General features: G+C 38.2%; 4 protein-coding genes across 7 annotated transcripts; 1 reads left to right on the top strand and 3 right to left on the bottom strand.

Annotated features, from left to right (window-relative positions):
- Nucleotides 1-27412: 27412 nt before the first annotated feature.
- LOC144700800 (microbial collagenase) lies at nucleotides 27413-30316 on the top strand. 2 transcript variants are annotated; one of them, XM_078572341.1, is made up of 4 exons: nucleotides 27413-27953; nucleotides 28044-28103; nucleotides 29184-29449; nucleotides 29964-30316. In XM_078572341.1, exons 1-4 carry the CDS (start codon nucleotides 27441-27443, stop codon nucleotides 29965-29967), a joined length of 843 nt encoding a protein of 280 aa, XP_078428467.1. In that variant the 5' UTR covers nucleotides 27413-27440; the 3' UTR covers nucleotides 29968-30316. The 2 variants fall into 2 exon arrangements, with proteins under 2 accessions (XP_078428467.1, XP_078428466.1); XM_078572340.1 differs by lacking the exon at nucleotides 29964-30316 and having other exon boundaries at nucleotides 29184-29579.
- Nucleotides 30317-30543: 227 nt separating this feature from the next.
- Nucleotides 30544-33869, bottom strand: LOC144700799 (eukaryotic translation initiation factor 5-like). The gene is made up of 2 exons (XM_078572339.1): nucleotides 33822-33869; nucleotides 30544-32335 (listed from the first exon to the last, which is right to left on the bottom strand). Exon 2 carries the CDS (start codon nucleotides 32020-32022, stop codon nucleotides 30724-30726), a length of 1299 nt encoding a protein of 432 aa, XP_078428465.1. The 5' UTR covers nucleotides 32023-32335; nucleotides 33822-33869; the 3' UTR covers nucleotides 30544-30723.
- Nucleotides 33870-38510: 4641 nt separating this feature from the next.
- LOC144700801 (RING/FYVE/PHD zinc finger superfamily protein) lies at nucleotides 38511-44495 on the bottom strand. Of its 3 annotated transcripts, none has more exons than XM_078572343.1 (8): nucleotides 44280-44495; nucleotides 42750-43001; nucleotides 40530-40601; nucleotides 40040-40107; nucleotides 39776-39926; nucleotides 39468-39554; nucleotides 39300-39389; nucleotides 38511-38714 (listed from the first exon to the last, which is right to left on the bottom strand). In XM_078572343.1, exons 2-8 carry the CDS (start codon nucleotides 42975-42977, stop codon nucleotides 38703-38705), a joined length of 708 nt encoding a protein of 235 aa, XP_078428469.1. In that variant the 5' UTR covers nucleotides 42978-43001; nucleotides 44280-44495; the 3' UTR covers nucleotides 38511-38702. The 3 variants fall into 3 exon arrangements, with proteins under 3 accessions (XP_078428469.1, XP_078428468.1, XP_078428470.1); XM_078572342.1 differs by having other exon boundaries at nucleotides 44314-44495; XM_078572344.1 differs by lacking the exon at nucleotides 44280-44495 and adding an exon at nucleotides 44135-44229.
- A 21244-nt stretch (nucleotides 44496-65739) lies between these two features.
- Nucleotides 65740-69173, bottom strand: LOC144700798 (solanesyl-diphosphate synthase 2, chloroplastic-like). The gene is made up of 6 exons (XM_078572337.1): nucleotides 68597-69173; nucleotides 68401-68510; nucleotides 67714-67841; nucleotides 67297-67400; nucleotides 67033-67160; nucleotides 65740-66367 (listed from the first exon to the last, which is right to left on the bottom strand). The coding sequence occupies exons 1-6, from the start codon at nucleotides 68766-68768 to the stop codon at nucleotides 65819-65821; spliced, it is 1191 nt and encodes a 396-aa protein (XP_078428463.1). The 5' UTR covers nucleotides 68769-69173; the 3' UTR covers nucleotides 65740-65818.
- Nucleotides 69174-72089: the final 2916 nt, after the last annotated feature.

Raw genomic sequence — 72089 nt, 5'->3', positions numbered from 1 at the left:
GTATGTGTTCATCCGGAAATTTTTCAGAAATAGGGGTTCTAGTGTTGACGTGCAATCTAGATAAATGATCAGCTACAAAGTTTTCTGAGCCACGTCTATCTTTAATTTCAATATCAAATTCTTGCATTAATAAAATCCATCTAATTAACCTAGGTTTAGCTTCTTTCTTATTCATCAAATATCTAATAGCAGCATGATCAGAAAAGATAACTATTTTACTCCCTAGTAAATAAGATCTAAATTTATCTAAAGCAAAAACAATAGCTAGAAATTCCTTTTCAGTTGTAGTGTAATTTACCTGGGCATCTACTAAGGTTTTGCTAGCGTAATGGATGACCACTGGCTTCTTTTGATCGTTGACCAAGGACTGCACCTACCGCAAAATCAGAAGCATCGCACATCAGCTCGAAGGGAAGACTCCAGTCTGGTACTTGTAGAATTGGTGCTTGCACTGGAGCCTCCTTAATCTGAATGAAAGCTTTCTTTGCTACATCGTTAAATTAAAAAATCACATCTTTAACTAATAAATTGGTCAACAGTTTAGACAACTTAGCAAAATCTTTGATGAATCGTCTATAGAAGCCTGCGTGGCCAAGGAATCCTCTAAGTTCCTTGGTGTTGGTGGGAAGTGGAAGGTTCTGGATCACTTCCACTTTGGCCTTGTCCACTTCGAGTCCACGGTTGCTGACTAGATGTCCCAAAACTATTCCCTCTTGAACCATGAAATGGGACATTTCCCAACTGAGCACTAGCTTTTTCTCCACGCATACCTGCAATACCTTTTCTAAATTAGACAAACATGAATCAAAATCTTGACCAAAAACAGAGAAATCATCCATAAAAATCTCTAAACAGTCACCAACTAAATCTGAAAATAAGGCAGTCATGCATCGTTGAAATGTAGCAGGGGCGTTACATAATCCAAATGGCATTCTCCTAAATGCAAATGTTCCAAAGGTGCATGTAAAAGTAGTTTTCTCTTGGTCCTCGGGATGAATTTCAATTTGATTATATCCTGAATATCCATCAAGGAAACAAAAATAGTTTTGCCCTGCTAATTTTTCTAAGATTTGATCAAGAAATGGCAGGGGATAGTGATCTTTCTTTGTTACCACATTCAGCTTCCGGTAATCGATACATATCCTCCAGCTAGTTGGTAATCTAGTTTGGATCTCTTCCCCTTGCTCATTCTTGGTCACTGTTATCCCAGTTTTCTTAGGAACAACATGCACCGGACTAACCCATGGACTATCTGAAATAGAATATATAAATCCTGCTTCTAACCATTTCAAAATTTCTTTTCTAACTACCTCTTGCATGATAGGATTTAATTTTCGTTGACACTCTCTTGCAGGCTTAGCATTATCTTCCGTAAATATTCTATGAACACATATAGATGCATTAATTCCCTTAATATCTGAAATACACCAACCAATAGCAGATTTATAACTTCGGAGCATAGTTAGCAGTTTACTTTCTTGATGCAATGATAATGATGATGATATAATAACAGGGTAATCATTGCTCTCTCCTAGAAATGCATATTTCAGGGTAGATGGTAAAGGTTTCAAATCAATTTTTGAATCAATAGCACAAGCACTTCTCTCAAAATCATCTTGAAAATCATGAGATGAAGCATACGTAATATCAAAATCATGAGAATCAATCAAGCAAATATCTTCACAAGATTTTTCAGGATATTTCATTAGCCTAGACATGTTTATTTCAACCTTCTCTTTTCCAACCTTTAACTCAACAACCCTTTCTCCCAATCTGTGTTTGCCTAGCTGAAGCTAAGAAAGGTCGCCCTAAGATTATAGGAGCATTCCTGAGATCTTCGGTAACCTTCATATCAGCCACTATGAAATCTACAGGAAAGTAACATTGCTCGATTTTAACTACTACATCTTCCAACAATCCATAAGGTTTCCTAATAGACCCATCCGCTAATTGCAGTTCTAAAAATATCGGTTCTAAATCTCCAAACTGAAATTTATCGTATAAGGCCTTTGGCAAAATGTTAACACTTGCTCCTGAGTCAAGTAGAGATTTGGAGAAAACCATTCCCCCTATCTCACACTTGATGAAAGGAGCTCTAGGATCCCTACGTTTTTCAGGAAGATTTTGTAGAATAGAACTCAAGTTTTCAGATAATTGGATACGCTTTTGCTTTCTACTAGGTGTACACAAATTTTTCAAAAATTTAGCATATGAAGGAATATGTTGGCTCGCTGACACTCCCTTAGGTCGCCACCCTAACTTTGTCCACCATAGCTACGATTGATTGTGCCATAATTACTAATGGGGAATGTGCGACTCCTATGGGAGCAACATGGCCTTCTGTTGGATTCCTTACCACAGGCTATGGCTACTGCAATATGGACCTTCCCAGATTGCCCTATCTAGACACTCACGCTTGATGGGAATTTCTCATGCCAATCCTCTTGGGATCATTTTCGAGAGAGATTCCCTACACAGACTTGGGTGGATGCATATGGCATACGATGCTTATTTCTCGCGTCGCATTCTTCCTTTGGAGATTCATGCACCGTGACCTCTCTACTAATGATCGTGTGACCCGTATTGGTCACTCACTTAGTTCGCTTTGCCATTGTTGCCTAATCTCTCCTCAAGTTGAGACTATGGAACACCTTTTCTTCCGTAGTGAGATTGCTATATAATGTTGGTGCCAATTTACTCACCATTGGCGTATGCTCTTACGCACCAATACTATGCTTACACTGATAGAGTGTTTTGACAAGATCTTTATCTCGTCAACAACCTCTAATCCTAGTCCTCATCTACACATCACCATAGCATGCATGCTATGGGAGCTATGGAAATGGTAAAATTCTTGTCGTGTTGCAGGGTCTACCATGAGATCACTGGACATCATGCAACATGTCAGGAAAAGGCTATGGAGAACATACTATCTTGTGCCACCCATTGCCCGACGCTCCCCACTTACATGCGATATACTTCACGCCTCGGGAATCCTAGTGGCTTTGACTTCCATCACCACTAGGCTGCAGATTGTCCATTGGCATCCACCGTCATTAGGCTTTCTATAGCTCAATGTGGATGGTGCTGCCAAAGGGAACCACACATGTAGAGGTGGTATCCCACGAGACCACACATGGAGTATCATTTTTGCTTTATCATATTTCTATGGATTAAAGACTAATACAACCAAAACTAGAATGATATGTGATGGCTTGCTCCTCTACGAGAAGCCAAACCTTCACAATATCATCCTAGAACTGGACTCACAATTGTTGGTCAACATGCTCCGTGCATTCTCATGCTCCTAGTGGCGTCTCCAGGGAGTCTGGCAAGACATCATGCGATGTTGCCCATGCTTGGCCAGCATTCATCATCAGTTGTGTGCGGGGAACTAGACAACGGATGCCCTTGCCAACTATGCGGTATGCTCTCACACCCCCTCCCTCTACATCACTAGACCCTCTGCGCATCTCCACGATGATATCTAATGATGGTATTACTTTTCTTCGATATGGGATAATAGGATTCGGAGTTAAACGTTAAATATTATCTGAATCCTATTACCCCATATGGAAGAAAAAAAAATTCTAAGGTGTATATATTATACAATCAAATAGTATAGTAAATAAAATGTATTATTAATTCGTTAAATATATATCCTACCTCTTTTAATATATACAACTCAAAATTTTTGTTTTCTTCCATATGGCACGATAGGATTAGGATTTTAATATTGAACTCCGAATCCTATTATCCCATGTGGAAGAATATTTTTTTTTTGAGGTGTATATATTAAACAAGAAAGTAATATAGTAAAAACATTTGGTGTTGTTATCGTAAATCATCTTCAATCATGATAAATATTGATTTTCCTCTTGGTACTGGATATTGATATCCGGATATCAGCTCTGATATCTGGTATCCGATATCCGCCTCGTCCTTACCCATTCGATCTCCGTGCTCGATATCTATTTTCACTTGCCGGACGAAATCCGTCCGATATCCGATATCAGATACCGTCCCAATTTTTTCCAGATATCGAATATCAAATGTACGATACCGAATATCAGATGGATTTCGGACAGACATTCCCTACACTTAATAAATTAAACCTCCATGGGTGGCATCTAGGGCATGACTAGATTGGTCTACGGGCACAACCCTTGGTTGGATGTACCTGACATCGTGTTTTTTCTCAATAATAAAAAAAAAACATAGCATTGTTGTGTGGCTTCATAGCATGTGGTCGTGATAATGCACCCATTGTGAGATAGTATCATGATATTTGTAACCTAATTATACATTTTGTGTGGCCCACCTTGAAATCATTTTGGTGCATTATCTATCATCATGTCAGTTCATTTTATGTTGTACTAACGCAAATGATGCACCCTTGTTTAATCTTTATTTAAAATCATTCATTTTCTATTCAATCCTAAATTATTTAAGAGACCAATTCCCATACTATTTATGTATTGATCCATATTTTCACTATATTTAATTTTATACATCAAAGAAAAAAAGATAAAAATATTATGTATTTAATAAGTTAAAATAAAATGTGTTATATTTGGATATTAGTAAGTATTATTTTTAAAATGTGTTTCATTCTTGAAATTATGGGAAAAAAGGATTCACTCTGAAGAGTACTTTTTCCATCTTCCATACAACAAAATGTCCCACATGTGGTAAGAATATATGTGCAATTTTTTTCTAATTAGGGAATACCATTATAATTTCCAAATAGGTATCCAGATCTCCTATAATTATTTTACTCCACCTCTCTAGGTCCACTGATGCTGCACAAAAAAACTTTAGCAATGGCAAGGTATCAAAGTGAGGTTGAATAATAAGCTAATGAACTTACATGATGTGTGTCTCCCCAATTGTGTGCACCTGATACACTTAAGAAGAGTACATATTTGATCAATATTGACTTAGCAAAGGATTCGGCGAGAAATTTCCTATAATAAATAAAATTTTAACAATAGATGTCATGTTTCCAATGTTGCAGGTGTTATTGTATGTGTTTATTCAAACTATTATGAATTTCTGGGTTGTTTGATAAATGGTGCCTCACCTGGAGGAGATTTGCTTGCAATCTCAAAATTTATTGGTGATACCCCTCCTATTATCTCCATAATGAAGATAATTCCTCGAATAGTTAGATTTCCTTTTTCTCTTCAGTGACAATAATTTCCCGAAATCCCACATATATAGAGAGATCTAGAATTGAAGATATGCATGATAGACTCAACTAAGGGTGGGATTTCTCATATCCACATTGGTTAATCTGTTGATTACATGTCACACATAGATTATATACTAGTAATTTTAATGTATAACATTGAATACCTATCATTAAGGAACTGCTTAATCATAGAGGAAAACCCATGTCAACACTTGGCTACATCCCTATCCTAATCAAGCTCCTAGTGAATTGTTAATTGAAGAGAAAATACCCATGGGGTAACTTTTTTACGGAGGGCAATGAGATGGTGAAACATAATTCATAATTTACTCATTCATCCCAAAAATATGGGCAGTAAGAAGAATTGATGATTATTGATGGGATCTGTGAAGCCATGACACCTGAGATTTGTGAAAAAATTAATGTCTGGATAATGCAAAAAAATTGGAGAAATCTCAAAATCAACAATGAAAGTGAAACGAATACTCCAAAAATTTTGGCTTAGGTCACAAAGTCATGGTGACACTCAGGCAAGTCGATCAATGGTCAAAAATTAAAAATACAGTATTCAAACTTGTAAGGAAATTAATTTTTATAGGCTACATGATCTGAATTCAGTAAACAGGAATTGTAATGAGGTTGATATCACATTAAAATAAATCCTCATACCCCATAATCAACATGAGTATAATCAGGTCCAATTAATTGTGCATCTCATCATGAATAGAGTAGAAAAAAATAATGATTGAGGGATCATTTAGAATGCCTTATCGAATATCCCTACTACCCTTTCTATGGATTTTACGCATCTTCTTCCTTTAGTCAATCTTGTCTTATACAGAGGGTGGAGGATGTTGTTTTGACCACTCAATCACCTTCTTGTTTTTATTGGTATTTCTGAGCTGAGACATATTTGAGTCCTATGGTTAGAGAACTGTAAATATTATTCTAGATATGGTGATCCATACACAATTATCTCCTTGGTATCTCACATCAACAAACCACTTATACAACGCTGATATGAATCAACCCTATTCACATTTCGATATTGTACCATAACCGGATTCATACTGATCTCTTTAGTGAACTCTTTCTCTAAAGAGAACCCACTATATATACATAGTGTCTCCACACTAATGGCCACAAGATCACCCATACTTATCATATAAGTAGGTTCTGATACTGCTTTTACTAGCTAGATGGCCGTTTTGAGAATCCAACAAATACGCATATTTAGAATACAAGCTTGAAGACTAGTCATCACTGAATTATGATCTCATCACAATTCATTAAGTTGTTGTGCACGTTCAAGGACTTCATTATAAACATCAACTGAGAATAATATTGAGTAATATTTATTTCAGTGATCATAAATAAATCATAGAAGTAGGATTAGAGTCACGACCATGTAATATCCATCATGTTTTATAATATTTTTAACTCCTCCACAGATTTAATTCCTAGTTGGAATTCAATGATCAAATTACCGTATTTTCTTTATTTTATTATTTAAATTAATTAAAATTATATCATCGCCCTGAAAAAATATATTGTGTTATATAAAGCCATTAAATACCATAATTTTATCAGGAAAGATTCATCCATCAGTATATCATTGAAATTTGTAAAATAAAAATTATTCTAGTAACCAATATAAAATAAAAATAATATTTGAATTAAAGCTGATGGACATTTATCAGTGATTATTTTGATTCCTATTACTTTAAAAATTGAATACCTATAATTATATTTAAAATTAGTTATCTCTCTTACCAACATATTATGTATTTTGATTTTTCCCTAGTTGAGATTGACCCACTAACATACATTACCTATTTTATCCCCTAGTTGATTTATTACTTATCAATAAAAAATCTAATCTCAAAAAGAATCATAATCGATAGAATACATTTTTTGGGATTTTGCAGAAGTCACTGTAATGAATTTCGTTGGGATTTGAAGAAGTTGTCTTAATGTATTTATTTTAATTTTTTAAAAATTTTATTTATATATAATACATTAACATGATAAAGCATAGGAAATGACTTATTTTTATAAAAAAACATGAATAACATATTTTGTAAAAAAAACTTTGGAATAATCTTATGAAGTAGAGGTATCATTATTTCAGAAGATAACAATAAAATCTTAATTACCTCAAAAATTAATTTTCGATATAAAAAATAGTTTTTGAGGTACAATAGCAAGTCATTATGTCCTAAGATATAAAAAATCTTATTTGTCTCCTTTTAGTTTTTTTGGTAATTGAATTTCTCCTGATTTAAGTCACCACAAATTAAGATTCATTAAGATATAATACACTTAAAACTTAATGAAATTTTTTCTGATAAATATATTCTTTCCTGTTCTTAGATGATATTTATCAGGATGATATTTGTAGAGATTAAGGTTGGTTTGATGCATTTTTAAATCTAATATCAACATATCTATGAAATAAATTACATTTTTTATTAAAAAACTCTCATGTTAAATCTCAAAATGGATATATCCTGGTTAGCAGTCTTCAATCATATTTTAGATTGCATCATGGTGATGACCATAAAAATATAGGGTCTGAATAAGCTTTCATTATTTTCAATTTCATGATTATTTTTCATGGAGAGATAGAATATTTTAAAAACATGTACAACATTGAAATATTGCTTAACCTATGAAAGCTCGCCACTATATAATGTCCTATTTCTTATCAGTGATGCTCATAAAAGATGTTGTAATTAATCATTTCCCCCTAAAGTTTCTCTTTCTATTACATATATATAGAAAGAGAAAATTTAAATGATGACATCAACAATTTTTCTATGATTAGTTTAAAAAATTGGAGGAGAAATTAAATGGCGAGACAGAAAGTTTTGGAAGGTGGGAAGGAAAAAATAAATTAGAATTTAAAATTTTAGATATTGATGTAAATTTGATTGAGATGAAAACAAATTCTATGAGATATTCATTTAAGGGTTGAAATTAAATGTATCAGGATTACTGGAAACATAAAATATGAGGGCCAATGTTGTAAAATTTTCTTTCAAAGGGGATAATCTATACATTCAAAAATGCATCCATCTGTATGCATTGATGAGTAGTTTTGATTATGATTACGAGAAACAAAAGTTTCTCTTCCTCCTTATCCTTCAAAATTTTTGTAATGTTCCCTATGGCTTTTGACCAAATGAAAACTGCAAATGATAATATTTTTTTCACTTTGAACCATGCATTAGGAATTGTGTAAGTCAAATATTGGATATTGGGAATCTCAAAGTTTTTTTAATGATCAAAGATATCTCAAAAGGATTTATTGGAACTATAATTTAATTTTCATTATGATTAAATTTTAATCCTACAATTTTCACATTTTTGTGATTCACTATTATGCAGTCAGAATTTTCCTTGTCTTTTTTTCTGATTGATGAAATCATCCATACGCAGGAACATAATTTATTTTTTAAAAATATTTATATCCTAACTTATAGAGTTAAATAAAATTACTAAATAAAACTAAATTATTTTACATCTGTCTTGTCTACATATTTTATGGGTACTATTTTGATACAAAATAAATACTTTATATCAAAGAATTTAAAACAAAGAAATTAACATTTTATGGTTTTATGAATCCATATTTTGCTGAATTAATATTTTGTTTAACATTTTATAAAACGAATACATGTTTTGTATTTTCATGATTATAAATGTAGCAGACTTACCTTGGAATGAATTAATCTTATAAATCATGTTATGAAGTCCTTTCTTTACCAATCTCAGGCCAAGGAAACATTTTGGTCTCCAAAAGCCATTTAAATTTATAAATCCCTGAAGTATAATAAATATCATTTATATGGTTTAATTTATATCATTTTATGATAAATTTCCTTCAATCATGAACGTTTGACATATGGACTGAAATGATGGAATATCAATTCTATGACTGTACGTGATGGTCTTTCCATATTTTATTCTTTCAATAGTTGTAAAATGGAATTATGCTAAGGATTCCATTTATTATCTTTTTTATGTCTCATCAAAGAGCCTGGGAATCCTGACGTGTAACACAAACTATGTTTTTATACCCATCCTTGTGATAGAAGGTGATAGATGTCATTCTTTAAACGATGTAGTGATTTGCAAAGCATACAATGGAGACTTGGAGATCCAATTTTCAACATAATTTTGTATTTTTCGTAGAACCCATAACTGATCGAGAACCAAACCTTTTGAACTTGGGAAACATACTAGAAGCCAGGTTGGATGCGAATGTGAGAGTTTTAAGTTATATTTTCCAATTTTCTAATTTCATTGTAGTTTACATAGAAGTTGAATCTTATCGGTGTGTATTCTTCTGATGACAAGGAGTATAATTCTTTTATTGGTTTTCCCTAATTTTCTTGAGATATGATTGTATATTTCGTAAGTTGTTGCCTAATGAATTGGTAAACAACCTAATGGTTCATCATGATTATTTTATTATCAAAACCCATAATACATTCATTGAATGGATATTGTATGAGAGGGTAATATGAATGTAAAGATGTCTTCTGGATTCTGGCAGTTGATACTAACATCATCGTATTATAATTTTCTGCTGACATACTTAAATAGCTTATTTTCCAAAGCATTAGTTATATTTAAATTCTATACTTTTGTTTCAAATGGATTTTACTTTTAAAACTTCAGCTGATGTTATTGCAGTTTTCCAACCCCGAATATTCCTGACATAACTTAATGTATTTTCCGCTTGTTGTTTTCTCTTTTCATGTTTATCCATAGATCGCATACAACTATTTTTCTCTCTGAAATTAGTGATGCCAACCATTTCATTCTCAATAACCAATTGAAGCTATTATATTTGTCAATGGAAACAATACTGTAAAATAAACAGGGCAACAAAGCGTTAGAGCTCAATACCCAATAAAGTTTAGACCCCAGTACTCCTGACAACCCACAAAATTATTCCACTGGCTTTCCGCCCTAGTGCTCTAGTTAGTTGGCAGATGGCTCATAACTTTCTTCAAAGCCAAGAATCCTGCTGTTGCATACTACGGCAACAAGCAGAGTCAGAGCTTCCATTGAAAGTGGAGGCAGTCACACTTGTTTCAATAACATATCATGGGCCTGCCTAGAGGTTCAATTTTCAGGCTTTCTGTACTCTGAATCCACTATCTAAAGCAATATTCCTTGCATGAAGAAAGGAATTCCGACCAAGTCTCTTAAGTGGCTTTCTTTTGATCCGAAGTTGCGATGAGCACCAGTGGCACGCCGAACCCTTCAACGCAAGTGGGCTTGCTTTGAACGTCAGGATAACTCTCTCGTCAGTCAGATGACTGCTCATTATCTGCTTTCATTTCACATAGAACTGAAGCAAAGTAGCATTCTCAGACCCAAATTTTCAATGAAAAAACAGAGGAAGTGACAGAAGACTAAAAAGTGGTATTAATCCTTTATTCTCTGACATTGGACGTGTTCCACTTGGGAAGCCGGTTTCCACCCAAAACCTTATTCAGGAAATGGGGAACAAAAGAAGGGACTTTAGTAGATGCTCTCTATCTCATCAGGTGTTCAATTTTTATATTTTTTTACTGTGAGAAACGTACGCAGAACAAGAAGTCAAGAGAGGTGGCGGTGGGTCTTAATAGTCAATGGGATATGATATGGATAGGTGTGCTATTTCATAAATATCATCACCTATACAGACCTATGAGAGAAAACTCTCTCCCACTTATTTGGGGAATCGAGCAAGTGGTTTTGCTATATACCCACTTACATCACTCTCTCTCTCTCTAAGGAAACATAAGACATACTTCATTGGGCTACTAACCTCTCGCCTTTAAATACCAACCCTATATTCCTCTCACTATCTCTCTCTTTACCACTGTCTTGATCTATATGCTTGTTGTTCTCCCTCATCCACCTTCGTTCTAAAGAGATGGGGGAGTTGAGTTTTGGGCCGAGGTTGAAAGAAAGAGAGTGGAAGATTGCAGGGGAGAGGAGAATCCCAAGAGAAGAAGCCTATGAAGAGATTGAGCACTTCTGAACTTCGCCCATGAAGAGATAGAAGAGTGATCACTGCGCAGTGGGGAATTGAGGGTACACGGTCCGACTCCTAGTTAACATTTTTCTCTTTGTTCCAGCCCTGTTCAATCAGATTGTAAGAGAGCAGCCTTTCTCTCTTGCCGTAGGGCACTGCTAAGAGGCATGAGTTGTAAGAGATGCATTCTTCTCCTGGAGTGCATCACATGCTAATGCCATGAATCTTTTTCTAACTTCTTTGCCTTGTTTTTATTAGATAAATCTCTGTTTGGCACTCTCTCTGCGTGTAGAGAAATAGAAATATCGAAATCTTTCTCATCATCTGTGTCTCTCTTCATCTCATCTCATCTCATATCGCTCTCTCTCTCCCCCTTCCCTTCACTTCTCATCTCATCTCTCACTCTCTATTCTCATCACTTCTCATCTCATCTCTCACTCTCTCTTCTCATCACTTCTCGTCTTATCTCTCACTCTCTCTTCTCATCACTTCTCATCTCATCTCCATCTCATCTCATCTCTCTCTCTTCTCGTCATTTCTCATCTCATCTCTCACTCTCTTCTCATCAGTTCTCATCTCATCTCATCTCATCTCATCTCTCATTCTCTCTTCTCATCACTTCTCGTCTTATCTCTCTCTCTCTTCTCTTCACTTCTCAGCTCATCTCTCTCTCTTCTCATCTCATCTCATCTCTCTCTCTTCTCATCACTTCTCATCTCATCTCACCTCTCGCTCTCTCTTCTCATCACTCTTCTCTCTCTCTCTCTCTCTCTCTCTCTCTCTCTCTCTCTCTCTCTCTTTTCTCCTCTCCTCTTTTCTCCTTTCTCTCTCTTTCTCTCTCTCTCTCTTTCTTCTCTCATCTCATCTCCTCTCATCTCTCTCTCTCTCTCTCTCTCTCTCTCTTTTCTCATCTCATCTCTCTCTCTCCCTCTTTTCTCATCTCATCTCATCTCTCTCTCTCTCTCTCTCTCTCTCTCTTCTCTCATCTCATCTCATCTCTCTCTCTCTCTCTCTTTTCTCCTCTCTCCTCATCTCTCTCTCTCTCTCTTTTCTCATCTCATCTCATCTCATCTCTTTCTCTCTTTTCTCATCTCATCTCATCTCTCTCTCTCCCTCTTTTCTCATCTCATCTCATCTCTCTCTCTCTCTCTCTCTCTCTCTTCTTATCTCCTCTCTCTCTCTTCTCATCACTTCTCATCTCATCTCTCTCTCTTTCTCTCTTCGTATCTCATCTCTTGCTCTCTTTCTTTGCTCATCATTTCTCATCACCTTTCTTCCCTCTCTCTCTATGATCACTCTTCCACGTTGAACTTTAAGATGAGATAAAGCTGGAAAGAGTTTTAAGATCGAAATTCGAGGCCATGCTTCCGTTCTGATCTGCGGAGACCCATGCGGGTCCTGCAGAAAATCTTTACAGCTAAACACATTATTTGGGGCAAAAAGCATACAGCGCAAAAATCTTTAAGTAATAAAATATAGTATTATTTCCATTTTACTTACAAGAGCTATAGTATTTTAAAAAACAATAAAATTTTAGGATAGGTCACGAATGTATTACACAATCATTCGTCGTCATTAATCTTCGGGTTAATATCACGTGGCAGTCCAAACCACGTCGAACGTCTGCGATCTAACCTCAGCTTTCTTTTTGGTACAGTATATCCCAAACTCACTAAGTCGTCTGAGATATATCCTGGCGATGATGTGGAGTCCATTGTGGCTGCCAGGTGGATCGTCGACCAGTTTTTGACCTAGCGGAACCCACCTGGCAGCCACGGTGGACTCCACGTCATCACCGGGATATGTCGACCTGCCAAGGGTTTTCCGGTGAGAGGGGCATTCTAGAGAGAGAGAGAGGCGGGCTAGAGAGAGAGAGAGAGAAGTAGAGAGAGAAAGAGAGGTGTTCTAGAGAGAGAGGCATTTTTTAGAGAGAGAAAGGGAGAGAGAGGCACTCTAGAGAGACCCAACCAAATCGAATCACACGGGAGAGTGCGGGAAATATATGAACAGAGAGTGAGAGGGGGGGGAGAGAGAAAGAGAGCGAGATTTATCAAGGGTTCACGAGAGCGAGAGGGAGGGGAGAGGGGCCATATTTTCCTTCACTCTACGACGGAGATTATCCTTCACTCTACCCTGCTTCGAACGCCGCTGTTTGATCCTACATGCCATCCTTCTCTCACGAAGGTCGTTTTACTCCATTTTCTTTTGATTGGAGCACCGTCGAACGTCCGTAGTAGAGTGAAGGAAAATATGGCCCCTCTCCCCTCCCTCTCGCTCTCGTGAACCCTTGATAAACCTCGCTCTCTTTCTCTCTCTCCCCCCTCTCACTCTCTGTTCATATATTTCCCGCACTCTCTCGCACGATTCGATTTGGTCGGGTCTCTCTAGAGTGCCTCTCTCTCTTGAACACCTCTCTTTCTCTCTCTAGAACCTCTCTCTCCTTCTCTCTCTCTCTCTCTAGCCTGCCTTTCTCTATCTCTCTCTCTAGAATGCCCCTCTCTCTCTCACCGGAAAACCCTTGGCAGGTCGACATATCCCGGTGATGACGTGGAGTCCACCGTGGCTGCCAGGTGGGTTCCGCTAGGTCAAAAACTGGTCGACGATCCACCTGGAAGCCACGATGGACTCCACATCATCACCAGGATATATCTCAGATGACTTAGTGAGTTTGGGATATACTGTACCAAAAAAAAAGCTGAGGTTAAATCGCAGACGTTCGACATGGTTTGGACTGCCGCGTGATATTAACCCTTAATCTTCTTTCATCCAACTTCTTGGTCAACATACCAGAATGAATCCCCGTTGAATCGATCAATAAGAACTAAATTCGATTCAAGTAATGCATGGATTTGGCTTAAATAATTCAAGTGAACTCTTTAACAGGATTATATTTTGAAGTTTGATCTTTGATCATGTGATAATTAACTTATCGTTAAGGAATCTTATGTGGACCTGATATCTTTATTAAAGCTTAAATTGAAATTTTAGCCCAGTAGATTAGGACTTGATATTTAAATTGCAAAGCCGCCAGGCAGTTTGTCGGACTGCAATTTAACCCACTAGATGCCTCTCCCCCCCCCACCCCTCTGACTTTCTCCCAATATATCTATCTCTCCCTCTCTCTCTATCTCGCTATCTCTTCCCCCCCTCTCCCTCCCCCTCTCTCTCTCTCCCTCTCCCTCTCCCTCTCTCTGTGTGTCTCTCTCTCTCCCTCTCTCTTTTTCTATATCTGTCTCTCTGCGGCTCTCTCCCTCTCTCTTTCTCTATCTCTATCTCTCTCCCTCTCCCGCTCTCTGTGTCTCTCTCTCTCCCGCTCTCTTTTTCTATCTCTGTCTCTCTCTCTCTCTGCGTCTCTCTCCCTCTCTCTTCTCTACCTCTATCTCTCTCCCTCTCCCTCTCTCTGTGTCTCTCTCTTTTTCTATCTCTGTCTCTCTCCCTCTCTCTCTGCGTCTCTCTCCCTCTCTCTTTCTCTATCTCTCTCCCTCTCCCTCTCTCTGTGTCTCTCTCTCTCCCTCTCTCTTTTTCTATCTCTGTCTCTCTGCGTCTCTCTCTGCGTCTCTCTCCCTCTCTCTTTCTCTATCTCTATCTCTCTCCCTCTCTCTTTTTCTATCTCTGTCTCTCTGCGGCTCTCTCCCTCTCTCTTTCTCTATCTCTATCTCTCTCCCTCTCTCTCTGCGTCTCTCTCCCTCTCTCTTTCTCTATCTGTATCTCTCTCCCTCTCCCTTTCTCTATCTCTATCTCTCTCCCTCTCTCTCTGCGTCTCTCTCCCTCTCTCTTTCTCTATCTCTATCTCTCCCTCTCTCTCTCTGCGTCTCTCTCCCTCTCTTTCTCTATCTCTATCTCTCTCTCCCTCTCTCTTTCTCTATCTCCCCCCCTCTCTCTTTCTCTATCTCTATCTCTCTCTCCCTCTCTCTTTCTCTATCTCCCCCCCTCTCTCTTTCTCTATCTCTACTTCAACCTTTCTCCCTCTCTCTTTATCTATCTCTACCGTTACCTCTCTCCCTTTCTCTTTCTCTATCTCAATCTCTACCTTTCTCCCTCCCTCGTTCTCTGTCTCTATCTTTATCTCTACCTCTCTCCCTCCCTTGTTCTCTATCTCTACCTCTATCTCTCTTCGTCTCTCTCTCTCTCTCTCTCTCTCTATCTCTACCTCTCTCCCTCTCTCTTTCTCTATCTCTCTCCCCTACTCTGATCTTCCCTCCCTCTCACATAGGATTTTTTTCAGCACAAACCATCTATCGAGACTCCCCAATGTCTTGGGGTAGAGTTGACAACGATGAAACAGGCCGCAGTGGAGCCTAATCTCACCAAGCCCAAGGATGATATGATACTGCGCAAATAAGAACCATGAAATATGTGAATGAATCTAAGCTTACGGATCTTCTTGCTTTGCATTCTTAAGGATGGGCCAATGATAAAATAAATATGATTTCGAACTTTCCTCAATAAATTATACCGTGTTAATTTATTTTACATGCAGTATCATTAAGAGAAATATTTAAATTATAATACACTAAAAGAAAAAAAATTCCACATCCTTAAAACCTTGGTATATTTACAATATAATTTCTCTAGTTAATCCTTTATCTATATCCAACGTTCTCCGCTCCAATTTGTTTTATGTATCTCCATATATATCTTAATAAATATCACAACACAGATCTATTTAAGCCAGTATATATTACAATATATATATATCAAACACATATATCCCACTTAACTCTTCCTTAAGTCTATTGCACAACACTATTCTATATTTCTCCATCTGTCTTCGTCAATCTCTATCCAACCTTATCTACTTATGTCTTGAAGTATTCAATACAATATAAGCCTCACAATGAATTTAAAAATGTGTCCCATAACTTTAAATGTAACTTCAAATTCAATGTCTAATGAGCTCCAAGTGAAAAGTCTTTTATTACTTGATACAAAATGTTCCCTACCTCACTGTTTCTTAGTTTAATATAATACACTATGTTTTCAATTCAATAACTTCACATATATAATCTTTGACACAATTTCAATACTCAATTTAAAATAAATAATATTACTTAATATGACTTTATAACATTTTTTTCTATTTCTTATCACTATTTTATATTACAATCTGGTTTGTGCTTCATGATGACAAATTTTAGTTTATAATTTGAATGTTATGTTAGACAAGACATTGTAATCTCTCGATAGCAACCCCACATGTGATGATTGATCTCAGCATCAACCTCTCACATGAGGATAGAAAGCTGGGAGGGAAAAAAGTACATGCCAATCTCAATTAGTTCACAATATGACTTTTATGCACTGATAGTGAAGTAGACTTTGAGACGGAGCCACACAAACTTCTCGTGAGTTAGAAGTGGTCCAGAAATGGGAATTGAAACCCCACCATGACTTTGAGTGCACGAGAATGCTGTATTAAAACATGGGGTCATCCCACATAATCAGGTTGTCAATGATGTGAAGATTCATCATTAAATCAGGGACACATGCACGTGGGGAACTTAATAAATCAAGTCACTTTAGCAAAAAACTCGTGTTCTAAATTTACCATTTTTTATCTCTATATAACTGCCAGATCCAAATTCAGGCATGCTTTTTTTATATTTGAAGGCAGTAGCTTGTCTAAAACATTTAATTTGTGATGCATATGTTTTCTTCTTAGATGAATAATCCCATTTCATGCATTCATTACCATATGATATAAATTTTCTTTTTCCCCCCTGATCTATGCATGATTTATGCACAAATGAGATATTGAGTACAACAAAACCATTTCAAACACATTATAATTTTAGACCTTTAATTATTAAGACAAATTTTCAGTTGATTTGACATGATATTATGTTCAGTGGATTAGTCCTCAACAGACTTATATTGAATAAAACAGAATTTTTAAGGCTGCAAGGCGCAAGTACCAAGGGAGCTCAAGCTGCAGCCATTAAATAGCCGCACACCATAGCTTCCAAGGGGAGCCTCAAGCCACCACAGCAAGGCAGCTGCAGGCCTCAGCCATTAACCAGCCACATCTGCCAAGAGAGCAACAAGCCACAAGCAGCAATGACCAGCCAAGAGTTCAAGGGCTCCCACACAAGGCTCTGAGGTGGACGTGTAAGTAAGGTTTATTTTCAAAATCAACTTTGATGTTGTTTGGCATTATAATATGGGGGCTTATTTTCTTAGAATATTTCTATATGGGATTTGTGCATTTATAGGTTCCAGTGGAAGTGTGAGACATGTCAAGGGTGAATAGAAAGGAAGATGGAGCGCGGCCCAGGGGACATATGCTAAAGAAATGACTACGCAAAATGATGTGGGCTTATAGTCAAGGTGGCCTGGAGCCTTATTTATAATTGTATTTTTTTAATTGACATGTTTTAATCTTGTATATCAAATATTATTTAAGAATATCAAATGTCCACTATTGATGTCATTTTTAATAGCCACTTTCCCCCTCTTTTAGGATACCAATCAATGATGGTCTCGGTGTCAGGGTTGAGAAAATAGACCAATCAGTGGATAACTTCTGGCTGCAGAAACTGACGGGGCATGATGACTGCTGGCTACTTTTATTTAATTGTAGCCGTTGAACCCTTTATAATAGGATTTGAATGGTAGGGACAAAGTCATCTTATGTTTACCTTGGCTGTCATTCTTGTTGCAGATGAGGTATCTCCGAAAAAATGTATCTATTGGATGTAGAGTTTTGATAAGTCCACATACTAAATACATACATATGAAACATATATAGAAACAATAATATACAAGATAAAGAATAAAAAATCTTAAGGAAGGATCATATTTGTTCTTTTGTCCTCATCCTCATGCCAATGCTTAGCCTCTGAGAAATTTTAAATCGCCCATTTTCTTCTTAAAACCCTAAAAAATAAAATTTATCATTCTGGCATTTCCACAAAACATAGAGTTCATTCATTTCTTTCCTCTTTTTCAACTTCATTTTTTATCTCAAACTTATCGTCCTATCTCTAACCTTGATCCTATCTCATACCTAAACACATAAACATATTTCTGCCCATACCTCTACCTATACCTGCCTATTATATATACTTGTATAATATCTTTCACTAGTACTATTATCTTGATATCTCTTCTTTCTCTCTTCTAACTCTTCGGTTAATTCTATACCTTAAAGCTGGTCCCTATGGAGATGAACTTGCCCCCTACTATACATTCGTGAGTGAGATTACACTTATAAATATTATTTGATTGGAGTGAAATTAATTTCAATGACCAAATACACCCATAATAATCCACTGTCAGTAACCAGGGGGCAGATGACAATGGACAGTAGTCTCATGAAAATATACAAGATATCATTCTATAATAATCTGGCAGGCATATTTCCTATTTTGTCTTTCTACTTGACCTCTTTTACTTATTTTCTATTAATTTTTTATTTCACACATAATTAGACAAAAATCATATGCAGATATAGAATATCAAAAAGCTCAAGGACTGGATCAAATAGGTTGACCACTGATTCAGGTTTCTACCTTTGTGACTAGATCCATATCATCCTCCAAAAAAATTCACTTTATGGCATATATGGATGCAAATTTATTCCATTTTTTATTTTTTAAAAATCTCTATTTGAATCTAGATCAATATCTAGAACCATTTTTAAGGTTTTTCAATAAGACGACATTTCTTTCACGAGAGAAAAGTAAGAAATGAAGGAAAAAATGACCAACATTTGATGTCCTATGGTTTTCCAATTCGGCATATGGTTGATTTCTTATCATTAAACTGGATTTATTTTTTATTAACTATTAAATATGTTTTTATTAAATTTCACCATTCTATTTCATAGTGGCCCTCCTGGTCAGACCTTACCTGGAACTAAGTTTTTTACCTTTAGAGTTATATGTTATGTTAACAAGTCAGAAACTTTTTTGACCTTCTATTGGACAGGCTTCACCGGCATACATGGCCTTCAGCCTTTATGTTGATCTGGATCTAGTCAATCACCAATTCATTCTAACCCCATTTAAAATGAGACTCTTTTTTTCCTAAAAAAGTTAAATTTTTTTTGATTAACATTAATTTTTTAAATAATTCTGAAAATATCATACAAACAATAAAACACCGTGGTTCTGATTCCCAAATTCCTTTCAACAAACCCAAATCTTAAAAATTAGTCACATGATGCTATTTTTTGCTCTGGTGAGAAACAATATTACTTCAGTCCCACCAAGATTAAAAGTGTGATTCCCACTTACATGTGTGTGCTACATGACTTGGTACAAATCAAATATATTTTCTAAATTATAATGTCCCATGTTATTTCAAGAACCAGTTGAATTTTCACTCAATCAAGTATGGAATAATACTAGAAATCTCTAGCTAACACTACTGCCAGCTCATTTGGATCATCATTTAACAGGAAATTATTTTGTATTTTTTTAATCAGCCAACCATAAGCTTAATCCATGACAAGTCTTTTACATTATCATAGAGAGAGAAGGGGGGAATAAACTGGAAGAGAGAAAGATTATGCTCCCTATTAGTCTCTCTTTCTCTCTATGCCCCCATTAACTTCCCAACTCCCTCTCCCTATTTGTATATCTTTATCTCTCTTTTTCTCTCTGGCTCCCTCTCTCTCCCTTTAACTTCCTAACTCCCTCTCCCTATCTGTCTCTCCTTCGCCCTCCGCTTCTCTACCTTTCCATCTCCTCATCTGTGTAGTTCATCAAATCACATTCTCATCGACAAACCTATATTTCTTTAGATTTTTGCATAAAAATTCAAGATTATTTGAATTTTAAGAATTCAATAAATGTGATTCAGTAAATGTGATCATCTAATAAATGTGATTCAATAAACTTCTGGGAATATATAATTTATTTATATTGATAAGAATTCAATAGTTACATAAAAATATCATAATTTCGCATTTGGTTAATTCAATGGCCATTATCCTCATAACATCTGTTAAAACTTTATAGTTTTACATATCATGTAGTTGGCAGTTACCAAATTTTAATTAATTTATCAAAATAAAATAATTAAAATTTAAAAATAACCTACCAAACTCATAAAGGATACCCCGATAGGCATTGGTACGATCATATTACTTAAGTGGCAGCCATTCCTTATGAAATGTACAAACTTGTGTTGAGTGTTTTATAATAATGTTGGTATCATATTCAAGTTCATAACTGTTGGTTCTATGGCCTTGATCTGGCTGAAAGGATTTTTATTCATGCACCGGTTGACTTGGAAACGAAATCGAACCACATCAACCAAAAAAGAATTGAATCACCTAGGCACATATCGCATAGGTGGTTTCATGGATCCTCCAGTGAGATATGTTGAGATGCTCAAGTGTGCAGCCTCTAGACATATCTATGTGGCCCCTAGCATATCAAATCTCATCATTTACCTTGATGAGCTCCGTTCAAACTCCGGCGTTGTCGTTACATCATCCCGATCACATCAAGAATTGGGAGTAGCCACAAGGAGAAGGTAGAAGAAGCACAAGAGCTCTGAACTATTATTTCCTAGATGAGTGTTGTTCAGGGCCCTCCCCTGTTTATACTCAGTGGAAATTTTTCATAAAACCCCTAAACTTGAAGTATATCTGTTGACATCCAAAAGACCATTTGCATGAGACCCTCTAGATTCATGTATCAGACTTGTTAATGACTCAAGTGGCCGAATAAAATTTATTGGCTGTTAAAATTAATTAACTATATCATAATATGAATCAATGAATTATAGAGAAATTTAACCCAATTGATTGGTGGAATCTTGAACCCATGGTTGCCAAGCTACCCCTCGTCACCTACATGATAAAAGGAGTGTTTATTAACTCACTCATAGAACCTGTAATTCCTCTATTACCGTGTAGATATAGTCCACTATCTAGTTGACTCTCTTGGGAAGACTTAGGGTATGGTCAACTATCAAACCATAATTGGCCATCTGAGTTGGTACTGATGTGTTTGGAAATCATTGAAGAATTCTTCTCTGAAATTATATTGCCTTGGCCAAGACTTCATCACATCATCTTCCTTGAGTTGTCTTCTCTTATATTGAGGGCATACAATCCCATAATGATCACTCAATCGTCTTTTTTGAATTTCTTGCTGAACCCGAACTAAGATTATTTAAAATTATATGTTTAGGAACTCATAGGTCATAGTCAAACTGCAAGCATCCATCCACAATACGTCTTTGGTGTCTCAAGTCTAAGGGCTACTTACACAATTGTGACGGGAATCAACTTGACTCCAAGTTTGGTATAATACCATTAAAGGATTCATATGAATCAAATTAGTGGACTACTATGAATCAGTTTGGTTTAATATCTGTCATACATGTTCATTGAACCCTTTGTGCTAAAGATTACTCACTATCTATCCTCATTCTCTCCACAATAATGGCGACATGACCAGCCATACCCATCATTTGAGTGAGACTAGCTAATGGTATTCTCTCCGGATAATTCAATATCCTTAAATATCCTTTGAATAGGAATATTTAGAGCACATGGTTAAATACTAGTGTTCTTTGTGTTATGATATGATCATAATTCACTAAGTTTGATCATGTAATCATGTACTTCATGATAAGCATCACACATGCACTATAATTAATACGATGTATTAATTAACATGGAGTACATGAAATACATGATTGGCTTGCTCGATACATATATTTCAATCAATCTCCGTATCACTAGCACACATAAAGTCAGATTATTCATTACATATATACACTTAAATTATATTTAAGACATTCTTATTATTCACCCACAAAACTTGTATTTTTTAATGTTATCAAATTATAATGTATTATTGAATCATATTTTTGAATAAATTAATGAGTTACCTTAAACATTATGCTTTAATGCTGGTTATTGTTCACAGTCAGCTCAATTAACTTGCTAAATAAATAATATGAAATTCCCCAAATCTAATAAACAAGTACATTATGCTATGATAGAAAACTTTAAAAATTTACAAATCATTATATGATGGAAACGGTCATGCCAATATCTTATATTGAAATACCAAATCATATTTAAAAAAAAACTGATTCAAGAAAAGGACATAAATTTCATTTTTATATATTCTGAAAACTGTCAGTATGGAACAAATATTATCAAGCTTCAATATATAGAATAAACTGGTTTATTTATTTATTCAGATTTATCAAAATACACTATGTTGTGTATTTATAAACCAGCTGAATCGATATATTTTATAATTTTTTTAGAACAGTCGTGTTTACATATGAATTTGTTGTTTTAGATTAAAATTGATTCATGACATTTTACATATCCCACTAACATTATAAGTGGCTTGTTGTGTGTTGGTTTTGGACATTGACCCTAGGTGGTAGTGGCTGAAACTAGCTTGGCTAGTGTTGGGTGCTCCATGTTCTCTTGCAACGAAGGATATACATGAAAACAACTCCAATAGGAAACCTAGAGATTGGAGATGATGTAGAAGGATTCAGAAGTTTGTAATAAACTCAAAGGTAGGGTTATAATTTTTTTTCTGGTGATTTTGAGTTTAATAAATAAAAATATAAGCCTTTTCTCACATTAGTAAATCTAGTTTGTGATGAGTGTGAATTGTCTCCATAGGGAACAGTAATTAAGGATTTAATAATTCTTCTAATTGTGATTAAAGAGGTGAGTGAGCATACATAAAAATTGGGGTCTAGAGATGAGGAGAATGTAAGGCAAGAAAGTGATAACACTTATAGTAAATATGAGGTAGTGTCATGGATGATACTAAAAGAACGAGTGAGAGAGAAAAGGGACTGATGATAATGAGATGAAAATGTAAGTAGATAAGTATTGGTGCAATAAAAGTGATTCCGGTAGTGGATGACAGTAAGATGATGTAGACATGGTGAATGAAAGGTGTAAGATATGATAGAAAGGTGTAAGGACTTGGTGTGATGATAAGATATGATGCCAAGATGGATTCTAAGCTAATCTTGATGATAAAAAAAAACAATATAAGGTGATGATGCTTACCGTAATTCCTTAAGTTCTACCAGGATCACAATGATTTTCAAGTGTAGGTAAGCTTGATGCCTCCTCTCTATTGTTTCTTCTCATATAACCAAGATACCAAGGATGAACTTGATGGATCTCAGAAACACTCTCTTATTCAATCAACCCACAGATGTAGGAGCCAAGTTTAAGGATGGCTTTTATAAATACCAACACCTCAATTGATAGATCTATCGACGTGGATGGAAGAGGGAAAGAGGAAGCTGCCCTCAAAATAACAACTCAACTGGCCTTCTAGATCATCAGCTATCAAGCTTTAATGTTGGAGAAATCTTGGTCGTCCATTTGATTAAGTATTTTCTGTTCTTTTTAGTGGAGTTACTTATGTCCTCTATACATCCATATGGTTGGATCTAGAAATTGAGCCCCTCATCTTTGTAAAAAACATAATTAAGCTCACTTCCTCTTAGAGATGCAGATTCAAAGAAAATAAAGTTTTGAAGGTCCATCAAGTGTTTCTTGGTGTCTCTAGTGCTTGGAGAGGTTCAACAGATATGTGGGGAGGTTGATCTACATCAGGAAGATGCCTTGATCCCAGCAGAATATAGGGATCTAAGGTTAGCCTCTTGCCTTACATTGAATCTTCTTCCACACACTTAGGTAGTTTAACTATCTTCATCATCCATCCCCTCTATCTATCACCATCACTCATCCACCTCCATTCCCATCCATTATCTTCTTCATCTATCCTCATCTACCATCCATTTCACGCATTCCTTACACCGTTATGATCTCCTCATCTATCTCTCTCCGTCCCTTTTAGAAAACATATGTAATTACCTCTTCCATTTTAGTCACTTTTTTACCTCATTTTCACTAAGGCCATCATTTCATCGACTACCGTCTACGTCACTACCACCGCCGTTGTCGCGAACCCGTCTTGTCTCTCCATCCCTATCTATCATAAACCCTAATTAGCCTCCTCTTATCATTCATTCTCTTCTCGTCTCATGCCACCATTCACATCCACCTTGATCCTCTCGTCTTACTCAATGATCCACTACTAGTACTAACACTCTACTCGTATGTCTTCTTAGATTCCTCCTATCTCTATCATAACCACTATCTTTATCCATTCACTAACTCGTACAATATACGTAAATCTTCTCATCTTCTTGAATTCATCCGATTCAGAAAGTTCATTCCGTAACATCCGTTCCTTGTGGAGACGACCCTTACTCATCACTATCTAACTAAATTGTTTAAGAGTATATGTTTTATAAATATTACTGATTAAACTCAATTGCACAACGACCTAACTTTAACCCTAATATTGAGTTTCTCACACATCAACAAATTTTTCTTTAGTTTAATGACACTTGGATGCATATCATTCTCCCTGTATTAAAAAATGGGTCCTATGATTGCATGAATAAAGGATTGATGTGGCAGCGTGTTGGTAAGTACGATGTTCACCTGTTTTCTTTTCCTCACCATTCACATGCATACACATGTGATCGATATACACAAATCTGGACTTGGGGTATGTGTGTCTATGATGCACACACACCACAAATACTGGTGTAAATTTTGACATTTTTTTAAATAAAATAAAAAATACTTTAATTTTCAATTATATATTTATCTTATTGGTTCATGTCACCCCTACTAATTAAAAATAAATAAAAGGCCTGATCTTAATCATTGATCATTATGCATCATGATTTGTGATGCCATAAAGGTTTCTTTTCACAATGATTAGCAATGCTAATTAATTGCCAAAAATTTTAATTGGTTGCCATTCGACCCTATGGAATGGCAACACACGGCAGGGTGTGACTTTAAGACCAGAAATACAAATAAGCTCCATTTAAGTCAAATAGGTCATAAAAAGATATAGAATATATATTCTGACATAGAAAATCAATATATTCCTGAAATAATGTCCAAATTTTCATAAAACATATTTTCATGAAGAGTATGATGTCAGGAATTCCGTAAGAATAACCAAAAAATCTGCAGAAATCAGAATACCACTTGAAAAATAGATTTAATCAGTTTATGCTTGATAACACACACATTTAACTATTTAATGCATAAAACATGTCCATTTTATGGTTTAACCTAATAATTCACGCGTTATAGGTGTGAAAAAATGAAAGAAGTAGATTTCAGGGCCCAATAAATTTATTTATTTGAGAGAAATATATTTTCAAAAATATTGGACCCCTTTAGATCACAAAATATCTAGAGCATATGTTTGAAACTCTTTGTTCCTCCATGACTGGTGATAGGCTATGCTTTGCATGGACTTTGTGACAAATATATGTCATGCCATAACATGTTAGTATTCATTAGAAACACGAGGTCCATGTCTTTCTTATCAATGTGGTTCCATGTGAGTCAATACTTTGAGGAGAGAAACTTGAGTTCAAAACCCCTGCACTTACGTTAGGTCTTTTTATGTCAACTAAACCTAATACAATTGACTCTCTAGACCCGTGTGCATTCTAGCTTAAAATGCTAAAATTCTAGTAAAAATTTAATGACTAATCTAGTGAGTTTACTATATCCAACATATAGATTAATTAATCAAGGATCAAGTTAACCTAATTGATAGATCTAATTGTCAACACATGAGGTGCTAAGCTACACCGTGTATTATAGAAGGTACAAAGGATTTGTCAACTCTTTCATCAAACCTTACAGTCATAAGTTACCACAAATGTGTAATCCTTCATTCGTGTGATACTTCTAGAATAAACTAGAGTATGGTCAACTACCAACTCTGAATGAGTCTTTCTACTAGGGACTGATGCATTGGAAAATTATCGGGGAATTCTTCTAATATTTCTGCTACCTTAGCCAAGGATTTCAATTGCCATGTCTTCATTAAGTTCATCTCATCTTATACCGTTTGTAAGACCATTTGGAATCTTGTGGGAATGGAGTTTTTAATCTCAGTGAAAATATAACGCTTTATCCACAAAACATCATTTGTGTCTAAGATCAAAGTATTTACACAATTGTGAATTGATCTTATTGACACATGGGGTAAAACCATATCTGGATTCCTATGGGTCAGTTTGGTGAAAGCTTTCCCTAATGAACACCCGCTATCTCTCTATAGTTTTTCCTCAAAAAAATTTCAATATCAACCATCCTCATCACATGCCTGAGGAAAGATATTGTTATTCTATAATGATACTTTGATGTCCTTCTTGTACATCCTACAAATATGAATTTTTAGAATGCATGTTTAGATATAAGTGATCACCATATTGTGATACCATCATAATTCACTAATCATTCTATATATTCTAGGTCTTAAAAATAAACATTGCAACAGAATGATAATGAACATGATTTATTTCAATGACATAAACGAAATATAAGACCGTCAGTGGTTTGGATGCCATATAATTTCATCAATTACCATTTACAAGTAGGCTAGATATAAATGTTGGTGATGATTTTATTCATATTGATTTATCATATTATAAGTTACAAATAAGGATGAATAGTATGCTAGAATATATGATTGTAAACTTGGAAAATATGACTGATTAGAACTGTTGATGATGCTTCTATTCATGTTGATTTATCATATTATAAGTAATGAATAAGGAGGAATAGTATGCTAGAATATATGATGGTATACTGGGAAAAGGAGAATTATTATAAATGTTGATGATGATTATATTCATGTTGATTGATCATAATATAAGTTACGAATAAGCAAGAATATATGATGGTATACTGGGAAAAGGAGACTGATTATTTAATGGTTGAGAACATTAGGACTAGGGAATAACAATGATAAGTTAAGATCCTCCATAATTAGAAGGTTGATCAGATGGTAAAATTAATACACAGAATTCATCCCTAGCAGCTAGAAACCAACACTGTATCCCCAATATATCTGGTCCAGTGATGTTATTCTCCCATTACCTATAACTTACAAATTTTACATAGAACATAAGAAATCTACTTAAATTATACTTTCCTTGATTAAGGCCATAAATTCAACAATGCATCAACCAAAATTCCAAGTCTCCCAATGCCAAAAAAATTATATATCATTCAAGATTGATAACTTTGTAGATGAGCATAAATTAAGCAATTTTTTTCCTCCACCAGTCCAGCAGTCTCCACACTGAAGATAAACAGATTTTATTATATATAATTAGAGATAGAGGGAAAGAGATAGAGAAAGAGCCATGGCAGCAGTTTCGATCTCCGGCAATCTCGCCATCAGATCGAGAAGAGAAGCTGCTCAGCAGGGCAGAAATTCGAATTCTTCGGTGTTCTTCCCTGGAATCATCGGGCAAGGACGATCGAAAGGAGAAGCTGCTCATCAGATTAGGAATTCGAATTCTTCCGTGTTCATCCCTGCAATCGTCGGCCAAGGACGATCGAGAAGGGAAAATGCTCTGCGGAGTGGGAATTCGAGTTCTTCGATCTTCTTCCCTGGGACAATCGGCGAAGGACGATCGAGAAGGCGGTCTTTGAGAGCTCGCGCCGAGCTCGGCGCCGCCCCGGCCGCCACCGACGTGAAGGAATGGGTGACGGTGCTCAAGAACGCCGCCAAGACGCGGCGGGTGCCGCCGGCGGAGGTTCTGGCTGCTCTGGCGGCGATCAAGAAGGCGAAGCTTGATTCCTCTTCCTTCTTCGAAACCCTCGGCGGAGTTGAAACTCCCGGACGAACCTGGATGTTGATATTCACTGCTCAGGTTCATCTCATTGGATCTTCGTTTTGCTTGATTTGAAACCTTAAATTCTGTTTTTTGAACCGATTTTTGCTTGTTTGTTCATCATCTCAGGGCCGTCTGGAGAAAGGTAGCTACTTCCCCGTGACCGCAGTCCAGCGATTCGACGCCGCGGTGAGATTTTTCTTCTATGATCGAAACGTGAAACCAACAAAATACAGATTTAAATTTGAGAAAAATTGCGTTTGAATTTGCGTTTAGGTAGATGTTTCGTTTGTTTTATGGAAATTTGATCGACTGATCATTTTCGAAATTGGTGATGAACGAAAATCACGCATAAAATTGCATCCGGGAGGATTTTTCAGATTCCAGATTGGAAAGTTTCACGTATGAACTTGCACCTGGGACTATTTTCATCCCTGTGGAGATTCGATCAATTTTACATAACTGGGATGATTTTTCATCCGTATGAAAACTCGATCCCCTGATCGGTTTCCAGATTGAACCATGGAAGATTTTTCATCCTTGTAAAAATTCGATCGACAAATCAGTTTCAAGATTGAAAATGACAGAGTCGGTTGTGAAATTGCAACTAGGAAGATTTTTCGTCCTGCGCATAGCGGAAATTCGATCAACTGAATTGTTGATCTTGAATAAAGTTTCATCTTACAAGAGTACTCATCATTTTTGGAAATTCGATCGACTGATCAGTTTCGAGATTCAAAATGGATAGAAATGGGGAATGAAATTGCGCCTTGGAAGATTTTATAATTTTTGAAAGAAAATTCGATGGACTGATAAGTTTGGAAATTGAAAATGTCAACAATTGGTTAGAAAAATGCATTCGGGAAGATTTACCCTCTTGCTCTCTCAGGTCAAAATTCGTTGGACTGACAAGTTTGAAAATTAAAAATGGACGAAAAACTCGTAGAGCATTGCATCCGGGAAGTTTTTTACTCCTGGCACAGCTGAAATTTAATCGACTGATGAGTTTCAGGACCCAAAATGGAGGAAAATCTCTTATAAATTGCATCAGGGAAGATTTTTTCACCCTGTGCAAAACTGAAATTCAATCAACTGATTACATTAGAGATTGGAAATGGTCAGAAAAAAGCGCATAAAACTAGATCCAGGAAGATACTTCAACTTCGGGAGGGACACCAACTTTGTGTGATCTTTCCTATCTTTCTTTTAAAAAAAAAAAGAAACACTTCAACTTCAATTTACCGATGAGAATCAAGATTTTGATTTCAGGGGAAGAGGATAGAGAATGGTGTGTTCTTGGGGCCGTTGGGTAGCCTGACCTTCGAAGGAAGGCTTTCATGGCGGACGAAGAAGCTGGCATTCATCTTCGAAAGCGTAGGCATCAAGGTGGGCCCATTGGGCCCTCTGAGAATAAGCCTGGGAGGAGACAAGGACAAAGAGCCGGATATGAAGGACCCGTTCTTCATCTGGTTCTACGTCGACGAGGAGATCGCCGTCGCACAAGGCCGGGGTGGGGGAACCGCGTTCTGGTGCAGGTGCCGCCGCGTCAGCTAGCTTATTTGTTTCTTAAGAGAAATCTTTTGTCTGGGTTCCTTGTTAATATTCTTCAACAGTCCCAGAAATATTTCTGTCAATTGATTTCACTTGTTGACCACCGTTGCTCAAGACTGGGGTAGATGCAGCTCGTCAGCAATAGCATACTTGTTTTTTTATAAAAATATTTTTGTGGGTTCCTTGTTAATATTCTGCCGTGACTAGGGAACGGCAGCCGTCATCCGTCATGTCACACCTCATGGTGACGGCAACGTGACGGATGACTTGATGGGGATGAAATTAGAGGCCTGTGGCGGTGGCGGTGATGGATGACGAACTGGGCGTGACGGTGACGGAGGGCCTTGAAAAAGTGACGCGATTGGACGGCCGTCACAGATGATGGCTGTGACGGATTAATAAAAATGACCAAAAAAGATTTAAAAATGTTAGATTTAAGCTTTTCGACAGCCTAGATTTTGCCACATGTTGCTAACTCGATTTCTTGGCATTTTGCAGATAAGTCCCTGCATTAATTCACATGCACAAAAGGATGCCATCCAAAGATAATTGGAGATATGCCCCTCCAATTCTCTCTCCTTTGCATGGTTGTTTTTCCGTCACTGGTGATGCCGTCCGGTGACGCGGACACGACGGGGATGCCGCAAAACATGACGGTGACGTGAACGTGACGGATTTTTTTGAAATCCTCGGACGTGTGACAGGACAGTGACGTGACGAAACTTCCCTCACATCATTCGACCCGTCACATCAGTGACGTGACGTGTGACGGCAAGTCCCCGAACTAGTGTTTATTTGTTTCTTAAGAAAAACTCTTTTCTGGGTTCCTTGTTAATATTCTTCAACAGTCCCAGAGATATCTGTGTCAATTGGTATTACCTGTTGGCCACCTTCACTCAAGACGGGGCAGATGCACCTCGTCGACTAATAGTACACTTGATTTTTTTTATGAAAACCCTTTTTTATTACTGGTAAACTTCCGTCGCTCAAGGCCGATAATATTGCGCTCATCATTGATATTTCCGGAAGGCGAAAGTTCCTAAGAGTGAGTAATATCGAAGTTCCTACGACACAGAAATTATATGAAACTTGATGAGAGAAGCACAACGATAGTTGCTACATTACAAGACACTACAGCGACATTACAAGACTTAAAACCGAAGTTGCAACAGACACAGATTCCAAAAAGACAAACAAACTAAAGAGAGAAGCATGAGAAAAGAAGCGCACCAAACTCGATAGAAGCACCAGAGCATCACTACTCCGACTCGGACTCGGCGTTGCGCAACCACTCGACGAAGGGCTTGACGTTCTTCCAGAACTGGGAGGCCGCCGCCGGGGCCTTCAAAGCGCCCGCGTCGAACCAGGCCACCACAACCTCCTCCTCGACCACGTCTTCATCGTAGAGCAGCTTCAGAACCAGTGCCACCTCCTTCACGGCCTCCGGCCCAGCCCCAGCCACAAACCTCTCCAGCCCCTGCAGCAAGCAAATCTGACCAGCCTCGTCCTGCCCGGCAGCCGCCGCCAAGTGCTGCACCCACTTACCCGCCTCCTTGGACAACATCCCCTTGCCCGCCCCGCCCAGCGCGGCCGACAGTAACACCGCCATCGTCTCCGCCGTGGGGTTGCCAGCTAAGGCCCTCGTCTCCTCCGGCGTGCCGCCCTCCTGCAGTTTAGCCTTCAGCTTCTTCACCAGCTGCTCCTCCTCCGTAGCATGATGCCCATTGGCTACTTTACTCTTCTTCTTCTTCTCGGGCTCGTCGGTGGCCAGCATCACCATCTCCGCCGTCACGGCATTGAGCTGCTCCTGGATCCGCCGTTGAGCGGCCTCTCTGGACGTATCTGTTTGCCACTGAACATCATCGTCGTCCTCGTCATCTTCCTCGTCATGACGAAGAGGCTCGTCGTCGCTGGCCTGGCTTGCTGGCGGGGAGACCCGTTCTTCCTTCTTTTTCGGGGGGGCAGCGGCAACGGCTTTCGGGGCCGCCGCAGGCTTCTTCTTGCCCTGTTGTTTGAGCTTCTTCTGCTCTTCGTCGGCAGCCTCACCCTCCTTGAGCCGCTCCTTCTCCGCACGGCGCATGGCCTTCTTGGCGTCTTTCGATCCCTTCTTGGGCTCGGGCGGGTTCTTGAGGATAAAGGTGGTGAGCTTGTCGCGCATGTCGACGTCGGAGACAAAGCCGCAGGCGGCGCACTTGAGTTGGATAGTCTGGATCTTGGTGATGAGGACCTCAGTCTCCGGATTGCCGCAGCCGTAGCACTGGACATACTTCTTGATGAAATTTTCAAGCAGCTGTGCGAGCTTGGCGGTGTCGTGCGCGCCGTTGACGAGGGAGACGCCAGTCTTCTCGTCGAATTTGGACTGGGCACCGAGCTCGCAGCCAAAGTACTTGGTAGTGTAGGAGGCAGGCCGAGCAAGGGCCTTGGCGATATCGACCATGTTGACGACGTTAGTCTTGATACCGTTGCCCCGGCCCTCAATCTTGGTCACCATTCTCGGCATCTTGTAGCGGTAGAAGGCGTCATCGCGGTTGCTGGCGCCGATGTTCTGGAGGGCCATGATGGTGGCAAAGGGGGTCCTCGGGTAAGACTGGGTTCAGAGGCGACGAACAAATGAGGCGGCGGAGCTGCGGAGAAGGAGATTGTCGGCAGAGGTGTGGCGGTGTTCGGGCAAAGGGGGGCCGCCGGCAAAGGGAAAGGGTTGCAAGGGGATGCAACCAAGGAACTGGGAAGGGAAGGGCTCGAGATGCATGCAGGCGTGGAGGTCCCGGCAGGGCCTGTGTCGTTTCCTCTGTAGCTGGGTTCCCTCAGACATAAAAGATGATCACACCGGCGGATCCTGCAAGTGGGTGGGTGGCAATATGACAAGATCCCTGAAACATTGAAATACAAATATTTAGAAAATTTTGTTGTTTTGAAGTTTATTAAAATAATGTGTAACCCTTTTGCATATGCATTGTTGAGAGCTGCTAATGTTGTGAAATCACCCATATCATTGTCAATAAATGTAATTCACCAAAATGGACCACATTTTTAAATATGATCAAGAATAACTGCCTTTGTTCCCCTGGGAACTAATGATTGTGTCGTGACATTAACATGAAGACAAATGACAGTAGTAAGTCGACTAAATATCAGCACATCGACTTATCAAAATTGACGGAATTGGATCGGCAAATTAAAATGTACAGTTACTTAAACTAATTAAGAAAAGGCTCTAGTAAGAACATGTAACAAGAACGCGGCGAATTGAGCACTCTTTGGTAACAGCTAAATACCATTTTTCTAACAGTAGGGGAAATTTGGCCCTCAATATACAAGATACATCAACCATAGAGCAACATAAGAGGAGAAAATGCGAATAGAATAGATTTCCTCTTCTTTCACAAAGTACCGCATTGTGGAGAAAGGAGTCGTTACAAATTTTTAATAATGTTCATATTAGACTTCAAGTGCAAGATGTTTAAATTCATAAATGCACATAAATTGGAACAAGATGAAAAATGTTTCACACGCAATCTCTAAGATGATAACATTTAATATTATAAAAGAGTTCCCCAAGGAACGAAATGAGGACTGACAGTCTCCAAAATGACAAACGATGCGAATTAGGCTTTAAGAAGAGATAATAGCTTCATTGAATAACTAGGGATTGGTATAAAGCATGAGAATAGATGGATAAGATCGGTGGGAACGCCTTACAAGAAAAATTAATAGTAATACCCGGGAAGTAATATTAAATGAAACAGAATCACGAAGGCGAGAAAATCAGATCGAAACGCATAACGATCTTAAACCATAGAAAGAACTACGAAAAAATACGAAACTGTATTTCGTTCAAACATGAAAAGCAGACGGTCAAGGTCTGTGAGACCACCTAATTACTAAATCATTATTCCCCAATAAAAGTACGCTGCAGCCTGACATGACACACAGAACCCTAAAACTATCATAGTCGTGAATCAAGAAAATAATTAATCAAAGGCACAAAAATTATGCAAGACAGATCCGCGTTCCAATCTCAAGCGATCGAGATTAATCAGAGATGGATGAGAAAAAAAGAGACCTAAAATTTACATCTAAAATTTCCGGTGAAAAAAAGCACAAAAAGTCGACTACCGTAGAGAACAGATAATCCATCATCGTATAAACCTCAAAACCAAACAGGACCGGAAAAAACAAGCCAAATCCAAAAAAAGAACAACAGAAACACAAGCCTAATGTACAGATCTACGAATCATTCATGGATAACTAACAAAATCAAAAAGAGATCCGATAACACCGATCGAAGAACATCTACAGCGCGCAAGTAATCGAAATCCACAGTATTGAACAAGCTATAAGAGAGGAATTGCATACCTGGAAGAAGACTCTTGCCTTTCTCGCAGATAGAAGAAGGTTGAACGGTGACGGGCTTGTTATATAGGAGCCGCCGTGGCCTAGAACACACTGATTAGGGCATGGAGAAATTACTATTTTGCCCTTCTAGATGGATCGAGAATCTAGCCGACGTATTATTTAATTTCATTAAAAAAAATAATGTGCGGTCTGAGTGATGTAGATAATTTATTCACCACAATAGTTTTAAGAAATTGTTTGAAGTGAGATAAAATTTATGAAAAAACTCTTTTTATTTAATTCTTTTGCTGCCAATAATTTGTTTTCGTAAATTTAAAATTGAAAATTCTTACTCTGTTTACTATTACATTTTGAAGTATAATATACACGATTTTCTGGTTGATTTTACAAGGCAGAGGAAGATTTTTCCAGAATTTATCTGTTGTTTGTGAAAAATAAGCTGATAAATTCCTGGAATTGTCAAAATCGTGTGAAAAATAAGCCGGTACATATAATCTATGAAATACATTGGTTACTGATAACACCCTAATTTCTGTCTTTATTTCATGATTTTAGCATGATTTTATGCATTTAAAGAGCTTAAAATTGGGCTGTTATCATATATTTACATGAAAATAATGTTTTCAAGTAATCTCTGATTTTTCCATAATTTTCTGTTAATTATATGAATTTTTAAGGATTTATTGAAGCTCGAAATAATTATTTTTGAATGAAAATGACATATTTAATATTTTATTTCAACATTTATCAGCATGGGAATGAATCAGGGAATTTTCTAGAATTTTCTAGAATTTTTTACGAATTTTTAGGATTTTTCTGGGATTTATTTCAAGAGGAAATGCATTTATTCTAAGAAAAAAGGCATATTTATAATAGAAAAAATGTATTTTTACAATTTCTGAACTTTCCGGGCCCTTTTTGCAACGTTTCGTTGCAAAAAGACCCTGAAAACAGCTCTCGGTCGCCATTGCAGGCGTAAAGATCTAATTTAAAAGAGTTCAGGGTTTAATTGCAATTGTATTATTAATTGTTTTAATATTTTAGAGAAAAGCGGAGGAGAGAGAATGCGAGAAGGGGTATATTTCTAAATATTCTTTGGGCGACGTCGGATTGCAAGAAATTATGTTGTAAGGGACGTCACTAAAAAAAACCGCCCAAGTCCATTCCACGTGCCGAAGTGGCGCAACAAGAGCCGTTGGATGAGAATCCAACGGCGTCACGCGCACGTCAGCTGCAAGTGGTAAGTTCACCGCCCGTGCTGCGCGTACAACACGCGCGCACGGGCGGTGACGTGACAAAACAGAGTGGAAGAAATTAGTAAAAAACGCACGTTTACGTGCGTAGCGTTATGTATGCAAAACCCGCACTTGTGAATTCTAATCGTTTTCTTTTTTTCTCGCCAGGGGTACGTGGCGCGACGGGAGAGTGCCCGCCAAAGATATTTGAAATGCTGCCGCCAATGAGACGTCGACACGTCATTGCATGTATTAATAAATAAATCAAATTTTAATCCAATGGATTAAATTAGTTTAAAATTGATTTATTAATAACTTTTGATCCTGAAGTCTGATTGAGATGATTTTTTTATGGATTTGTTCGTCTTGATCCCCTCTTTCTATCTGTACAGTTGGATTATTCAGATTCAGCCTACATTGATAGACAAAAAATAATTACTATATGGGGGTAAAATGGTGATTTTCACCATGTAACCTAAGTATAAAAGCTGAATTTCGAGAGGGAGAGCTCATTCTTGATGGTTCTCTATCACACCTTCAAGACAGAGAGGAGCTCCAGCCTGGTTCAACAGTTTTGGTACTTTTTCATTTAATTGTATTTAAACTTTTATGCATTTTGAATGAAATAGGTTAAGTTGTTTGTTTCTTCATCTCTATTCTGATCTGAACTTCTAAATCGCTTGGCTTGAGCGGCATGTACAAGCCCTGATTAGGATTGAGAGGAGAAATTGAGGGATTCACCTGGGCATTCAATTGCATTCCAAAAGAAAACTCTAAAAAATTTAGTTTTAATTCTTAGGATACTCAATTACCCCATTTTAGTTCTGAATTATCAACTTGCAAAAATCAACCAAACCCAAATTAAAAATTCCTACCAACCTCTCTAATTGAATTCTTTGATCCATCCAATTGGATCAATTAATTCAATCTAGAGCCCACATTTCTTCCATTCTTCTCACCTCTTCTACCCCCCCCCCTTTCTCAATTCTCATCTAATTAGGGTGACTTGATCCTCGTTGAAGATCAAATTCACTCTAATTAGGATTAAAACACCAAAAAGACAATCATATTGAACTTCCTACTTGCTTCCCTTGGACGACACTCACACTTATCACTATACATGTTAAGTAGAGTTTTATAAATTTTATTGCATAAGCTAGAATTCACAACGACAAGGGCTAAAAATCCATAATTTTCACCCCTATTTTCGGCTTATCAGTTACCATTCCATTTGAATGATAGGAATAATGAGAATATTAAAATGGATTTTTTATAAACATGAAAACTAATATTAAAATGGTCAGCTTATTAAACTAATATTAGCACGAAAACTAATATTAACACGACTATTAATGCTGATGGGGGAAAGAGGAATTTTTCACAATTTCTGAATATATTTTGATACAATTTTTGGATGTTTTAGCTTTATTAATGATGAATTAATTCAAGAAAATTCTAATTTTCCAGATATTGAGTTTAAATTGTGTGAAAAAAGATCAATAAGTTTCATAGATGGATGATTAATGAAATGGAAAAAAATCCATATGATATATGTCCCATTACTCTTGATTCACAAGTTTTATCTTTTCATTCATACATACTTTTCATTCGGCATCAAAAGATAATGTGCCAATGGCATCCTAATCCATATTCTTTCATTCATCTCAGATCTTCAGTAGGCCATTCATTGGCAAATCATACATTCCAATTAGCAAAGGCCTTCATAAAATAAAATAGATGCTGTGTTGATATGATCGCATGATATTATGAATGTTATGACCCTTGGAAATAAACAATAACTTTTGGCAATTTTCAAATAATAATTCCACTTTAATATTTTAAAATTAAAAAACATTGCTCATCGTCGTTCTATTTTTAACCGATGCATCATTGAGTCAATGCCAGCACCAACATATCAATAACTTAAAATTGATAGAAAATCAAGGATATAGCCTGATGTCATTAGGAAAGTTAAGACCCCAATATTATTATCTTATTGATTCACATAGTATGCGTGTTACCCTGGGTTTTTGATGAAGCATAATAAGTAGTGTGAATTGTCTAGATCTGCATTATTTTTTGTTCAAACATATCACCCTCGTCTAATTGACGCGTTTCTTCTCAACATGGGTTCACTTTATTATAAATTCCATGAAAAAAATGTTATAAATTTGTAATTAATTATTGAAAATCGATTGGATGACGTTCAACATGTAATCATTTCTTAAGGACTGCGCATTCTTCATGAGTTTACATATAGACTAATGGTCAGACCCATTTACACGTCTATTAGTTCTCAAGTTTGTTCTTATTTGATAAATAATATCATAAATTCACTCCCATCTATAAATGAAATTTGATTCGTCTATTCCTTCTCATCTAATGTACACAGTTATCATTGGTCACTAGTGGTATGATTCCTTTTACTCGCAAAGATCCATGGTAACACTCTTTTTGGAAGAAATTTATAACAATGGGATATGTTAAGTACCTGTTTGGAGGCTTCTATGACTGGTAAGGAGCTATCAGAAGGGGGGAGATAAATCCAAACATATGGTTTTGAATAATTTAAGGCTTCATCATAAGTGGGTAGCTTGAAATTTTCATTTATAGTGCAACACAACTCATGTGAACATAAAATGATCATTTATATGATGACATTTGTGGAAATATTTAATTGGAGAAAGGAATTTGATCTTTATTCCGATCAAGGTAACTAATGAATGCAAATGGCAGTTATGAACCCCATGGGAGATAAAGAAGAATATGCTATTCTCTTTTTTAAATTTCGTTGAACGAAAGAGGTTGAAGCCGCATCAATTATTTGTTTAGAGTTCCAACAATTACTAACCATGGCAAAAATAGAGAATGAGCATGGGATAAGAATTCCACATTAATACAAATCAAGCGATATGCTCCCATTTTTAATAAGATTCCGGCTAGAAGCATATATGTACTGTAAGATCATTTTATATGATGATATTTGTGGAAAGGAATTTGATTTTTAATCCAATCGAGGTAACTAATGAATGAAAATGACATAAGGCTGTTATGATCTCAACTTCTCAAGAGAAATGATAAATCTTCATTATGTAATTAATTTTAACATAACATCTAACGCTCTCAGTTTCATGCCAAGAGTGATGGTTTTATCATCTATAAATGATTATGCCAGAGATTAGCAATTTTACATTCTACCTTTAATTTCTGAGCTTCCCAATCCCCCAGTAAAACCATTCCGAAATGCTCAAAACCCAGCTGTTCATCGCACAAAATTAACATAACAAATTTGTTTGCAGCCATAACTAACTCCTACACAAGAGGATGTGAAGTACCCTGTATCACATAACAAGAATAGTATGTTGACAGTATGAAAATTAAATGATTTATCGTAAACTCACGCCTCGTTCAAGTTCAAGAGAAAAGGATTGGAACAGAGAGTAAGCTCAAATCATGATGGTAACGCAGGATATTCTTCACCTGTTGTTAATTACTTTCCAAAATTACACTAATTCCAGTTAAGAAACGAATGTACAAGAGGAGCATACTGGTTGCATGAGCGCATTTTTACAGTTGCAGCTTCACAGCATATACTTCGGAAGCCTTGAAATCTGATTCCCTATTTGATTTTCTTCTATGTAGAAAATTATTCCCATACCTACACATCAACAAAAAAAAGGAAATTAGGGTAAAATTCACAGGAATCACAGTATTGGCCCTACGTTCAGAGTAAGAAAAAATAAGAAAATAATTGGGAGAACAGGAACGAAAAATATTGCCGAATAATTATCACGTAAATGTTTAGTATTACAAGTTGTGGGAAGTAAAATTAATTAAAATGTGCTGATGGAAAACTCATCACAAACAAAAGAAGCTGAGAATATGTTTAACGCCTAACATTTTTCCATAATTTTCCATCAGTGAATCCTCAGAACAACAGGAAATTTTTGAAAAAGATTCTTAAAAACTAAAAGGGGGAAGGAAGACTCCTATCTGCACATAAAGACTCACTCTAACAACATCAAATGACCCAATTTCTCTTCCTGCCACTAGCAGGGTTATTACCATAATTTCAATTTCTTAGGATTTTATCTCTCTGTCGACGGGTAGATAACCTCTAGTTTCCTCTCTCCCTCTCTCTCTTTCCCAATGGAGTTCAGCAAGTAGATCAGCAGGAAAACTCAAAGAAATGAAAAGTAGAGAAATCAGTAGAAAGACAAATATCTTGTGATGAGAGGAGCACCAGTTGTCGGTGGCGGCGATGGAATGCTAATAGAGTCCTGGTCATTATGACGACCGGTAAAAGAATCCCAGCAGTCCTCATCACCAAAAACTACAAAATATTACAATAAAAAACATCACGAAGCTTAAATTATGAGAATTACCAAATGAACCTACAATTTGCTCTCACCAAAATCTCAGCGACGGAATACCACCATTCATCCCCAAAACTCATGAATATGGGAAGAGTATGGCTGACAACAACAAGAACAGAGAGCTGAAACGGAAACAGATCAGCCATTGATCATTGATCACATCATCACAGTTGAATAGAAGATTGATTAGGGAGGGAGATAAAACAATTACAGAGAGAAAGGACTAATGTGAACCCAACAACTTAATTAACTAGAGGATTCCCTACCCATATACAGACATGAATCGTAAAGGAAATTACAAAAAAAGAGATATCTTTGGTTTGAGTAAAACGAAAAAACTCACAATCACAGCAACTGATCTGCAGAATATGATGCTTCTGGTGTGGGAAGAGGAATGCCCTTCATAGTCTGAGTCCGCAAAATCCTCCTCGGCTTCTACCGCAGCTATGAAATGAGGGCTATGCAGGCTTTGCCTGGAAATGCCCCAATTTCCTCTGTGTTCATGTCAATGATACCCATAAGCTTCAAGTATATTTATATACTCTTCAGTAAGTACAAATATTTGGTCACATGTTTTGTCTTATGAATGGAAGATGGGCATAAGAACCTGAAGGCCATGGGCATCGACCCATATTGTAGCAGCTTGGGAGGAGCAGTATAGTTTGGTTCAAAGGGCTGAAAACACAGAAAATAATAGATATCATGTCATACATGTGTATCTCTCTTTTTTTTTGAATGAATGTTTATCTCTCATTGTATCATAATGTTATCTCTAAGGGCTGAAAACTCACAAAAGAACAGAAGTCATGTCATATATATGTATCTCTCTTGATATCATAATGTTATCTCGAAGGGATGAAAACCCAGAAAAATAAAGAAAACTCATATCAGATATATGTACCTCTCATGGTATCATAATGCTATCTCGAAGGGCGAAAACCCAGAAAAAGAACAGAACTCATGTTACATATATGTATCTCTCCAGAATTCACAATGTTACCTCGAAAAACAGAAAACCCAGAAAAACAGCACTGCTCATATCATACAAATATCTCTCACGGTCTCATCATATTATTATTATGATCATCAATGCTCACCTGAAGGCAGATTTCACAGATTGTGTCCCCTTTCTCATCACACCATCTCTGGATGCATTTGCGGTGAGCATACTTCAGCACAGCAATCAATAATGATAGAACGTCAGTACAAGATGCAATGGGCATCCTTCCAAGAAACTACAACATCTAATCTGAAATGTTTTTGCTTGAAAAAATAATTCCATGAACAAAATAAGCTAATAAATCAGATCTTCCAATGATCGGAATACAGTAGTTATGTGATAAGTTCCACTTTCGGAAATACCAAAGGAGGAAGAAGTCAAGATCCGGTCAACAGGCCATTGACCGAGACCATTAAACGAAGAGGGGGAAGGACTCCTCGACTCTATAAATAAAGACCCCACACCAGCAGGGTCAGGTACGTTTTTACTAATTCTTGAAGAAGAGCCCGATTCGTTCAAATCGGGAAGGCCAAGAAGTGGGCGGGAAATCCGTCAACTGCTTGGAGGGAGGAGCTCGCCATCGAGGGGAGCCGCCTGGAGGGAGATCTCGCCATTCGGAGCTGGAGCCATCGCGATCGGGGAGAAGGAGCTCCAAGAAGGAGTCGTCTCGTCATACGAGGAGGAGCGCCACCGTAGGAGAGGGAATTCCTGTTATCGTGTTATATCCAAACATTGCGATTGAAGACTACATTCTACGATCAATCACTGCTCAATTCACTATATCGGCCACATTGATTTGGAATCTATCATTATGTCGATGATTCAATCATGGATTATCCTCAGAAAGGCCATAGACATGGTTCTGAGAAATTGGAGCATCTAAGTAGCAGTAATTTTGCTAAAAAAATCTTTCAACCAACAAAATAATCTCGTAAAATTGGATCTTCCCAATGCTGAAATGATGTAATTGCTTTCATATATGAAGCACGCGCTTCTGAGATATTAGAGCATCTAAAATCTTTCAATGAACAAAATAATCTCATAAAAGCAGATGTTCACAATGATAAAAGCGCCGTAGTTACTTCATCGATAGGGATCACCTTCAGTACTAACGCTCCTAAGAAATTAAAGCATCTAATTTGCAGTGCTTTTACTTAAAAAAATATTTCAATGAATAATATAACCTTATAATAACAGTTCTTCCAAGGCTTAAAGAGCTGCCGTTAATTTCCATCACTGAATCAAGAGGGTTCACCTTTAATATATAATGACATAGACATTCTCCGAGAAGTTAGAGCATCCAACGGTGAAAATCACGATTACACTAATTTTGCAAAAAAAACCTTTCCAGGATGTTTCTGAGAAAGCAGATCATCTTATTTCCAATACTAAAAATAATCTATCAATGAACGAAATAATCTCATAAAACCAGATCCTCTTAATGTTAAAGTGCTATAGTTACTTCCATCAATAGGGATCACTTTCAGTTCATGATGCCATGGGCATGCTTCTGAGAAATTAAATCATCTAATTCCGAGTAATTATTCCAAAATCTTTCAAGGAACAAAAAAGCCGCATCAAATCAGATCTTCCCAACGATAAAAATGCCGTAGTTACTTCCACCATTGAATCAATCAATAGGATAATCTTCAAGACAAAATGCCATAAACATTCTCCTGAGAAATTAGATCATATAATCTTTCAAAATCAGATCTCCTCAGAGCCAAAAGCCCGAAATTACTTTCACAAACGAATTGTTTTCTCATATCATATAGACACACTTCCGAGTTCCGACAAATTAGATCATCGAATTGCAGTAATTTTCCAAAACAAATTTTTCGATAGACAAAAACAAATATGCTCCTAGTATCAGATCTTCCCGATGCTATAAATGCTCAAATTACTCCATAAATTACTTCTACAACTTTCCAAAACAAATCTTTCGATGGACAAAAAAATCATGCTCCTAGTATCAGATCTTCCCGATGCTATAAATGCTCAAGTTACTCCATAAATTACTTCCACAACTTTCCAAAACAAATTTTTCGATGGACAAAACTATCATGCTCGTAGTATCAGAACTTCAAGATGCTATTAATGCTGAAATTATTCCATAAATTACTTCCACAACTGTCCAAAGCAAATCTTTCGATGGACAAAACCATCAAAATCATAGCTTTCCGATGCTATGAATGCAGAAATTTACTCCCACAGCTTTCCAAAACAAATCTTTCGATCGACAAAATATCATAGTATCAAATCTTCCGGATGCTATAAATGCCGAAATTAATTCCATAAATGAATCAATGAAGATCACCTTCAAGCTTCCGCAGCAGAAGCAAGGGGCCTCGACGTTGGATTGAAGATCCTCCTCCTGGCAAATTCGACACTCGGCCATTTCAATGGCGTTAATCTCATCTTCTTGTTTTCTCTCCTGCGGGATAAACCCTAGATCACAGCCCTTCGCGCCGCCCGCCGCCATCGCCGCGGGCAAGCTCGATTCCGTCAACAAACGATCAACCAGGAGCGCGAAATGACCGCCCATCTCTCTACAACTTCGCCTTCAACTCTAAAAATATTCAAATTTGGCTCAGAAAACGAAGAAATAGAGATTTGAGTTCATAACAGCGGAGAAATCTTCGAGGAAGAAGAAGAAGAAGCTTGGAAAGAGGATCAAATGAGAGAGTATGACCCAGAAAAGGTGCAATCTTTAGGGTTTAAAGATGACCCAGATGGAGAAAATATGATATGAGAGAGAGATAGATCGATAAAGAGAGGAAGAGAGGAAGAGAGAGAGATAGATCGATAGAGAGAGAGACGCACAGACAGCAGGGCACAGAGGAAGAGAGAGAGAGAGAGATGGATCGATAGAGAGACGCAGAGACAGAGCAGGGCACAGAGGAAGCGAGAGAGATAGATCGATAGAGAGAGAAGAAGACAGCAAAACGGAGGAAGAAGAGGAGGATAGAGAGAGAGAGGACAGAGAAACAGAGCAGGAAGAAGAGAGTGAGGCAGCGAGAGCAGGACGGAGGGAGAAAGAGAGATAGAGAGAGAGAAACAGGGCAAGACAGAGACAGAGGGAGAGGAAGATGGAGGTAGAAAGAGAGATAGAGAGAGAGAAACAGGGCAAGACACAGAGACAGAGGGAGAGGAAGATGGAGGTAGAAAGAGAGATAGATAGATAGAGAGAGAGATAGATAGATAGATCGACAGAGAGAGAGAGCAAGACGCGCAGACAGAGAAAGGAAGACGGAGGGAGAGAGAGAGATGGATAGAACAAGACAGAGAGAGAAAGATAGAGGAAGAAAGAGAGATATGATAGATCGATAGTGAGAGAGAGTAAGACACACTGACACGGAGAGGAAGACGTAGGGAGAGAGAGATAGATAGATAGAGAGGGGGAGAGAGAGAAACTGAGCAAGACACACAAAGGGAGAGGAAGACGGAGGGAGAAAGAGAAAGATAGAGAGAGAGAGAGAAACAGTGCAAGACGGAGGGAGAAAGAGAGAGAGATCGATGGAGAGAGAGGGGGATTGAAACAGTGCAAGACACACAAAAAGAGAGAGAAAGACAGAGCAAGACGGACGGAGAGAGAGATAGATCGATAGATAGATAGATAGAGAGAGAAACAGTGCAAGTCGCACAGATGGAGGGAGAGAGAGAGATAGATATTCGGAGAAATATAGAGAGAGAGAACTTTACGGGTATAAAGCTTCAGGTCTCGCCCAGAGCGGATAAAGAAAGAAGACGGAGGATTAAGTAGACGCAGAAGCCATTAGAGGGTCGGAAGCAGGTAGAGAGAGAGACAAAGAGAGAGAAAGAAAGAGAGAGAGAGAGAGAGGCGTACAAGGAGAAAGGAAGAGGAAGAGAGAGAAACTTGCCCGCAGCGGATTTCTCCATTAACACAAACAACCACGGAGAACCGCCCCAAGAAAGCATCTTTTGCACCCCCATCATCTTAGCGTGCCGCCATTGCCCCTTTCTCTCTCTTCTCTCTCTCTCTTCTCTCTCTCTATCTTACGAGCTACCCCGCGCGGTTGGCAGAGAGAGAAGCTTTACCCAGTAGCGAGCGCGAGAGATATATAGAGATTAGAGGGAGAAAGACAAGTCTAGAGAGAGAAAGACGTGTAGACTGAAGAGAGAGAATGACGTGTATCTCTAGAGAGAGAAAGACGTGCAGACTGCAGAGAGAAAGACGTGTAGACTGTAGAGAGAGAAAGACGTGTGAACTGTAGACAGAGAAAGACGTGCAGAGAGAAAGACATGTATCGAGAGAGACGTGCAGACTGTAGAGAGAGATGAATAGAGAGAGAAAGACGTGAAGAAAGAGAGATCGCCTGAAATGGCGCACGACTCGGAAAACCGAGCGCTCTTTCCTTCTCTCTCCTGAGAGCTGTCCCGCGCGGTTGGAGGAGAGAGAAGCTTTACACAGTAGAGAGAGAAACAGAGAAGTATAGAAAGAGAAATTGCCTGAAATGGGGCACGAGACGGAAAACCGAGCGTCGACCTCTCTTTCTATCTTTCCTAGAAGCTAACCCGCGTGGTTGGAAGAGAGAGAAGCTTTCTACAGCGGAGAGAGAGAGAGATAGATAGGTAGAGAGAGAGAAAGATAGGTAGAGAGAGCGATAAAGAAGTGTAGAGAGAGAGATTGCCTGAAATGGCGCATGACTCTTTCCCACTCTCTCCTACGACCCATCTAGCGCAGTTGGCAGAGACGGAAGCTTTACCCAGTAGAGAATAGAGAGAGACATATATAGAGAGAGAGATGTCCTGAAATGGCGCTAGACTCAGAAAACGGATCGTTCTCGCTTTCCCACTGTCCCCTACGAAGCTATCCTACGAGGTTGGCAAAGAAAAACTTTAACCAGTAGAGAGAAAGAGACATTTAGAGAGAGAAAGAAGCGTGGAGAGAGAAAGACTTCAAGAAGTGGCGCATGTCTCTGAAAACCGAGTTATTTCTCGCAGTGTTCAGAGAGAGAGAGAGAGAGACATTTAGAGAGAGAAAGAAGTGTAGAAGTGTTGAGAAAGATAACCTGTAATGGCGCAGGACTCTGAAATCCGATCGCTCTCTCTTTCTCTCTCTCTCCTACGAGCTATCCCGCGCGGTTGGAAGAGAGATAAGCTTCACCCAGTAGAGAGAGACATATATATAGAGAGATAAAGAGGCGTAGAGAGAGAGATTGCCTGAAATACCGCATTCACTCTCTTTCCCGCGAGGTTGGCAGAGAGAACTTTACCCAGAAGAGAAAGAGAGAGAGAGACATTTAGAGAGAGAAAGAAGTTTAGAGAGAGAGATTGCCTGATGGCCCACGACTCTGAAAAACAAGCACTCTCTCTCTCTCCTGCGCTCTATCCCGCGCGGTTGCAGAGAGAGGAACTTTACCCAGTAGAGAGAGAGACATGTCAAATATCTAGAGAGAGATAGACATATCTAGAGAGAGAGATTGCCTGAAATGGCGCTTTCTCTCTCTTCAACTCCACCCACGAAGAGACGTTTTCTTCTTCCCCCTTAATCCCCAGTCGTGGGTGAAGTCAAAGCGTGGGGTTTCATCGTGGGAGTAATCAACGGTGGAGATTCCATCTGTGTCTCTCAGATTATCGTCATCCAGAACCCGTCATCGTCTAGAGTTTGAGTGAAGATGAGGAATTTTCACCGTCATCGACATCCTGCCAGATTTGTGAGTGTCTCTGGGTGAGGTTAACACATGACAGTGGCGAGAGGCGATGACGAGACGAAACATTGTGGACTGATGACGGTATGATATCATCGTCGTCTTCGTATTCCAGGGAAGATGAATGCCATTGCCCACTCGTCATCGTCTTTGGAGATAGCAAACTCATGCTGGCCACCAATGTTGATTTCTATGTTGATGATAACTGATACTGTTGGCCTTTGGATAGAGGAGAATTAGCATGAGATCTGGTTAGACTCATCTATTCAGATCAAAACAAAACAAAATTTTATTGCAATTCAGAAGATAAATTAGATGTACTGAAAATGAATCTAATAAATATTTTTTTTTAAATGACATTTATTGACTAAAAAGGGAGACAGAGATAGATGAGAGGAGATGTAAGTAGATGGAATTTGATTATGTGGGTGAATAACCTCTATTCCATTGATTGCAATTGTGTCAGTCAAGTTCATCCATTTGGCAATAATCTACCCTATGTTCTCAAAAAAATATGAATAGTATTCTCAAGTTCATCCATTTGGATCGTATTTTAATAACGATAATTATGTCACAAAATACTTATTTTCAAGGTCTTTTTACATGCATGATGATAAATTATTATGTGTCCTTAAAGCCAATCACACTTCTACGTCATTTTTAAGCTAATTGACAATATTTATTTGTTTTTATTCTCGTGTGATATTCATAATAAATTCCTTAAATATATGGAATGACTATGTTAATTATACAATTATCATTGGCCTTTAAAGATGTGTTATATATGTTATTGTTCAAAGAGCTCAAAGTATCAAAAAAAAATGGTACTATCAAACCCTACTTATATGATAAGCATGGAGACACTAAGGATGATGGTGGGTGCTCTTTGGGAAATGAATTCACTAAATTGATTTATATGAATCCTTGAGTGATATTATACTTCTCGATTAGGTTGGTTCCTGTTATGGCTGTATAAGTTGTCCTAAGACATGAGATGTCAAACACAGTGTGGATTGATGGTTATGTTTTGATTATGACTTATCAGTCCCTAGTCACAAGATTTGAATTATTCCTAGTTCAGACATAACAAGTCTATGAAGGTGATTGGATGGTCAAGATGAGATCATCCACTCTCGGTATGAGGGGAAATCAACTCAATGAAGAAGATGCATTAAAACCTATGGCAAGAGTAGGGAAGAAGTTGGAGAAGTTTTCCAATAATTTTTCAGCTACATATCAATGCTCATTAGAATGACGTATTGGAATTTGAACGTTAACCATAACCTAAGTCATTTGGGAGTCTTACACAAATGAATGATTTTATGAAACTCTAACAGATGATGGTAAAGGTTTGCTGAGAGTTGAAACACCACTTTCCATAGAATAGAGCATGAGGTGTAGTTTGGCAACCCACATGTTAGAAATTGAACTTATCAATTGGCTTAAATTAATCTTTAATGAATTAGTCTATTTATTAGTTTAGTTAATTAATAAGGTTCAAAATTAATTATCATTTAATTATTAAAGTTATTAACTAGACTGATACATGGGCCTAGAAGATCACACGCAAAAGATATGTGGACATTGGTTGATTTTTCAAAAAGAGTATAGGGAAGAGGATTTCTAGAAATCCTTATACTCAAATTTATAAGGATTTCTATGAAGTTTTTCAAAAAAAATATAGGGAAGAGGGCACCCATTCTCAGGTGCCCATACAAACCACACTTGACCCCCTTTCTTCTCTTTGGCTTAAATTAATTTTCGTCTATTATGATTGAATGATGAAACTCACTTGTTTTATTTTCAAGAAGAGGTAATCAAATGAAATGATTACCTCTAGAAGTATCCACGCAATCAAATGATTGTTGGATCTCTTCTCCTTCTCCAACTCATCTTGAAGACCTAGTTAATCTCCTCACCATCAGTAACTCATTTGTGAAATGAGTGGATAATGACTACAATACTAGGGGGCCAAGATCTGCCTAGCATGGACACCTAAAATGGGCGCCCCACTTATTTGGGCCTTTTCATTCCTTATTAATAAAGTATATTTTCTAATGTCCTTTAATCTTATACTTGTGATCCCCTAGGCCCATATAGCAATCTAATTTATAAATTTAAAGATCCAATAATACTTAAAGACCAACATTATAAATTTACTATATCAACATATATTTATATATTAGTTAATCAAGGATCAATATATCTCAAACGATAGGTTACATTTCTAACCTGAGGATTGTTAAGCTACACTTCTTGCTCTAGAAGATACAAAGTAGCATTCAAACTCCCTCTTGTAACCTTTACCATCATTGGTTACCTGATGAACCATAAATTAGGGTTAAAATTATCGTTCAAGGCTTCTAGTGTATGCATTGGTATTTATTACTTTCCTTACAAGCATGGATCAAGTATTAAGTAAAATTTAACTGTAATTTTAATTTTTAATTTTAATATTTATTTTAATAATTAAATCTAAATGAAGAAATAACAAATAGTGAAAAATAATTTAGAAAATAACTTTCTAAATTAACCTAATTTAATTAAAATTTATAAAAAATTTTGGGAATTTTTATGGAAATTTATAATTGGAAATCTGAATTAGTTGTAATCAAAATACCTTAGCTGGAACTTTGAGAGTGTCGGGTGAAGGTTGATAAGCCAAAAATAGGGGTGAATTTTATAAAATTTTAAACCATCATCGTCGTCAATTTTAGCTTATACAATAAAATTTATAAAAACCCTACTTAAGATGTGTAGTGATAAGTATGAGTATCGTCCAAGGGAAGCTAGTAAGGAATCCAATTGATGTTCTTCTTGAATAATTTGAACCTAATTGGGGTTAATTTAATCATCACAGAGATCAAATTGCCCTAATTAGAGGATAAATTTTGAAAGGGGCGTAGAATAGATGAGAGGAGTAGAAAGAATAAGGGGCTCTAAATTGAATTAATGGATCCAATTGAAAGGATCAAAGAATTCCATTAGAGAGATTAAGACGAACATTTAGATTTTTTTTGTCAGTTCTGTAAGTGTGATAATTCAGGAATGACTACTCTATTTGATAATGAAATGCGAAATTTAATTTCCTAGAAAGTTAACCCTTTTTTATAAGTTTTTTTAATAGTTTTTTTTTATGCACTTGGAATAGCTAGGTAAATCTCTCAATTTATCCTCTCAATCCTAGTCAGGGCTTGTACATGCCGCTCAAGCCAAGGGATTTAGAAGTTCAGAAAAAAATCAAGATGAACAATTAAGAGATTCAACTAACAACATCCAAAATACACCAAAAATTCAAATACAAAGAAGGAAAAAGTACCAACCAGGTTGATCTAAGCTGGAGCTCTTCTGTTTCTTGCAGCTGTGATAGAGCACCATCCAGAGTGAGCTCCCCCTCTCGAAATTCAGCTTTTATACTTAGGTTACATGGTGAAAATTACCATTTTACCCCTATTTAGTAAATAATTTTTATCTATCAACGTAGATTTGATATGAAAATCCAACTGTACAGATAGAAAGAGGGGGTCAAGACGAGCAAATCCATAAAAACATCATCTCAATCAGACTTCAGGATCAAAAGTTATGAATAAATGAATTTAAACCAATTTTAACCATTGGATTTAAATCCATTTATTTAATTATTTTCTTTTGAAACACGCAATGACGTGTCGATTCCTTATTGGATGATGAATTTTTAACTTCAAATGGCGGGTTCATTCTTGTTGCGCCATGTACCCCTTTCCTGAAATCAGAATAAAGAGAAAAATAGAAAAAAAAATACACATTGTACAAAGCGCTTTGCACTTGTGTGTGCACTTGTACTGTTGCCTCCCAATCCCAAGGCGCCATGTCATCAACGGTACGTGCGCTGTGTATCCAGTGCAAGGGAGAGAGGATTCAGTGGAAATTTGTAGAAAAGTCCCCTTTTACATGTGCGCATACAAAAGGATGCGCCCTAAACATATTTATGTATATGTCCTTCTTGCTTTCTCTCTCCTCTTTTTTCTCATAAAAACCATAAAAAAATACTAAGTAATTGCAATAAAACCCTGTAATGGTTTGAATAATATCTTTATGCCTGCACACACAACCGAGAGCTGTTTTGAGGGCATAATTGCAACTAAATTTTACGAAGAGCCCCTCCGACTTTATAAATTCCTCTAAAACTCATATTTTTCATATAAATATATCCTTTTCCTATTTAAAAATTCATTTCTTCATTGAATAAATTCCAAACAAATCCTATAAAAAATCTAGAAAATCCTAGAACATTCTGGAAAATTTAGTAATTCATCCCCATACTAATTTACCTCGAAATTAAATTTTAAACCTGCCTTTTCATTTAAAAATAACTATTTCAAGCTCAAATGAATCCCTAAAAATTCATAAATTTACAGAAAATTAGGGGAAAATCAGAGATCATTTGAAAACATTAATTTCATGTAAATATGTGAGAATAACCCCATTTGAATCTTGTTAAATGCATAAAATTGTGCTAAATTGCTTGAAATAAAGACTGAATTTAGGGTGCTATCAAAGGTTCATATTTTTGCTTGTGGAGTGGAGCAGATGAACAAATACCGTCATTGGATGCGATGGAAATGGTGGCGGATATGCTCGGAGGAGCGAACAAGTGATGATGATTTTACCATCGCCGATGTAATAGAGATGGAGGAAAATATGTCCCGACAAATGATGGATTTGGAGGTCGCATGAATGATGGTGAAAACCTAGGCTATTGGCAAAAATAACCTAGGAAAAAGGACGAAGATGAAGATCACATAAACCTCGTTGTCACATGCCCAATTGGGCAAGTGCTGTTTTTTCTTCACTTGTCTTAATCTGAATGTTAATATTTCAATCCTTCACTCTTGTTGTGAAAGAATGAACCCGAAAAAGATTTTAAATGAGGAAATAACTTCACTAATCTTAATTAGGAACCAAATCCGAGGCGTACTCTTTTTAAAGTATGGGGTTATATTTATAGATCCATGATGGTGCATGAATAGATGAGAAAACAATGGGACTATCATCCAATTTTAAGCCCAAAAAACATTCTAGATTGTTGTATATCATTATTTGAATTTGGAGCAATAAAATCCGTCTGATTTTTCCTCTCCTTTGATTTGTATTATTTGATTGCCAACAATGCACATAATTCTTGGAGTAGAAAAGTCAAAAAGTTAATTTAAACTATTAACATAAATTCAAATTTATACATCCTAAAATTATTTCTAAAATAACATAATATCTATGATTATCATTACCGTATATGTATAATCCTTCGCCCATGTGGGACTCTCGAATGACTTTGAATACAGTTAATATTGATGTGTCATTCAGTTAGTACTAATGCATAACAGGGATCACTAAAGAACACCTTCTCCAATATCCTACTGCCATGGTAAGGATTTGATGCATCTTCTTCCTTGAGTTAATCTCCTCTTATATCGAGGGTGAGCGATTCCATCTTGACCACTCAATCACCTTCGTGTATTTCTTGCTATGTCAGACTTTAGAAATGTTTGAATCTAGTAGTTAGGGACTTATACAAATCACTTAGCCAAAATATGAATCCATATACAAGACGTCTTTGCTGTCTCAGGTCAACATACCACTTAGAAAACTATGACATAAATCAACCTCGTTGATTTATTAGATATATACCATTAAGGAATTCATAGGAATCACTTCAGTGAACTCTTTCTCCAAAGATCATCCATCATCTGTCCTAGTGTCTCCACATCAATGGCCACAAGATCAGCCATACTTATGATATAGGTAAGACTAGATAATGATATTCTATTCGGTTAACTTAATGTTCATCTCGAGTATCCAACAAATAGGAATATTTAGACTACATGCTCGAAGACTCATCAAAATTCACTAAGTCATTGCATGTATTCAGGAAATTCATTATAAACATCACACGATAATATAAATGAATAAATCACGTAAGTGTGATTGTTCCTAAGATCTAATAAACTCACTTATGTCTACATTACCATGATATTGTTCCATAGAAGTGGGAGGGCCTGGTTTTATTTTTACAATAAGGAGGGAAGGGATTGACCTTTTTAATGCATCTTTTGTTGTACCGACAGGGCTACACTTTTTTTTAGTTGAGCATTTTTAAAATCTAAATGCATTATGAGATCATATTGATCTATATTATCCTCATCTGTATAGGAATTTTAATCTGATGCATTCGATGAAGTAATCGGTATATGTAGCACCTGTCGTCATATAAAATAGTGTGCAGCATAACTTACCAACCCGTTAATTCTTGTTGATAAATTGCTTAAATATTTAATGATTTTTATCCTCCTCTCTCTAGTATGTTAGCTTATATTTTTCAGGGAAAGAGAGAAACAATAAAAATAAAAATAAAAATGTGTTATGAGCAAAGGCAGGCGAGTGCACCCGGCCACAAGCAGCCCACATCAGCAATCAAGCTGGCCACATGCAGGTGAGTGCAAAGGCACTCAAGCCCGCCTACATCTAGCGAGCGCCACTGTGCCTAAGAGCTGCAACATGGCCAACACGGAGGCCCAAACAAGAGCTTTCAATCTTATTAAGGATGCTCTCGTACAAGCTCCAATTTTGCAGGCACCAAACTGGAGTGCACCTTTCGAGCTTATGTGCGATGCATCTGATTTTGCTGTAGGAGAGGTACTAGGACAAAGAATCGACAAGAAGCCGGTGGTCATCTATTATGCTAGTAAGACCTTAGTGGATGCTCAGGTACACTACTCAACCGCTGAAAAGGAATTACTAGCTATAGTTTTTGCTTTAGAAAAATTTAGGTCTTATTTATTAGGAAGTAAAATAGTTATTTACTCTGATCACACAGTGTTAAAATATCTCTTGAAAAAGAAGGAGGCTAAGCCTCGGTTAATTAGGTGGATTCTACTTTTGCAGGAGTTTGATATTGAGATTTGATGGATATTATGTGGCCGTCAAGCTAATCACACTACCATGTATATTTAAGTTCATTGAATAAAATATTTACATTCATTATTATTCAGTGTGATGTTTATAATGAAGTCTAAGAATACGTGCAATGACTTAGTGAATTATGATGAGATCATAATACAGTGATTACCAGTCTTTAAACATGTATTCTAAATATTCCTATTCGAGGATAGTCGAGATGGACATCGAATTATCCGGATAGAATAGTACTAGCTGATCCTACTTATTCGATAAGTATAGCTGATCCTCTGGCTGTTAGTGTGGTGACACTAAGGACATATAGTTGGTGCTCTTTGGAGAAAGAGTTCACTGAATTGATCCGTATGAATCCTTAAATGGTATTATAACTAAAAGTCAATCAGGTTGATTCAAGTCACGGTTGTATAAGTGATCCACTGACCTGAGACACCAAGGACACCTTATGAATGGATGACTGCATTTTGACTACGAATTACGAGCCTCTAATCATGGGATTCAAATAAGTCATAGCTCGGATGTAGTAAGAAGTTCACGGAGATGATTGAGTGGTCAAGATAGGATCATCCACCCTCGGTATAAGAGGAGATTGAATTAAGGAAGACGATGCAGGAAAATCCCTGGCCAGGGTAATGAGGATATTAGAGAAGGCATTCTCCAATGATCTTCGTTACGCATTAGTACTAATCGAATGACGGATTAGGGTTTGACGATAAACCATGCTCTAAGTCATTCGAGAGTCTCACGCGGATGATGGATTATACATATACGGTAACCGATGATGGAAAAGGTTCCATGAGAGAGTTCGAAAATACTCGGTATCTTCTAGAGCACGAGGTGCAGCTTGGCACCCCAGGGGCTGGAAACTTAACCTATCGATATAGTTAATTAATAAGGTTGGTCAATAAATGTTATTGGGCCATTTAAGTTATTAACTAGAACCATACATGGCCTAGAGGGTTACACGCACAAAGTCATAAGGGCATTGGTGGATATATTTTTCTATGGAGGGGTTTTGAGAAAAACCTTAAGTGAAATATAAAGAGGGAAAGGGGTCTCATTTTAAGCACCCATGCAAGCCTCATTTGAGAGCTCCTACCCTCTCCACTCTCTTCTACACTCATCCAAGGAAGAGTGTCTTCATGGTGAGGAGATCTTCAAGATTCTCAAGAAGAAGTGAAGAAGAGGACGTGGAGATCCAAGCGCCGAGTGATCGCGTGGACACTTCTAGAGGCCGGACACGTGAACGGCTTCAGAACGATCTCAGAGCGGCAAAGTTAAGGGTGGAACGAGTTCCCCAAAAGGTACTACAAATGTTTTGTTTTATAGTTAGATCGATTAAGAATTGATCGACCACACTTCCGCACCCATGGAATACATTTTTCCATGGATGAACCAAAGCACAAGACCCAACAAGATTAAGGATAAGAGAGGGAGTGAGAACGTAGTTGCTTACCATCTATCGAGGTTAAACATAGAAAATCCATTATCCATACCCATTAGAGACTCCTTCCCAGATTGAGCACATACTAGAAGTCCAAGTTAGGCCAATTCCTTGGTACGCACACATATTTAACTACCTCGTCACAGGAAAAATACCGGATGATTGGGCAAAACCCTACCCCACTACTATTGGGAAGAACTGGAATTATTCTACCTAGGAGTCGATCAAGTCTTGAGGAGATTTGTTCTAGAGGTTGAACATATCAGAATTTTAGAAAGATGTCATTCATCGTCTTATGGAGGTCATTACTCTTCAAGAATCACTACATCCAAAATTCTTCAATCTGGATTGTATTGGCCAAGTTTATTTAGAGATTCACATGATTTTTACTTGAAATGCTTAACTTGTCAAGAAGCCATAAATATTGATAAGAAAAATAGCATGCCCCTCAAACCAATTTTAGAAGTTGAAATTTTTGACCTTTGGGGCATAGATTTCATGGGACCACTTCCAAACTCAGATGGGTATGAGTACATATTGATGGCAGTTGATTACGTATCACGTTGGGCTGAAATGATACCCACTAGAACTAGTGAGGGGAAGGTAGTCCTAAAATTCATTGAACAAAATATATTTTCAAGGTATGGATGTCCTAGAGCCATTATTAGTGATGGAGGATCTCACTTTAATAACTCCCATTTTAGGAGTCTATTGAAAAGATATGGAGTTCAACATAGAGTGACAACCCCGTATCATCCACAAGAAAATGGACAAGTTGAAAATTGTAATAGGGAAATCAAGAAAGTACTTCAGAAAATTTGTAAGCTTGATGGAAAGGACTGGTCTAGAAAGATATATGATGCTCTATGGGCTTATAGAACAACATACAAATCCCCACTAGGAATGTCACCTTATAGATTAGTATTCAGAAAAGCATGTCATCTTCTTGTAGAGTTGGAACATCGGGCATATGGGGCCATTAGGAAGCTGAATATGTCACTAACCAAAGCCGCGGACAAAAGAATCCTTGATTTGCATGAGCTACATGAAATAAGGAATGAGGCATATGAGAATTCCAAAATCTATAAATCAAAGATGAAAGCATTTCATGACCAAAATTTAAGGAGAAGTGAATTCTATGTAACTCAAAAAGTGTGGCTTTACAATTCGCGACTTAAGCTTTTTCCCGGTAAATTTAAATCTAGGTGGGATAGACCATTTATTATTGATGAAATTTTTGATTGTGGTGCTGTTATAATCTCTAACCCCAAGACAGGAAAAAAAAATGAAAGTAAATGGCCAAAGGCTTAAGCCCTTTGTGGAGGGCGAGTCACTCTCACCAGCGATCTCATTGAATCTCAAAGAAATGAGTCATAAAGACGCGTTTTCCACCGACCGGGCTACTTAAACCTCAGTGATGACATTCCCTTTTCCTTTTATGATTTTGTTATTGTTTCGTGCACTTTCCTTGCTTTTCTTTTCTTTTGTGAAGCTTCAGGAACTAGGCCTTGCGCTCTCTCGACGAAGAAGATGAGGTCGATGAGACCATGCATCATCTTAAAGTGGGGGGTAAGAATCATTCAAATATGCATATGTCCTTATATTGCATTCAAAGGTGGGGTATATGATCTGGAATTAATACCATGTTAACCACCCAACCTTAAATATGTCTTTCACCATCAAACCTTGGAGTGAGGATGTAGAAGTCATTATTTGTGGAAATTGAGGGCATCCCGGGTGAAGGAAACAATGATCTTAAAGGTTTGAAAGGGTCAATCTCTTGGGGAGGTATCTCGGATACGAGTGAGGGGGGATCGAGTAACTATTGGTTTGAAGTGGAGGGACTCCACCAATGAAGTAGTGTAGGAATTCTGTTTACTACCTACGTTACACGATCCTACGTGGCGTGGGGGATTCACTTGTCCGAACTCCCCCTTAGAAGAGTGTAATATCCATGACATAGAATTCCCCTTTCTTTGGTCCATTAACGCCCATCCGCATACCCAATGCTCCTCCAAAATTCCCCTTAAAAAAAAAGAGACCCATCACCACTTCCTCACACCCATTGCTCTTTCTTCACATCCTAAAAGAAAAAGAGCACACAACCACCATCATATCCACTCTTCCATTTAGCCAAGGCACTTGAATGTGTTGTCCTAAAACACATCTCTTACACTCACATGTGCGTCTAGATCTATGTATGATGACTATACTCTCAAGTACTCCGCCTGTCTCCTCATTACCATCCCTTATCGCCTTCACCATCAGCCTCTCTCTCTTCGCCACATCAGCCTCTACACCTTGTTGTGATGGTCTAATTATGATGTCATGAGTTGGTATGTTCTCATGACACTATCATCTATATGGTGCCATTCTATGACCTCATCATCATCATTTCCCACTCTGCCACCTTCTCTTCTCCACACCAGCCTCCCATGCGATTATCTATCTTCAAAAATTGAAGCGCATACAAATACATCCTCATCAATCTGCTCAACTTAATGAAGTTTGATATCTCAAAGGAGAAAATCCTACTGCATAAGCTGTTATGTTCTCATGACACTATCATTTGTCTGGTGTCCACTATATCTCTCTCATTATCATTTCAAAAAAAAAGAAAAAAAAGAAAAGAAAAGAAAAAGAAAAAAAAAGAAAGAAATATGAATTGTTATTTTTCCTCCTAATCATCTATTCTTCCTTCTTCGACCATCACCATCCACCTTCTCTTTCTCCTCTCTGTTATCCGCATCCACCACTCCATCACTATCATACCCATTCACTGCTTACAGACCATACCATCCACTCATCCATCATCCTTGTATATACTTGAGAATATCGTTATCATAGGTGGATCTCTGTAGCATGCGCGTAATTATCTATGTGAAAACTGGTGCCTTATCATCCTCCTTCACCTTTCATCCTCTATAGCCATAAACCACTTTCCATCCACCATAGCCTACCATCTCCTCAAATTCACCTTGTGTTCCTTTCTATGTCTTTTCATTCACGTCACTCCTTTAAGAAGGGAGACGAGTCAGGGATATCCTAATGTGCCAAGTAGCCTCCAAAAATGAGGGGAAGCCCAAAATGAGCCATACATATTTGAGAGGGTAAGGAATATATCCACAAAAGTGAGGTGAGAATCTTTCATGCCCATAGCATTAGACCCCTCCTTGCTAACCGTTCTGAGCAATGCCAAATGTACCCTGAGAGCATTGACCTAGATATGAGTTTGTTTCATCTCACCAAGTGCACTCAATAAGTTGGAAGATTTCGCATACTTATCTCAAGAGTAAGAAGGTAAACTATGGGATAATGCTAAGGGACTAGCATTAAGTAAAGTGGGGGGTATTTGATAAGCATGAATTTGTCGTTGCATACATGCATAAAAATGTCAGATTTAGATCGTAATTCATCAAGAAATCATGAACTTATGTTAATTCTAAGATGAAATACTGCATTTATGTGAAATTCGGATCCTAACCCTAAAATGCATCATTTTATGCAATTATGTGCTTATTTCTATGAGACTAACCCCACTTGACATCCTCGAGGTTAAGTGGTTGACATCTCATGCTTTTCATGAGTATTGGAATGCTAGGGAACAGGAAATGACATGCAGAACGAATGCAAAGATACGTGTGACGAGCAAAAAAAAAAGTAGTCAACTCCAGTGCATTGCCAAATCAGGTTTGCGAGTAGTTAAGGATCATCCTTTCATATTAGGAAGATCTGTGACTTTAGGGAGCCGATCTGGTCAATTTTCATTCATTTAAGGTATTTGAAACGATAAGTAAGTCTCCAAGGATAGGGTTTTGACAAAATATAAGAAAGACCTAAATTTATCAAGGATTTCAAAGTTTAAATAGATAAAGGATCAAATTCTTGATCCAATGAAAAAATTTGAAGTCAAATGGAGTTAAAATGAGAAAGTTACGGTGATTTTAGTAAACAGGGGGTTTTCTGTAATTTTCCATATAAAGGGGTGAAAATCGGTGCCACGAAAACCTACACTTTGACCCTTAATTTCTTTTGATCTACACATCCTTTTGAGCTGAAATTTTAAATGTAGCTTCCTAGTGATCTTATCTTTCAAAAGTTTGACACGAGTTTGAGTTCCATATAATTTATAAATATTAAATCGACCAAACTACCCCTTAAACCCTAAAACCCCTATAAATGCTATTTTCTTTCTCTCTTCGTGCTTTCTTTGTTCTCCTCTTAGCATCAGGCTACCAGAAGGAACCCGAGCGAGGTCAAGGCCCACTCCTAGCATTGCTTGATGCTTAAGAGTGTTGTGGGAGTGTATTCAAGTTGAGGAGCATCGTCGTAGCAAGCTTCGCATCACCCGGTCGAGGACCGACATCAAAAATGGGGTTTGTGTGTGTTGGTTTGGACATTGTCTTTACTTGTAAGCCTTCCATGGATAGTTTAGAAGTGTTAGAACCCTTTAGTAGTGGAATTAATCATATCATTTCATAGAAAAATCTTGGTCCCTCCATTCCCTTCCTTTTCGTGTTCTCCCCCTAGAGTGCTTGTTCTCATCCCTTAAATCACCTAAAACCATCTTCATTGATCATTACTATAGTTATATCTATATTAAAAATCAACTCCATAGTCTACTTCACTTTCCCATCAGTCATTTCTTCTCTATTTTCTTCCTAAATCACCTTCCTAACACTATAGGTATCTCTCACTCTCTCAAATCCTAGAAATAATCTAATCTCATACCTAAGCTCCTTGAGGTTCAACCCTTACTTAATCCCTCTACTAAGTGAGGAAAATCTAAATTTATTGTATGAAACTCGGTTCACAACAACGATAATTAATACCCCTAAATAGAGTTCATCAGTTAGCAGCAGCGTACGAGGCATGGACGGGTGCGGCGGTGAGGGGACAGAGCAGTGACGGTGGCATTAGAAGTAATATTGATTGTAACGGCAGCTGCTGGCTGCGGTGGTGGAAGGCTGCACCGATGGCAGGGGCGGCAGCGGGCAGCTAACTAGGGTTTGCCAAGGAACTCCGAAATTTGCAATGGCAATTTTGTAAATAACTTAAGAAATAAAAATAACAATAATAATAAAAATAAAAATAAACACTCTTTTTCTCCTTTTTTCTCTCTAACTCAACAAGGGGTATACCCCGCGCTTACATAGGGGGTGTAATATGGGCCTCCCTCTAAGGGAAGGGGAAAGAGGCACAGTAGTGGGGTCCTAGGGGTCTTCTAGACGGAGACGAGGCCCATACATTTGAATATGAGGGCCCACATACACAGTCTTGAAAACTAGAAAGAAGCGATAAAAACACGACAAAGATAACATCAACCGCTGGGGCCCTTGGCTAGGCTGAATACTTGAAGGTCGGAGCTCTACTTCAGCACACACTCCACGAGCTAACTGAGACCGTTTGGTGCTAGATGGTCCCCATCAGGGAAGGTTTATTTTATTCATACCATAACATCTGATGGAGTTTATATTGTGTTACATATTTTAGAATACTCTTATATGGGTTAATGACTGCCTTTTAACTTTCAGAATGGCGCGACTGGGCCTAGAATTTTAATGATGGATCATGGCCCAACAGGTCACGAGAAGAATAAAATCTAGAAAGAAAACATAATCGGGCTTCGAGCTGACCCGGCCAAAAGCATGTGTCACATCAGGTCCTTTTAAGTAAACATACATGATCTCAGCCGTCCAATCTCTTTACAAAAGATTGGATGGTGAGATCTGTCTCGTAATATTTAGTATTTCTTCTTTTTATTTAGGCCTTCTAATTGGCTGCCACGAATGGCAAGGACAAAGGTACCACTAAACTGACTTAGAGAACTCATTGGATCGAGAGAGAATTAATGAAGGGTCAAGAGAGAATGATGTCGGACGTCATTGATGGCGTTGTCCGATGGGTAAATCACTAAGTGAATGTAACTATGTGAATCCAAAGATCCTAGGTGAAATGTACATGCAAGGCCGACGAGTGGGGTTTCGCTGAGTTCCGAGCTCTGAAGTAGGCAACTGATGACGATGACGACTACATTCTGATGCTCGTCAAAGCGACGATGACGACTATAGTGTCGAACGGAATAATTCTGTAGGGGCTCGCACGTAATGGGCAAGCTTGGCCTAATCTAATCTAGGAAGACACTCAATTCGTAGTTTTCTCAAAGTGATTTGCTCACCTAATCTAATCTGAGCGCGGTGGTGTAAAGCAAAAAATATATTGAAAGACGTAACATAACTGACGAGCAAGGGGAACGGCGTAACTCATTGGTTGCGGCGTTTGTCATCTACGTCTTCATCAAGGCACAAGCCGGTGCGGGCCAGTTGGCGGAGGTGTGGCTTTGGAGAGGGGCGTGAGGAAGCTCAAATGGCGGCGGTGTCACGGCGCTGGAGCAATAGTGGAAACGAAGCCGAGGGGGTGATTTGGAAGAGGAGTACAACGGTGTGATGGCTGAATCAACCGAAGAACTAGACCGACGCAGTGTTAGGATGGACTGGTGCGCGAGCGTAAAAATCAATCGTGATGAGCGCCAGCAGGCGGCATGCTGATGGGAGCGGGTCAGGGAACCGTTGGACGTCCAAGGGGTGCAGTGACAGTGCAGTAATGTGGAGAATCTACGACAGGCAGAGCTGCAACACTAGGTATTGTATCCAGCCCCACGATCGGCATTTTAACCATCCCACGTAATCCCCATCAGAAGATCGAGGTCCACACGTTGCGGTTGTCACGGGTGCACCGTACAGGTTGTCCCGTCGTGGGGCGTCACTAGAAAATTTCTTCGAGTGTGAAGCCGACGTCCAATGAAGAACCAAGCAGAGGATCTTGGTTGAGTCATGGGTCCCACCGACAAGCACTCTCATCGCGGAACGATGGTGGTCCGCGGGTTGCACCGTGAAGATATTGACCCGATGCAATGGGATCCCTTGTGCGCGAAATTGGTGTTCGTCACTGGCCAAAGCAGAGGGCCAGATCTGGCGCTTCGGACGTGATTCTGACGAAGCGAGGGTTTTCACTTTCACACGTGCACAAGGTGACAAATGGCGCTGGCGTCTCCGTGCCCACAAGTCGATCGAGATCGGTGCTTGATGACAAAAAAGGAGCGTACGCCCAATCCGAACAACACATCGCACACCTGGACGATGGGTGCAAGCTCGAATGCTGTTAACTGGGCTGGACGGCTCCCCGCACCAACGTGAAGATTGTGCAGGTTATCCGCATGATTACGGGACGAACGCAAAGCCCCTAGCAGAAGGTGCCGGCGGTTCTACAAATGTAATCAACATTGGAAGGGGTGCAACGGGGATTCGATCGAAAAAGAGAAGACAAGGGCACTCCTCTCTAAGTATGCCTCTTCTCCACTGTCTCTTCTTCTTCCTTCTTTCCTCTTTCACCTTCTTTTTCCTCTTCTTCTTCCTCCTCTCCTTCTTCTTCTCACGATGAGACCTAGATACAGAATGATAACTGCCAAACAAAAAAATCCAGATCTGGTCTGAACATGGGGCTCATCATGGCCTTATACAGGGCCATGATGGGCCCCTTACAAGGAGTCCAACAAAGGGGCTCAATAAGAGACCCCATTTTACAACATAAATAAATAAACTAGGAGATTAAAACGATACAAAATTAAAACGATACGGATGCGTCACGACGAGTAGGAGCACTCATCGTGACGAACACAAAACAGAAATTAAACCGACAAAAACATATAACGGAAAATCCGAAGATACAAACGCAGCCGTACTCTACCCGGGGTATTTAAACCCGGGCATCTTCACGGATGCTTTGGCGTGCCGGTGGGGCTGGACACGGATCGATGGTGATGCTGATGTTGACGATGATGACTCTGATGACGTGTTGTCGATGATGCTTGGGCGCGCTCCATCAAAGAAGCTCCTTGACCCTATAAATATATATTTTTCTAGGCTTAACGAGCATCTTCCAATCTAGATCTGAGACGACGGCGAAGGACCCTTCCCGAGCTTGTCCGACCAAAATGGAGAAGATGACAGCTCTGGGAAGGTTTAGCCTGTCTGGGAAGGTGTCCATAGAGCTCCAGATTGTCCCAGAAGCGCACTAGCACAGAGGTGGACGACTGGGACGTACGCCATAGCCAAGGGGCAGTGAACGGCACTCCCAACCTCAGCCACCCTATTCAGGGCATTTCTGGTGATATTCCACAACTCTTGGGTAGATATTTCATTAAACGTGTTCTCAAATCAAAGTCCAAATCCTGTTTTCTTAACTCGCCCTCTTTGAGGTGTGTTATCGAACACCTTCCCTGCATCGAGGGATTTTCCTCGACTTTTCACAATTCTCTGATGATTTCACCCTAAAAAATATATCAAAATACATATATAAGACTACACCTATGTACGTCATATTCTATTATTAAAAGGTATTCCTAATCATTTAATAATATACATATTGAACTATTAATTATTCTAATTCCTCTTCAATCTTATCTCTCTATCTATCTACTTAATTAAACTATTTAAAATATTGTTATTATTCAATTTCTTAATTCTCTTATAAATTATATAATCCCTTCTCTCCCTTATCTATCAAAATTCTACTCCCATACTTCATTCTTCCTCTTACCTCTTAGTACATTAAGTATTCCTCTTGATCAACTCTTCACATCTTACTAAGTATAAACTTACTCTTCGCTATATAATTAAATCTTAATATCCATTATTATTATTATCATCCATATCACCTATCTAAGATATAACTTATTGTTAATTAAATCAATAACCTCCTATCTTCTATCAATAGTATTTTACTATTCTATATATCTTATTAATCTTCTCTACTTCTTCCACTATGTACATTAACATCACCCATAATTATAATACCATTACTTCTTTTCAATTATCTTACTTCTTTATTTCTAGTATATACAAAAAGATATAAATAATATATGATATTCTTACTCTCATATCTAGTTCTTTCATCCATTCAATATTTCCTCCACGTACTTATTACTTTTCACTTACTATATTCACTATCATTATTATTATTATTAGTTCCTCTTAATTATAACTCGATTATTAAATTCACATCTAAAGGCCAGTCCCTGTGGAGACGACCTCGCTCCTACTATACATCTGAGGGAGTTTCTATTTTTATCGGAGTTTTTTGGTTTTAGGAAAAGTAAAATTACAATGACACAAAAATTCAGTACACAATTTTCCTTCATCAAGTATCAAGGAGCGTAGCCCAATTCTACTTGACTAAACTCCATGCGCGTCAAAAGAGGGAGTTTTTTTAGCCAACTCCCTTCCTTTACTTTGTAAATGAATAGAACCCCCCAAAAGATGTTCATGAATTTTGAATGAAGAATGCAGAATGACTTTGAATGTTAAATCAGAAATCTTTGATTTTGAAATTGGTAAGGATCATAATGTGGTGATCACTTATCTTTAAACATGTATTCTAAAAATTCCTGTTTATTTAGAAATTCAAGAAGGACATCAAAATAGAATCGTATAGGACTATCTGTCACCACTCATATGAGATGGTTGATCCCATCGCCTTTAGGGTGGAGAAGCTAATGAGAGATATATGGTGTTATTTAAGGAAATAGATTACTGAATTAATCTATCCAACCCATTGGATGGTTTCATAGACAATTATGAACTAGGTTGATTTGTGTTATGGTTAAGTCATTCCTACTCTTGAAACACATAAAACATATTTTAGATACACTACTGTATTTGACAATGTCCTAAGAGTTATTAATCATGGGATTCTAAATTGGCTTAGGTTAACTGTATCAATAAGTCCACTAAGGTGATTGTGTGGTTGAGATGGGGTTGTCCACCCTTAGTATATCTCTCATGTTGGTTTTGGAGGCCTTGATATGGATGACCAAATCAAAATGATTCACATTGGAATGATTCGTTCAGGGCCTTCCCCTATCATCATATAGATTAATTTACGTCAGATCGAGTTAACCCAATTGATAGGTTGAGTCTCCAAGACATGGGTTGCCAAGCTACACCTAGTATTCTAGAAGATACAAAGGAGTGTGTATAAGTGATCCACTGACCTGAGACACCAAGGACACCTCATGAATGGATGACTGCATTTTGACTACGAATTACGAGCCTCTAATCATGGGATTCAAATAAGTCATAGCTCGGATGTAGTAAGAAGTTCACGGAGATAATTGAGTGATCAAGATAGGATCATCCACCCTCGGTATAAGAGGAGACTGACTCAAGGAAGACGATGCAAAAAAATCTCTGTCCAGGGTGGTGAGGATATTGGAGGAGTTCTTCAATGATCCCTGTTACACATCAGTACTAATCAAATGACAGATTAGGGTTTGACGATAAACCATACCCTAAGTCATTCCAGAGTCTCGCGCGTATGATGGATTATACATATACAATAATTGATGACGGTAAAGGTTCCATGAGAGAGTTTGAGAATACTCGGTATCTTCTAGAGCACGAGGTGTAGCTTGGCACCCCACGGGCTAGAAACTTAACCTATTGATTGGGTTACATTGATCCTTAGTTAATTAATCTATATGTTGATATAATTAATTAATAAGGTTGGTCAATAAATGTTATTGGGCCACTAAAGTTATTAACTATAATGATATATGGGCCTAGAGGGTCACACATATAAGGTCAGAAGGGCATTGATAGATATATTTTACTTTGTAGGGTTTTTGAGAAAAACTTAAGTAAAAAAAAAATAGAGAAGGGACACTCATTTCAAGCACCCAGGCCAGCCAAATTTGAGAGCCAGATAGTGGGATAGAGTGTGGGGTAGAGTGAATTTCAGATGGGGCGGTGTGGGGGGAAGTGAATTTGAGGTCAGGAACAGAGAGAGACAAAGGCATATGGTGGGAAGAGAGAGAATTTAAGGACAGAGAGAGAGAACCAGAAAGTGGGAAAAGGCGAAGCCAGCAGAATTCTTGAATCACAATTCCCAAAGTGGTGTAGTTCAATACGAGAATTCAGAACAACCATCAAGTATGCCAAGGTTCGCTTGGACAGAAGAAGAAGAAGAAAGATTGGGGTGGGTTGATCCTACCTCCCTCCAACAGCAGATGCCCGCTGTCAAGATCTTGAAAAACAGAAGTCTGGCCCAGCATGTATCTCCCACTCACCTTCGCGGTCTTTGGAACCCTCTCCAATATGTTCATGTAAAGAACATATCAGAATTTGAGGCAAGAACAGAGAGAGAAGAAGAAACAGAGACCGAGAGGCAGAAAGAGAGGGGGGTTGGTAATAAAGGTATTCATTCAATAGACAAGGCGCCGTATAGTAATGAACAGATTGACACAGCAAGGAAGGCACCATCTCAGTCCACCCGAAGAAGAATGTAGTGGACAAGGCGCTCGAGTGAGGTCCGGTACTCCGACGCGGGGAGGCAGCTAAGGCTACGCACGGCAAGCATCGCCTTCTCCAATGCCAACTCCCTGGCCTGCTCCACCCCCCCGCAGGCCACCACCATCTCCACTGCCCTCTCCAGATCTCCCCTCTCACAGAATTCTGAGTCTATCATCTCCCTCAGCCTTGGATCCCTTCTTAAGGCAAATATCACCGGTGCCGTTAAATTGCCCTTTGCCAGGTCGGCACCTGCCGGTTTGCCCAGCTGCTCTGCTGACTCTGTGAAGTCGAGCACATCGTCCACGATCTGGAAGGCCAAACCGAGGTTGCGGCCGAAGTCAAACATCTCGGCGCAGATATCGGCGCTTACGCCACTGAAGATTGCCGCTGACTTGGCGCTCGCCGCGATCAGAGACGCCGTCTTGTAGTAGCTCTTCAGCAGGTAGTCATCCAGCTCAATGTCGCAGTTGAAGAGAGTCGAGGCTTGCTTGATCTCTCCACTCGCAAAGTCTTTGATGACCTGCCACGATTGCGACCCAAAAAATTCATTCACTGATGTCTATATATCTCTCTCTATATCTATGCACATCTGTCTCTGCAGCGTTGACCATCAACATGTTCATCTCTCTTCCTCTCTCCCCACCTGTGACTGATCTTTTATTTCATCTTGCTCTGCACCCTCCAATCATGTATCTTTCTACCTCTCTGTTTACCCTTCTCATCCATCCGTTCATATCTCTCTTCCCCCTCCCATCATGAAAATATTCATGTCGCTCTTTCTCCACTCTCATATCATCGATATCTTAATCTCTCTCTCTTCCTCCTCAGCCAGTAACATGTTCATCTCTTTTCCTCTCTTCCCTACCCACCACCCTTCTTTTTAATTTATCTACCTCTGCCCCTTCCCATCAACGTCCATCTCTCTAACCCTCTTATCATCAATCAGTTCGTCCCTCTTCCTCTCTCCCCCACCCATCATCAATCGTATGATTCATCTCTATCCCATTCTACTATCATTTCTCTTCTCTCCCCTTTATCATCAGAAATGGACATCCTCCCCTTTTTTCTACCATGAAACAGATTATATCTTCCTCGTCCCCTATCTTTGTTAAGTAAATCTACGATTATATCTTCCACCATCCCTGCCAACCCAACATAAATCATTATCTAAGATTATCTGTCTACCTGGCTGATGAGTTTGATCACTTCAATGTTCTCCAAGTTGGCGAGGTACCAAGATGACTGTGCAAACATGTAGTCTCCGGCGAGCACGGCAACTCGGGTGCCGTACAGCTGGTGGATCGTCTCCTTCCCTGCCAAGAAAATTTAAATTTATTTCTTCCCTCAAAAGAAACGCGAAAATGATGTAAAAAAAAATTGTTAAGAATAAAATAGTGTATTCAGAAATCTTACGTTGACAAAAAATTAACTAAAAATGAAGAAACTTACCTCTTCTCATTCCACTGTCGTCCAAAACATCATCATGGACCAGACTCGCTGTATGAATCATCTCGACAATCTCCGCTAGTCGTCGATGTTCAGGAGTTAAGTCCCTAAAAAATATATAAAAATAAGGATATTTCCTTCGCTAATTCCGTTCAAACGCAAACATGAATATTTGACAACTCACATACTTTAAGATTGAAAAACAATAAAGAATATTTCCTTCGTTACATCCATTCGAACAAAGAAAATGAGTAGTCAATACACCAAATACTTCTAGCATTGGCTTCAGTAATTCTGTTTAACTGAAGAAAATGAATTATCAATTAACCACATGCTTCAAGCATTAGAAAAAAAAAATCAAGAATTTATCCCTCGGTAATCCCTTCGAATGAAAAAATAAATAATCAACAACACACATACTTTAAGCCGGTCAGACTAGCCGTTGCTCTAGAAACCAAGAACACCAAGGCAGGTCTCAGTCTCTTTCCGCCAGCGCCAAATATCTGTTCGGCCGCTGCCGCTAGAACAGGATTTTCTGCGCCAATAATCTAGTGGGAGCATGCGTAAGTTAATTTGATATAATATCACATGATCAAACATTCGATCACAAAAACACGCTTTATTAATTCTTTAGATGGATAAAACATGATGATAAATTTGATGAACAAAGACACCAAAATAGACCGACGAAAGGGTGAGGAGGGAACTCCTGAAGAGAAAATAATTATTCGGCATAGTAAGAGCACTGAACGATTGAACATGACTTGGAGATGGTAAATCATCAAACATTCAAGGACACGAGAAAAAGATAGCAAGTTTAATATAGTCACAAGAAGAAATCCCGAGATATGGGTGTTCCAGAACTGTTTTAAATTTAGAAGTAGATATTTTGGTGGTTTCCGGATCTGGGTATTCAAAATTTTCAAATATACATGTTCCACAATTTCCTGTTTGATGACAGAGAGATGCATTTATTTCAAGAATTTTGACGTTCTAGAATCACGGGGTTTTGATGGACGATCAAACATGATGAGCTTCAGTGATTAAGTTACAGAGGACAACTTCTAGCAGTAGAAAGAACAGAAATTTGAGCAAAATGATACCCACTGATTGGAGGTTCTTGTTCAGCGTCTTGAGATCATCGCCGACGACATCAAGCAAGGAGGACATCGAAACAGGGCCACTACTCGAAGGCTCCCCGCCTTGAATCTCCACCACTGAAACCTCAAAATCGCAATCAATCGCCATCCCCCAATCGAAAACACTCAAAATCCCCGGCAAAAACCGCAAGAAATCCTCCTACCAGGCGGAATCTGCGCCGAAGAAACTCGGCAACGCGCCGCGCTCGCCCGCCTAAAGAGCAAAATCCCCCTCCGCCGATTCACCGGCGACCCTCCATTCCACGGGCACCCGCACGACGAAACCCCCAATCCCCTCTGCCGGAGAACCGCCCCAGGGAAATTCAAAGCCATCATACCACCCACCTCCAGAAAAACCCGTCCCGCGAGCGCAGCCGATCAGAGCAAGAACCCAAACCCTAGATTTCAACCATACTCCTCGGAATCGCCTCGCATGATCCAAGAACAGCGGAGAAAGAGAAGGCGGGGAGGAAGATTATCGAATGGAGGGTAGATCAGGGATTAAAAGAGGGCAAAGGGAGGGAGATTGGGGGAGGAATTCGAGCGGCGAAGATGATCTTGAGGTGTATCGACGAGGTCCACAGGAGGGGGGTGTTCTTGCTGGGGCCGGGGCCTTATCATTGACTGGAAGATGGGGGAGGAAATCGATGGTTGGAGATGGAGGTGGGGGCCTCCGGAGGGGCGGATGTGAGGCGCTGGACGAGGCCACGTCGATGGGGGGAGGCTGAAGCTCAGCGATCGAGCGGACGCCACTGGCGGGCTTCTTCCCGAGGCGCTCTTCTCGACGGTGATCTCCATTTGGCATTGGCTGGACCCCCCCTCCTCCTCCTGGAGAGATATATATATATATATATATTATGAGAGAGAGAGATGGATGGATGGATGGATATATATAGTTAGATGAATATATGGATAGATAGGTGGATAGATAGACAGATAGGATGGATATATGGATTGATAGATAGATAGAGAGATGGATTGATAGACAGATAGATGGATATATGGATTGATAGATAGATGGATAGAGAGATGATGGATGAATTGATAGACAGATAAATGGATATATGGATAGATAGATAGATAGATGGATGGATGGATAGAGAGGTGGATAGATGGATTGATAGACAGATAGATGGATATATGGATAGATAGATAGATAGATAGATAGACAGACAGACAGACAGATAGATAGATATATGGATAGATGGATAGATGGATATATGGATTGATATATAGATAGATAGATAGATAGAGAAATGGATTGATAGACAGATAGACGGAGAGATGGATTGATAGATAGATTAATAGATGGAGAGATGGATAGAGAGATGTATAGATGAACTGATAGACAGATAGATGGATATTTGGATAGATAGATAGATGGATAGAGGGATGGATAGAGAGATGTATAGATGGACTGATAGACAGATAGATGGATATTTGGATAGATAGATAGAGAGATGGACTGATAGATAGAGGGATAAATAAAGAGATAGATAGAGATGTAGAGATAGAAATATATAGATAGATAGATAGATGGATTGATAGAAAGAAATAAATAGAGAGATAGATAGATGGACTGATAGATATATTGAAACATAACAGAGAGAGATAAATGGATGGATTGATAGATAGAAAGAAATAGAGATAGATAGGTAAATTGAAAGAGACAGATAGAGATAGAAATATATAGAGAGATAGATAAATGGATTGATAGAAAGAGAGAGAGAAAGACAGATACTGAGGCAGAGAGATGGAAAGAAAGAGATAGAGAAAGGAGAAAATATAGGTAGAGATAGGGAGAGCAGTAGAGGGATATAGAGATAGAAAGATATATAGGGAGAGAGATATAAAGAGAGGTAGAGGGATACAGAGATAGATAGATGGATAGTGAGAGATAGAGAGATAATGAGAGAGAGGTAGAGAGATATATATAGAGAGAGATGGAGAGAGAGGTAGAAGGAGATATGTAGGGTGAGAGATTGAGAGAGAAAGAGAGAGAGAGCTAAATAGAGATAGAGTTGGATAGATACAGATAGAAAGAGATAGAGGTAGAGAGATTGATATATATATATATATATATTTCAGATAGAGAGGGAGAGAGATGGTGATAGAGATACATCATATAGATAGAGAGATATAGAGGGAGAGAGATATATGGAGACGGAGTGAGAGAGAGAGGACAAGTTGGGTCATTTAACACCTCGGTTTTTGTTTCTAATATTTTGTTCATTAGAGTCCTAGCTGGATAGGACTGCAGGACAGATGACGGGTCTTTGTCTATTTTGTCCCTGTCCGTCATCCAGCATTAGTCATCTGTTCCGTCCCACCGATGGGTGGACGACTGGATGAAGTCATTTCCATCATTAGTCATCATCCTGTCTACGAGATGGCAGGTGATTGATCACTGAAAATGAAAGGACCACAGAAGATGACGTGGATGATGGAAGAACAGAATTGTGGGGAAAAATCAACACATTTTTATACATATTTTATACAAGCTTGACAAACGAGAGAGATATACAGTTTTAATTGTGACTCAGCAAGGTGCTTCACGCATCAAAAGAAACAAAAAATCATCCTGTCTGGAGGCGTGCAATGGGGGACGACGAGAAATGGTTGAAATTTTCCTTTTGCTTTTGGCTGAATTCCCTTTTATATTTTTTCCTAAAATTTTCCATTCTAAAATTTCAAAGTAGATTCTTTGAATTCCATTTATCCATAACCACATATTTAACGATATGATCTTACTTCACTTCATCAAATGGTTAAACCACTATAATTATCTCCAAATCACATTGAAATAGGTGAAAGTTTATTTCTTGAATCTTGTAATCTTGAAATATTAGCAGGATTTAACTATCTTTTAATGTCATATATTAATGTGTAGTATAATCTAAGGGCGATATAAGAGAATGTTTATATAGTTATGAAGATAAAGTAAGAAAGAGAGTGAACAAGTGCGAGAGACGAAGAGTTGATGCCCAAAAGATATTTACCTTCTCAAAGATATTTATTGTAAGCATGTGCATGACAATGTTTGAAAATAATGTTAGAGGGAGGTTGTGGAGAGAGAGAAAAAGAGAGAGAGATAACACAGATTTTAAATTACGTAGACAAGTAATCATTTTAAATACATAGACAAGTCATTGAAGCAATAGAGAATGGATAAAATATTAGTATTTTTTACATTATATGATAATTTACAAATCAATTATTTGAGTAAGAAGAATATTTAAGGGGGCGAAAAAAAGAGACACCCATCTAAAAAAGACCCATCCAATTTACTAGAGGCTCTACAAAGGGAAGGCCATGATCCAATGTCGGTCTGGTTTTAGCATAAACCTAAACCTAAACCTGCCGTATTGTCTAATCTTAGTCCAATCTCAATCCATTCACGTTGAATAGTCAAAGTTGTAAAGTCAATGTCATGGTTTTGAACCAAAATCTGGAGTTCAAAGTTAATTTTAAGAGATAAATATGTATTTTTTCTCATGTAACAATTAAAATAAATCAAGCAAAATCTTGACACGAATATTCATGTTGGGGGAGAGAGTAAGAGGGAAAGAGAGGGGGAGAGTGTGAGTGAAACAAAGAGGTGGAGAGAGAGAGAGAGAGAATGGTAAAGGGAGGGAGTGAGAGTGAGAGGGGAAAGAG

The sequence above is a fragment of the Wolffia australiana genome, chromosome 3, assembly GCF_029677425.1.
Source record: "Wolffia australiana isolate 7733 chromosome 3, ASM2967742v1".
In the NCBI taxonomy this organism is placed as follows: domain Eukaryota; kingdom Viridiplantae; phylum Streptophyta; class Magnoliopsida; order Alismatales; family Araceae; genus Wolffia; species Wolffia australiana.
The sequence above is the reverse complement of the archived record's forward strand: the minus strand, read 5'-3'. Positions and strand labels throughout refer to the sequence as shown.

What these genes read in the sequence shown, in the direction of transcription:
- LOC144700800 (XM_078572340.1), top strand. Translation starts at nt 27,441, where the DNA reads ATGGCAGCAGTTTCGATCTCCGGCAATCTCGCCATCAGATCGAGAAGA. An exon ending in TGTTGATATTCACTGCTCAG is followed by an intron (nt 27,954 to 28,043) that starts GTTCATCTCATT and finishes TCATCATCTCAG; the next exon opens with GGCCGTCTGGAGAAAGGTAG. An exon ending in TCCAGCGATTCGACGCCGCG is followed by an intron (nt 28,104 to 29,183) that starts GTGAGATTTTTC and finishes TTTTGATTTCAG; the next exon opens with GGGAAGAGGATAGAGAATGG.
- LOC144700801 (XM_078572343.1), bottom strand. Translation starts at nt 42,977, where the DNA reads ATGGGCGGTCATTTCGCGCTCCTGGTTGATCGTTTGTTGACGGAATCG. An exon ending in TCTGCTGCGGAAGCTTGAAG is followed by an intron (nt 40,602 to 42,749) that starts GTGATCTTCATT and finishes GCTGTGCTGAAG; the next exon opens with TATGCTCACCGCAAATGCAT. An exon ending in TCTGTGAAATCTGCCTTCAG is followed by an intron (nt 40,108 to 40,529) that starts GTGAGCATTGAT and finishes CTGTGTTTTCAG; the next exon opens with CCCTTTGAACCAAACTATAC.
- LOC144700798 (XM_078572337.1), bottom strand. Translation starts at nt 68,768, where the DNA reads ATGATGGCTTTGAATTTCCCTGGGGCGGTTCTCCGGCAGAGGGGATTG. An exon ending in GCTAGTCTGACCGGCTTAAA is followed by an intron (nt 67,401 to 67,713) that starts GTATGTGTGTTG and finishes TATATTTTTTAG; the next exon opens with GGACTTAACTCCTGAACATC. An exon ending in TGATCAAACTCATCAGCCAG is followed by an intron (nt 66,368 to 67,032) that starts GTAGACAGATAA and finishes CAATCGTGGCAG; the next exon opens with GTCATCAAAGACTTTGCGAG.
- LOC144700799 (XM_078572339.1), bottom strand. Translation starts at nt 32,022, where the DNA reads ATGGCCCTCCAGAACATCGGCGCCAGCAACCGCGATGACGCCTTCTAC.